General features: G+C 39.8%; 2 protein-coding genes across 4 annotated transcripts; both read left to right on the top strand.

Annotated features, from left to right (window-relative positions):
* Positions 1-17,674: 17,674 nt before the first annotated feature.
* Positions 17,675-37,839, top strand: LOC5577581. Of its 2 annotated transcripts, XM_001656522.2 has the most exons (3): positions 17,679-19,042; positions 19,106-19,426; positions 35,323-37,839. In XM_001656522.2, exons 1-3 carry the CDS (start codon positions 18,382-18,384, stop codon positions 35,769-35,771), a joined length of 1,431 nt encoding a protein of 476 aa, XP_001656572.2. In that variant the 5' UTR covers positions 17,679-18,381; the 3' UTR covers positions 35,772-37,839. The 2 variants fall into 2 exon arrangements, with proteins under 2 accessions (XP_021694029.1, XP_001656572.2); XM_021838337.1 differs by having other exon boundaries at positions 17,675-19,426.
* Positions 37,840-51,449: 13,610 nt separating this feature from the next.
* Positions 51,450-55,961, top strand: LOC5577582 (cysteine proteinase inhibitor 1). 2 transcript variants are annotated; one of them, XM_021838335.1, is made up of 3 exons: positions 51,450-51,601; positions 55,368-55,478; positions 55,543-55,961. In XM_021838335.1, exon 3 carries the CDS (start codon positions 55,565-55,567, stop codon positions 55,853-55,855), a length of 291 nt encoding a protein of 96 aa, XP_021694027.1. In that variant the 5' UTR covers positions 51,450-51,601; positions 55,368-55,478; positions 55,543-55,564; the 3' UTR covers positions 55,856-55,961. The 2 variants fall into 2 exon arrangements, with proteins under 2 accessions (XP_021694027.1, XP_021694028.1); XM_021838336.1 differs by lacking the exon at positions 51,450-51,601 and adding an exon at positions 51,650-51,930.
* The last annotated feature ends 15,246 nt before the right edge of the window (positions 55,962-71,207 follow it).

Below are 71,207 nucleotides of genomic sequence, written 5' to 3'. Positions count from 1 at the left end.
ACAACACACGGTGTATAAACTGGCCCGTATTTGGCGTTAAACTTATCCACCGCCGACGATTGCTTAAAATTCCGTTTAAAAACTCGCTGTCCTATGTGGTAAGTCGGTGCAAACTTCTTATGACGTAGATTATAGTTTTTCAAGTTTTTATCATGACTTTTCTTTAGATTACCTTCGACTATTTTGAACACTTTTTCATTCATTTGTGCTTGAAATTGATCCCTTTCTTCTACTGCAACTTCCTTATATTCCCCTTTCTCAACTTTTTCATGGCCATACAGAATTCGGTAAGGCGAAAATCCTGTAGATGCATGAACAGTTGTATTTATCATCTCCTCCACTTCAAAGATCTTCGACTCCCAGTTACGCTGATCTTCACGCATGTATGTCCTCAAGCACGCATTTATCGTTCTGTTCACCCTTTCGACCGGATTAGCCTGGCTGTGATGCCTTGCGTTCGGCCAGTGCTGGACTCCCCGACGGTTTAGCAATGCTTGAAATTCCTTCCCAACAAAAGTCGTCGCATTATCCGTGATAATTACTTCCGGTGTTCCAAACCTCCTCATCCAACTATCTTCCACAATCCTACACACTTCTCTCGCTTCAATTTTCCTAAGCGGAGCAAGCAAGATCCATTTTGAAAACAGGTCCATCATGACCAATAAATGGCATTTTCCCTGCTTGCTTCTCGGCAAACTTTGAATAAAGTCTAGTGCTAAGATTTGGAAAGGCTTATTGGTCAGCTTTTGCTTACCCATTGCTGGTGCAGTTGCAACTGTTGAAGGCTTGCATTCCTTACAGGTAATACAGCTCCTAATATGCTTCTTGCAATCTATTGCCATTCCAGGCCAGTAGTATTTACATTTCAATCTTTGAATGTTCTTTTCATATCCGGGATGCATAGCAGCGTCGTGTTCTTCTTCCAGAATCGATTTTCTTAGATTCTCAGGGACACAAATTTTCCACTCGAATCTGTAATCGAGTGCATCGGTTGGAGAGGACACAAATTTGTACAGTTTGGAGTCCTTTACCTTAAAATCTGCATAATCCTTTCCTCTGTGGGTGGTACTGACATGTATCCAAAAATCTCCTTCATCATCGCATTGTAGTACTCCGTGAACTTTTCTGATCTCCTCTGTCGTCTTTGGGTAGCCTGCTGTTCATAGTGGAAATCCAGGTCTGGCGATTGGTATTCCAGCTTCAGCTCAGTGACCAATTCCTTCCAGTTTCTGAAGTCCTTATTTTTCTTCCCCTCCATGTACCACGTCCGTACTTCTCCTGCAAACAAGTGGATTGCTTCGTTGAACAACGCCTTCTTGCTAATGTTCTCAGCTTCGGCCATAAACTCAACCTCGGCAATGAACTTATTCAGCAGTTTTCCATCGTCCTTTCCGTCATACTTCAGCTTCCAATCCGCTACCGGTCGTGGTCTGCGTGACGCTCCTTTTCTGCGACTACAGCGTGCTGCCTCCGAACTGTTGGAATCCTCCTCATCACTCGAACCTGCCGAACTCTCCGAATCATCTTCGCTGCATTCCTCGTTAAATTTCGCTTTGTTCTTCTCCTCTCTTATCTTTACTGCAAGACTATCAGCTGGCGTTTTACGAGCCTGTCCATTCTTCCCATTCTTTCCGACATCTCTTTTCCCTGACTTTTCGATACTAGCCTGCGGTTGAACCCCCTCACTTGTCGATTCGGCGAACTCGACCCTATCTAATGCTCTTCTCTCCTGATTCCCGCTCAATTCCGTATTCAAACTCAGGTTCAAACTACTTAGCTTCTGCTCGAGATATCTATCAATCCGACTCATAACCGTTTTCATGCTCGCATCTGGGCTTTTCATTTTTGTCCTCCTAGTTCTTCTCGGTGTGCTCGTTGATCTATTTCTCCTATTCTTATTTCGCGTTACGACCCTGTCATCTGTCGAAGACGACTCGGTTTTTTCATCTTCACCCTCGTCACCCTCTTTCTCATTTTGAACACTAAGCCTACTCAAATCTTCCTGAAATCTCTCCTGCGTTTCTAGCACTGCATCTGGGTCAGTCGAAAAAAACGAGAAGTAATTGTTCAGCAATTGAACAGCCACTTTTTCGAGCCCTTGTGTATCAAAATTCATTCCATCTTTCAACCGATTCAACCGAAACAGTAAATGAACTAACCGCGTTTTCAATGGTGGCATGTCGACTTTCTTGACTAATTTGTTTTCTAACGCCTCGCGAATCTTTGCTAACTTCTCATCTATTTCGTGAAATTCTACCTCTAGTTGCTCTTCTTTCAAAGGACTGAAAGTAAATTCGTTTTTATCTCTTTGCAGCTTCATTATTCTTCGCAATTTACGCCTTTTGACGTCCCTCGAATCACCACTAGAAAACTTCTCTCGCCGAATGACAAGTTCATGTTCGACTTCATCGTCTAGTAAGTGCATAATTATCACATGTGCTTTTGTTAAACATGTTATCATATGAACTTATAACTTTGTGGAGAAAACTCTTTTTACCAACAGAAAAGCTATCGAAAGCAATAAAGAATATTGCCTCACGATAAACATATAAACTTATCCTATCAGGTGTATCTACCTCGTCATGTTCTTTTATGAACTTTCAAATTTCGGCAACGAAATGAAAAACAATCTCTCACGCATCGAGAGATTCGATTCGTGACAATCATACGCCCGCCCGCGGCATCCTTTTCGAGAGAAACTGCTCCGATTCTAACTCTCCGGAGAAGACACGGCACATCGCAGCATGCGCCGCCATTGCCACCCACTCCCGCGCCGTTGTGGATCAGCCTCCATCAACGACGTGGTGCGTGTCACGGAATCCAAGATAGCGACGTACGCTTCGGTGAAACCAACATAGCAACCCATGCCCCGTCATCATCGCGTTGTCCGCGGTCTAATGCTACTACGATTAGGAGGATAGATGGAAGTGTTTTATTTATGGTAGGTAGGTTCTCAAACACAGCAAACCTAATCCAAATTCGTACGAACGATTTCAAGGTCAATTTGGAAAGCAGCATAAATTGCATGGCAAACCTCGAGGAATTTTTGAAAACGACTTAACGTATGTTGGTGGCGTGAGGTCGAATCTCTTCATTCACGCTCAATGGTGGATCATATAAGCATCACTAAGTCGCGGGTTGTTCTGAGTAAACATTTTTTTTTCTTTTACGTCGTTCTCATAAGCTTGCCGCGAAATGGAAAACGTAGGAACAGATTAATGCAAACAAAAAATACACCGCACGGAGGATGAGGTCGCCGCTAATGCCTCGAAATAAAAGTTAATCGGTCTTTATTCCGCCTTGTTGTCGTTCCGTTCTTTTCTCGGAGGCGTGTCGGCGGTGTATTGAGGTATTGTTTTGCCAACAACATTAAAATTGTTTCGTTATGCTCGATGGTATTGATATTCTTATTTTTCTTGTTGGCGTTACGTCCCAACTGGGACCGAGCCTGCTTCTCAGCTTAGTGTTCTTATGAGCACTTTCACAGTTATTATCTGAGAGCCTTCATTGCCAATTGACCATTTAAGAATTTGAATATCATGTGGCAGGTACGAATATACTCTATACCCTGGGAAATCGAGAAAAATTCCATTTCAAAAAGACCTTCGACCGGTGGGATTTGAACTCACGACTGAATAGCTGTACGTTCACTGCTACGACTATCTGGACTCCTATGGTATTGATACCCGAGGAGGAAAGAATAACTCGCCAATAACTTATGCATACCATATTTTGGTATCATACCATAATTAGGTATTGCTCAGTTATCAATACCTCATTTTGGTATTATGATGGTATTTGAAAAAAATGTTTAACACAATTAAAAATACTTCATTTTGGTATTCGATAGCTATTGAGGAATGCTGGAGGTATTGAACTACTATTGGAAAATTTCACTTTTATATGAAAAACCGTCAAGTATTATTGAGGTATTACAATACCTGATCTAGTTATCAGTTTGGTGTTCGTAGAATATGCTTGAGATATTATTTGAGATGTTTTACCTCTTATGCAGGGCTCATTAATACCTTATGGATCATTGAAGGTAGTTTTTGCAAGCGCTCACCGCATCAAAACAAAGGCGCCACTGTATATGGGATTTAACATTGTGACAGCATTGCTGTTCTGTCAAACACACAAGGCTACGGTGGCGCTATCTATGCTTTCCATAGCGGCCGTTTTGGTTATTTTAATGAACCATTGAGGTTATAAGTATTGGAAATTAGCTGGTATGGAATACCTCAATTTGGTATTCAGTAGTTATTTTCTTCTGCTCGGGTATGGAATCCAAAAATAAACCAGTTAACAAACAAACGTCAATTTTTATTGTTTTGGTAAGTGAACGTCATTTCTGATTATTGTGGTTTGTTCTAACATGATTTTGTCGTAAAAGACAATGTTTATCATATATTTTTATGACCTAAATAATATACAGTAATTTCTCGATTATATCATGGATCCATTTTTTGCGTGATAGAATAAAAATGTTTACATCTTTCATCCAAATTTGAGCTTCATGTTGCAGAGATGAGTCAAATAGGTACAAACTTATGCGATCAGCCAGATCACTTCGGTGCAAAGAAAAAATACAATATACAAATTCACTTTTTTTGCTATTGTCTAGAAATAGATGAGGAAATTAGAACAACCTACCCATTTGGTTGTAAAACAAGCAGTATGGTCTATTTTTGTCAATTTGATTAATAAATCATTATTATTTTTTGATACCTACTAACAAAAGTTGATCAAATGAATAATCCTAAAGACAGTACTAATAATAAGTTAGAGACGTGGTGTCTATTTTAATGCAAATCTTTGGAATGTTTATTTTCAATGGAAGGTTTCTAAAGTGTCTATTTTAAAGTCTCTTTTTTCCTTATTCTGCTTGCATTGAATCCTGATGCTAAATTGCGGCTCCAAAGAAACCTTAAGAGGCCATAACAGGTTCAACAGGACTTTCAAGAATTGCGTCTCAGATTCCTCCAGGAAAAGCTTCAGGAATTATCATAGTAGTTTTATTTAGAATACCTTCAGGGTCTCCTACAGGGATTTCTCCAGAAATTCTACAGATTTCTCTAACAATTCCTCCAGAAATGTGTCCAGAGATTTTCAAAGGATGTCTAGATGAATTTCTCCAGCTACTGAATTCTGTGATTTCCTCAGGTATTACTGTTTTTTTTTAACTATCCTAGAATTTGTTCTAGATATTTTTTCACTGATCCTTCAATTGAATTCTTCAGTTGCTGCTCGAGGATATCTTCCAAATATTTCTACAAAACTTCTTTTGAAGAAAGAAATTCCAGACTTTTCCCGAAATTCGATATTTTATTTTATTTTTTTTCAATTATCTTGACAAATTATCTAGGAAATCTTTTTAATCTTTCTTTACAGTTCAGGAGGTTTTCCACAGATCCTTGTTCACTAAGGCTGACTTTAAAACCTACATAAGTTTTATCGAAGGTTAATTTAAGATTTGCTTTAGAACTATCTTGGCATTTCCCAGGAGACATTCCTGAAAAAATCTTGAAAAAACTTTCAAGACATACTTGAGAAAATCTCAAAGAATTACTGGAGGAACTTCTGTAGAAATATTAAATCCTGAAAGACAATTTTATAGGATATCTCTAGAAACCGATGGATTAATCAATGGATGGAATCTTGGAGAAGTAAGGACTATCTTGAAAAATTCTCAAAGGTTTTTTGGATGTATGCAGATGATTGGAGAAATTCCGTTTCTTTGGTTCTGCTTTGGAAAATTCAAGTTGAATTCTTTAGGTATCCTAAACAAAATTCTTGGAGTAAATGCCTAGTAAAACTCAGGAATAAATTTCTTGGGAAATAATCACTAAACGAACCCCTTCAGAAATTTCTGGAGGAGTATCTGATCATTTCGACAAATACTTGAATAAATTTCTGAAGAAATTCCTAGAGAAAAACGTGTAAAAATACATTCAGTAATACTTGACGAGAAAAAAAGCTTAGATTTTACGGAAATGTGTCCTCTGTTTCTACAAAACAAAAAAATCTTATTTCCTGGCTCCAGTTAAGTTTCATTTTCTTGGTTCCTGTTTGGTGCCCTTCGGCCTCTTTTTGGTACCTATTTTAGTCTCTTTTTCAGGTAAGAGATCTCTAATTTCCTATTATTAAATCACTAAATCGCTACTAGTCCTGGAAAGACGAAAAGCTTTCTTAATCTTGTGGTAACGACTGGCATGGAAATGAGGAGGTTGGAGGCATCAGTGACACTTTCTACGCAAATTGTATGGAAGTCAAGAGACAGACTGAATGTCTTTTAAGAATTATGTTATTTTCAATGTGCACATAATAATTTCCAACGTTTGTCCTACCCATGGTTTCGAACGTGGACGCGCCTCTGCCTTCTATCATTTGACATGGCCGAAAGTTCGAGACAAGGTCAGTGAAGAATCTCACCCTATCGTTGACATTTTAGCAGCTTTTATCTCCAAGCTATTGAACTCGATGATTGCATGATATAATTTGAAGTTATGCTTCCAAATTCTTTCTTGTAGAACTCTAAATAGATTAAGAAAATAAATTGGTGAGTAAAATGTATGTTTCTTTTTCATTTTCTATATAAAAACCACCATAGAACCAAAGACAAATATGAACATGATATGATGATTTTCTTTTTGTTATGGGTCACACTGTAATTTTCTATGATAGATTCTGTTTAGCCTACTCGTCATGCATCGTACTTGAAATATGACATCATCTTGAAATTAAATGGACCAATGCAAGAGTTCACTAATTTGACGTTTGAGCGGTGCCGAATTCACTAGTGGCCATGGTCACGTAAATAACACGGCACCGCTCAAACGTCAAATAGTGAACTCGTGCATCGGTCCATAGGTTGCTATGATTACCTGGACAACTTCAATAACGTTTACTAAATTCAATAGCCATTTTGAGTCACCTAATGTCGCCAATAAGAGAAGTCACTTATAACTTATCATGGACCACGAGTTTATCTCCGCCAAACCATTCCAGTGTTATCTAGGGTAACTTCCTCTGCATGCTACCCGTTGCACTGACCTTCACCGTACTGCAACGGTTTCCTCCCGCTACCAAGCCGTGAAGCAAACGTCTACAAACGACAACGACGACGAAACAAGCAAAGTTTGAATTTATGGCATCACTCACGCGTTTGATACCATTCCACGCGAGTGATATAGCGGGTCAAATAAATAGGAATGTTTTTTGGGCTATTTTCGTGCCGAGCGCTTTTGCGGCCTATCGCTCTCTACCACCAGCAAGCAGCAGGTTTCATCCGCTCACGAGTCGCGACAAGTCCACACGAACGACCGATTCCATCCACAAATGTATATGCTTCTATTTCCAGCGCTAAGTTGGTTGTTTATTGTTAAACTTATTTTTTGTTTGGTTCGCGTTCTCTTCGTCCATTTGCCTTCGACTCAGTTCTCTGTGTCTGCCTACTTGGGCAATCATCCTCTCGCATTTCAACAGATAGGGAGCCGGATCCTATTCTTGACACTTTTGATTCAATTCGGCAGCGGGGTTTTTTGAAAGCTACGAAGCTCATATTTGGCCACAACGTGCGTCGTATTGTTGCGCTTCTTATTGCAAAGTTTCAGACAATTCGGTCGAGAGGTCCATGCCAAAGTGAATCATGGAAGTGCCCAAGTAGCTCTGCACCCTACACAGTACGCTATGCAACGGTCGTGCGTCCATCCGTCCGTTCGACCGTCGTCGTTTTGTTTATCTTCCGAAACGTTTGCTGCACTCGCCAGCAGCGCGCCAGCTCGATTGCTGTGATGTCTTTTAGTCCCTGATTTTATTTTTGTAAAAACCTTCCTGTGGATTTTGTACAAAGTAGATCTTATGAATACATATTACGATTTTTACTAACTATCACACGTGTACAGTAATTATACAATGTTTTATAAGTTTACAATAGTTGTACAACATAATAATCAGATATTTCAAATCGCTTAAGCAGATTTCATTTAATCATCAAAATTTGAGATCAGTAATTAAATTCAGTATTTATATTTTTTCATTAAATTGAATCAGATGATTTGATTTTAAGATCTTCAGCCTATGTCAAACGATTTGCAGTTATGTCAAATTGCTACGGTTAGCTTCTTCCCAAATAGTGGTGCACTTACGTTCTACTATTGATTCAATCTTTACTCTGTGCTTTTTACATTCTGTATGGCTCTATCGCTTTGGTAGCTTTCCCCCTTCTGCAGTTTCACTTTAGCATTCGTTACGATCCACGCTTCCATGGCAAGAGAAAACACAATCACTGCCTTCAAGTGCCTTGCCATAAACAGTCATCTATCTCTCAGTGGCTCTGCTAACCTGCTAACTCACTAAACACGAACAACTCGCGCTCCCGGGCCGATTGAGTCGCAAGTTTGTTTACTGAATGTTGATTGTACTCATTCATGATTGTATTCATGTTTCATATGTGGAATCAAATCATTATAAAAGTCGTTCCAGTGCCCCTTTGAAATTCATGTGACAGAAACTGAACCATTTACCCTATTGTGGCTATTTCAAAACGATGCTGTAGATTAGGAGCCGCGTCGCGGCCTACTGCTTTACTGGCGCGATCACACCAGTGAGCGATGGCGATGAACATCTGTCAAAATAAAAGTAATCAAATCAAAGCAGCCCATTTTCCTGCTCATTTACTTCACCGGGTTCCTTGGATCGAGGTGTTTATCTATAACCACACCGAAAAACGCCGAAAGAGTAGGGTGAAGAACTACTTGGGCACCTCCATGATTGCCGAGGTGCCGAGATGAATCAAAAGTACCAAGAATAGGATACAGCTCCCTATGGTGAGATTGTTGATTGAATGCACGGTGCGCTGTGTGCAGATTCGTTGTACAGAGAGCGTACACTTTAAAAATTCTCAGCACTACGGACAGCACCGTGGCCTACGATTGTTGAGTACAGCAAGGCTGCCAGTTGATTGATGGACAATTTGGCTCTGATTTTGATGAATAGAATCCACCACTTCTGATGAAATAAACTTGGGATAAATAGAATATGCTATGCCTGCTGGTCTGTATATCTGTGGTTTAAGAAGAATTATCGCTCATATCGCTTATGTTGCCTTATTTTAGCAATGCAGTCAATTCTCTATAATTCGATATTAAGGGGACCATCGAATTAGGGAGACATTTTAATATGGTTCCATTACTCAATATCGAGAAAAGAAATGTCGAGTAAGGGAGTGTTGACTGTAATACGATCACAGTAGGAGATGTGATTAAGAGGGTCCATCCATAAACCTTCATTCCATCGTGGTCGTTTTTGGAAGCAGTGGGTGGTTCTGAAACACACACTAGTTTTTAAATAGTGTTTTTACGAATTTTATGAAAGCAGCCTGAGAATATAAATTTGTTTAATTGTTGATTACGTTAATACATATTGACGTAATTCACGGAAGATCTTTTAGGATTTGTCAACAATTAAATTTATTTATAGTACCCTACAGTACAGCAAACATGGTAAGCCCAGACAATCAGATCTAACACTTAGAACAAGTTTCGATCGGGATCATCGTCGTTAGTCATGATCAGGTCATGATGTCTGACCGTTTTCATTAATTTTAAACAACCACTAACTTGATGGGCAATGTATAACCACGTATAACGACAAAAATCTAAGGTCTGTTTGTCTCTGATGATAGCAAACGAAGCGATTGCATGTTTGTGGCAATTCATACTTCTGTTAAAGATTGTGTCATCTTTCAAGATTTCACCTTTTTTTTTTTTTCATTTACTGTGACTTATTTAATATCTTAAGATAATCGTTTTTGAACTATGTGCTGACAAATGGCAACGCGGATTCGAAAATCCGATGAAGATCACGAAAGATTCCATTTCGGCGGTACAGCGCAAACATACAGGGATACATCACAAAACAACACCGGTTCTGTCCGTCCAGGAATGATTCCCCTAAACATTTCTGTTCGAAAAATCCAAGTTAAGTTAAAATTTTGCGCCACGTTTTCCAGGCGTGACACGCTTCACCTCACGTGAACGTTTTGAAGCGTAGTCCTTAGTCGCTCCCTTGCCAACGGCTGTCCGGTCCGGTTAGGTCGGTTGCTTTGCCTGCATCGCGTCGAGGCGGCAAATAGCGAATCTCTCTCTGCTCTCACACCCTCGCTCTCGCTCGTGCCGGCGATTGACGAGCATCGCACAGTGGCTCAGTCGATGTGGTTAAAAACTGTGACGCATCTGATGAAAATCGTACAGAAATTTCCAGTTACTTCAGATTTCTACATTTTACTCTGACTCTTATACTTTCAAATTTGATTAGCCTCAACTTATGGTTGTTCTAAGCACTTTGTTAAAGAAAAGAAGCTTGTTAAACTTGAATGCAATGATATTTTGTAGATTATAGCTAGTTTTAAATCTATGAATTATTTAAACCGATGTTCTTTGTAAACTGTACCAATATGTCCAAGGAACTTTTTCATACACGATTGATCGAGTAAGACCAACTATGAAATGCAAATACTGCTTAGCGAGGCTCATTTAGACATCCAGTAAACGCTTCAGTTCCTGAGAATGCGTTCATACACAGCTACAACTGAATTTATCGCACATATTTGCAGCTCGGCTTAAAGATAAATGGTCAAAACACAAAACGTCGAAAGGACAGGAGGTCTAAAATTATTGCTTTTATATGGTTTTTGATTAGTTATACTTCCCTGAGGCGTTAAGTGTCCGTAATTTGAATCAAAACGGTATAAATGAATACTGAAAATAAACAAAATGCACCAAGGACCATAAGGCAGCGTTCATTTATTACCCAATTTTAAATATATATACTTTTTTGACTCCTTCTTCCCTTCGTAAAGCTTTTTGTATGAAACATTTCAATTTTTTATTGAGACGTAAAACTATAGCTTAATCCCTTTTTTCCTTTCGTGGATACGGTTACGAAAAAAAAATGTAGACGGCGCCCAATGTTTACGTAAAAAATAACGCCGAATATAACACACAAAAAGTGGATCCTCAGCAACCTTTCAAGCAACCATCTTTTAGATTCCGACTTGATGTCAACTAGAATCCATGCGAATTGTACTGAATCCAAGGTTATTCGCAAGGATTCACATGGATTCCAGTCGAAAGTTGGAATCCCAAAGACTGGAATCCGACTGGAAGCCGTGCGAATCCTACTGAAATACTTGCAAGTACCACTGGAATACCACTGCAAATACCACTGGAACTTGCAAATACCATCGTACTGATATTTAGGGGCATCATATATAAAATATTTAGGGCAGATTATGACGATTTTTCAAAAGATTTTTTTTTTTTGCAGAATTGTTCAAGAAATTCTAGCGAAATATTTGATGGAGTTTCTACGCAATGGAACATTTTTCAAGCGTCTTCAGTTTTTCGTCGTTCAGTCTCCTGAAAACTTTTACGATTAGCCGTATAACTTCATAGCAATGAAAAAAAAATCACACAAGTTCACAGATTTTTTGCTGTTCATTTATTTGTCGTTCAAATTTGTTTGATAAAATAAATTGATTCAAAAACAATATAAATACATTTTTTTTCATATTAATGCTAACAAAAGTGGATCAAATGAATGGTCCTAAAGACAGGACTGATAGTAGATTTATTTCTAGACACTTGATCCACTTGATCTCTATTTTTATGCAAGTCTCTAAAAAATCTCTACGTTTAATGGAAGGTCTCTATGGTATCTATTTTAAACAAAATAGTCTCTAAAATCTATCTTTTTCCTTATTCTGCTTGCATTGAATCCTGATGCAAAATTGTACAGGTTCCAAAATAAACTTCAACGGGTTCGACAGGTTCTTCAAATATTTCCTCTTAGATTTCCCGAGGTAATGCTAGTACCACCAGTAATTGCCTCTGGTATTACTTTGTTTTTTTCACAACTATCCAAGAATTTTCTGCAGATATTTTTTACTAATTCTTCAACCGAATGATCCTCGGAATTATCCACTTATTACTCTTCAAGAAATCCTGCCAGAATTTCTCCACCTGTTTATGAGGATTCCTTTAAGAATTCATCCACGTTTCCTTCCTGAAATCCAAAATTCCTTGAAGGGTTCTTCGAACAATTTTTTTTACAATGAATTTTGCCAGCATTTCATCCAAGTATTACTCCAACAGTTTTACAAAACATTTCTTAACAAGTTTCTCAAAAAAAAATCCCATGCAATCTGAGAAGGTTTATTTAAGTTTTCACACCAGTTTATATAACGGCATTTTTTACAATAATTGCTCAGACTATTCCACAAATTTCTAAAAAGTTACTGTTCTTTTTTTTCAGATATTTCTTTAGAAATGCCTGCAAAATACTATACCTATATTCGATTGATTTTCTTTTGCTTGTATTTTAAAAAATTGTGTGGGAAATCTTCTAAATTTTGTTAATACCTTAGGAGTTATTTCAGAGATTCTTGTTCATTAAGGGTAACTCCAAAACTTACCCAAGTTTTATTTGAGGTTACTATAGAACTTTTTTAAATACCTCACAGATTTATTTTTCAGAAATATTTCCTTGGCATTTCTTGGCATAAAATCTTGGAGGAGTTATGACTTGATTGAAAAATTTCTCGAAGAATTTTTGGAGGAATTCAGATGATTTCTGAAATGTTTTTTAGACAAATTCCTTTTCTATTCCATAATCCAGGTTGAATTCTTGATGTATCCTAAACAAAATGCTTGAAGAATAATCACTAAATGAACTCTTTTAAAAAAGCATGAGAAAACACATACAGTAATACTTGTCGTAAAGTCACACGCAATTCTAAGAGAAATGTCTGCTATGATGCTATGAATAGTCAAACTCTGCCAGGATGGGCTCCTATTAGATTTCATTTTGTTTTCTTGGTTCCTGTTTGGTATCTTTTCAGCCTCTTTTGATTCTTTTTAGATTTTTTTTTTTTTGGCAAGTGATCTTCAATTTCCTATTTTTAAGGCACACAGTCGCTACCAGCCCAACAAAAAGCTGTCTTAGTCTTGTGGTAAAGGCTGACATAAAAATAATGGGTTAGTAGCAAAGGGGTGTCAAAGACAAAAAAAAAGTAGGTTAGATTTTTTTTCAGAATTTTTTCATTTTATGCAAATTGTATTGGAGTCAAAAAAACAAACCAGTCTTCCAAAAATTATGTTATTTTTTAGTTGAGCGAAAAAGTTCGCTGAAAATATCATTGGAACGCTTGCAAATAGTCGAATTTTCTCAACCAGCTCAATTCAAAACGACCAAAATGTCACTTACATCGCTTTGTGTTTGAGCCCCTCAAATATAGTAACTTTTAATTTCCAGCCCAGGGTTAAATTTTTTCTTAGCTTCACTGTGCTAACGTTTGTCCTACCCATGGTTTCGAACGTGGACGCGCCTCTGACTTTTAATCAGCAAAAAAGTTTTACTGAAACTAGATTCAACCAAAAATGTACTTTGGGGTTCACTACTTAAGTACAATCCTAAGTGAAATTCTTAAACCTACCGATTTTTTATGCTTCCGTGATGACTGCACATGTATACAAATTATACTGTAAACGGAGTGAGTTTGGAATCCCTCCAATTTCTTGTTTCATAATAAAAAAAGACAATTTACACCGTCTTCAGCCAAAGGCTGCACAGACTGAACAATCACGAACATTAGGCAACGGACAACACGAAACACCCAGTAGCCCAGTGATGAATTTTCCGTTTGACGAAAAGTTTTCACCGACTGGAGCGGGAATCGAACCCACGCTTCGTGGCACACAATACGCCTAAACGACTGACGCCGCTAAACGCACGGCCACGATGCCCACAATGATAATGATCAGATTAAAAAATACAGTAGACTGGAAAGCGACTAAAGTGGACTGTGTTCGATGAAGGATTAACTTTGTCGGTGGACTCCAAAGTCATGTACCACTAGTGCATTGGCATTAGCTTTTCAAAGTTTTCAATTACACGTATGTTCCGTTTTTATCACGTTCCGATTGTGTCACGCTCCGATTTCATCAACAAATTATTCCGTTTTTATCACATTTTTTTTTAATTTTCAAAATGATTAGAACATAGGGGGAGATCCCCCAGTGCTGGACAGCACCCAATACCGGACAAAGTCGAAACATTAAGAAATCATGGTCCAATCAAGATGGTGTATTAGTAGAAAAAAAAGCTATTATGTAGACTAATGTTTGCATAGAATAACACATCCTTGAAATATGCATGCCTTTTATAAAAGTAGAAAAGTTTGAAAATCTTTCAAAAATTGACGTATCCTCTTAGTTTTGAGCCTATTTAGTAATTATTTTGAATATGAAAAAATACTTTGGATCCCGCAAGCATGATCGAACATAATCCTAATTTGATAATATGAATGTATTTTATATCATAATAGGGTCCTAAAATGTTGAATGAAATCTTGTTTTTATTTAATAACACGAAAGAGCATGTTACTGCAGCTACTTTAGCAATTTTTCCCGCTCAAATAACGGCTATATCATGTTTAAACTTTAATTTAAAAATTGGGTCCATAAATGAACCTTGACACTTAAGATCATTTTTGACGTTCGCTCAGTCGACAAAAACATCACAGGGGTTATAGTTTTTTCACTGGGGTTGTTCCTATCAGACATTTCGGAAGGGACACGGAAAACAAAATACACCCAAAATTTGAGTTTAAGCCAAGGGGTGTGACAAAATCTAATAAAAAACATAAAAAATGTTTTGTGGACTTAAACCAACGGAAAACATTAAAAAATTGAGTAAACAAGTGTTTATGGCCTAAACTTATGCGTTTGGCACTAAAATTGGGACAGAGCTTTAGGACCCAATTGAACTAAATATGGACATATTACAATTTTTGTTAAGAACCTCCTGTCCCTCAGTTTCGTACAGCTTGATTTGTTATATGATATCTTTGTAATTATTGCATCAGTGTCTCAAAATACTTCCATTTTTCATGGGTTCCGTCGATCGTGGTATCAAACATGTAATAAAATTAAGAAGAATCGTAACAACATCGTAAAATGTGCTTTTTTTCATCATATATGAAAGAGTTTTTTGATAGGCATCTTGCAAACTAAAAAAAAACTCAAATTATTCTTGTTCTTGTTGCAAATGCATTGAATTAGTAATTATAAACTATTCCTACAGTGTACAAATTCAATGATGTTCAAATTTACAGAATCCGAGGCATTTCCAGATCGTGTCCGGTATTGGGTGCCACCATTCAAGATCGATCAATTTGGTACTAAAATACATCATCAAAATGTAATGTCAAAATTCATATTTATATTTTCAAATTTATTTTTGTACACTATAAAATTGATAATATTTATCATAAATGGGCAACATGAGCCCATAAAATCAATATTTTTTCGAATTATGAATTTAGTGGCTTAAGTGTCCGGTACTGGGGGATCTCCCCCTAAACTTAAAACTTAGTTTGGAGCAATTCAAATGCTTTAGAGTTGAATTTTCGACATTTTTTCAATGTTGAGCACGTACGATACATGGTAGGTGTCAAGTCATATACGATTTAAAAAGGTTTGACTCCTTATCATCCACTAACCAATTGGGTTTTCAAACTTAGCATGTTCTGTTGATTGACCCATCTTTCAACAATCGAGAATTGATCTGGCCACGTCCTAGCAACAACTGGAATTTGTGATTAGTTGAATACGCACTTAAGAGAATCGCAGAGACCTCTACTTTCTCCTGTATAACATGGCATCAAAGAATTTGCTATTTTAATTTGATAGACTAGAGGCCACTAATTACGTAAGAGAATTTTGGCGATTCGACGTAATATAATTTCAACGGTTCGACCCCTTCCCTCCATGGTATGATATTTTGTATGAAAATAAAAAAAATAATATGTATGGCACGTAAGATATCTCAACCCCATTGATTAGATCCAATTCCAAGGGGTAGGGGAAGAGGTCCAGCAAAACTAAGCAATTTATAGAAAATTTCAGGAGATTCAAGGAGAGATTGCATGCCATTGTTCAGCACCCTACTTGATGACAAAACGTCATCGAATTTGTTAGAGATAACTTTAGAAGAAAGATCACCACAATAGTTTTACTGGAAAGATTTTGGCAATACGAAGCATGGGAAACCATTAATGTTCATTTTAGTTTACAAAACTTTCGCAACACAACTCCACACTTAATCGCCAATCGGGTGTGGCCAAAAATTAAATGTGTTTTGGCAAATAAGCTCTTAGTTGATAACTGCGGAAGTGTTTATAAGAACATTATGTTGAGAAGAAGGTAGTTGGGATGTAATGCCATAAAGAAGAAGAAGAAGCAGAAGCATGAGGATGAACTGTAGAAAAAGAAGTTGTTTCTTGTTTAATTTTTCTTTAAAAAAAACAATGCCCCACTTACTTGTAGTTATTTTTACAAATATGATGCACCTTATGATGCAAAGGACATTTATGTGATTATCGTTCTTATATTCTATGTTACATTCATTGAAATTCTATCCAAGGAAACTAAAACTGTAAATGATTTATTACAAAATCATATTGATTCAAAGGAGCCTGCAATCAACTTTCATTACGAACCTGGAAGAATGAACAAACTAAATGCTCCTCACAGCTCCTATACATCAATGCTATGCATTAATATGATGAAAATGTGTATTATCCTGATAAAACTGCAATTTTCTTCTCAAATTTGTAAAATGTTTTGTATAAGAAAATGATTCCGTTTTTGTCACGGTTCCGTTTTTGTCAACTGAAAATTGCCCATCGTGTTGATAAAAACGAAACATACCTGTACCAATCACAGCGAACGGAAAATCTAAGCGACAATTTCACAAACCGATCTGATAAATGCAATATGTACTCCTGGAGAGACACTTCATTCGAGTTGAGAATTGTCACCTCGCTATACGAGACTGACAATTCTTACCCCACGCCACTCGTAAAATAAACCCAAATATCTCTTAACTTATTGTATGAGTCGAGATCATGCACCCTGCATGAGATTAAATGTGAAGTTATTTGAATATTTGCGCTTTCCTGTGCTAAGTGTTGAAGATTAATCAAGTAGGCTAGACTGGAGGAGCACTATCGAGTAGGCGAAAAACCATCAGAGAGCTGTCATTAATTTAGAATAAATATAGGCATAGCAAATAAATGTATTCATTCGTTATTTGACCACCAAGCTGGTAACAAGTCTTATTACTTGTTTGCGATCTACGACAACTCTCCCTTTCAAGACTAAGTTGGCATTTAAACTTTTTATCAGTTAAATGATTGTGGTTATTTTTCTTCCAAAGTTATCACAAGTCACTTCGACTAGGATGCGCTAATCACCGTTCTAGGACAGCGCCATCTTCGCATTTTAGCTTTGCGTTAAATCACCAATTATTCGATAGGAGCGATATGAGATTTCGTTGCGGATTGAAAACATAAAATACCGTGTTCGATGATAGAAGAGAAGATCGGAGAACGTCTAAAATACCTTATAATGATCTTTGCAGATCATACACCTCTGGAACATCTTACCAGTTATTTTGTCAAAGTACACAATGTGCACCGAACGAGAGCACGCTCGGCCGAGGAGCGAGCCGAGCCGAGAGAGTGCGAGCCGACAAACCACACAAGCACAAGCCACCCACCCCCTGCTTAGCCAAGTCCCGAGGACCCGATTACGGAGCCGCTCGCGCTCGGCAAAGCAAAACCATCAGCAGCCAGAGCAGAGGGTACGCCGAATCGTCGCTTGCTTCATCAACACATTTCGTTTCGACGGATCCAAGCGAGAGCATGCCAGTGGCAACAATCTTTGAAGTGGAATCATTTTGACCAAGCTAGCAGAGAGCAACATTCGTGTGTGTGCGATTGAAACCCAAAAGACGACATCGCAGCAAGCGGGAGCGCTAGAGCTGAAGCAGAAACGTTGTGTGCGAACAAGAAGAAGACCCAGAGGAATAACAGCAACAAGAAGAGCGTGATTTATTCAGTGCCTGCTTCGTTGGATCGGCTTTTGGATAAGAGTGCGAAACCAGTGTTGTAGTTTCCGAGGGGAGGCGATCTACGGATGTGTGTTTGGTTGATTGATTTGGATTACCAGTGAATGGTGGGGGATTGTTGTGAAAGAATCTGATTACGATATTCGTTGTAGAAAGTTGGAAAATCATAAACATCTTGTGAATTCAACCCTGGTGGGAGGTTTTTCACTTGGTCGCTGGTGGTAAGAAGCGCCACTACCGGCCACAGTTGGTACTATCCTTGGCTGTACAGAGTGTGAAATGGCGACAAATGCAAAATTTATGTCTGAATTGGAACGAGTGAGCAATTTTCGGCCCATACTATAGACCCAAATTGGTGTAGATTTTGAGTGTGCGATTGAGGGTGGATTTGGAATATTAAGAATCAAAATGTCGGCAAAGGACGTTGAAAACGGGGAGGATAGGAAAATTTTGCACGCGAAGCAAAATGACGTCGCTTCAGTGCAGTGCATGAGCGGAGCAAAGCCTGCTACTGCTGTCGAGAGCGAAATGATCGGAACAGCAGCAGCAGCGCTCGATGTGGCGCCCGAACGAACTAACAACACTTCGGGTGAAACCCGAACGAACACGGCAGCGACTGCTACGATGAGTGTGGATGAGAACGATTCGGCTAGTGGGAATTTCGCGGCTTCTTCCACTGCCGGAATCGACGATGGGTTGGCGGCAATGTCCCCCGGCAGTGGCAGAGGTGGCGGCAGGAGAACAACGATGACGGAACAAGGTAGCGATGGAAGCGACAAAAACAACAGCAAACGCAAAACCCGCCGTGGCAAGACCAAGCGTGGTAAACGGTCATCTAGTGCGCGACCTTATTCCAAATCCCAATGGAAGTACCATGTACCGATGCTCCGGTCGACGGCGGCCAATAAACGTCGCGTTAAGGTATCCTTGGGGGGACTGACCACTAGAAGTGCTGGTATCATCACTACGAAGGATCCGTTCATCTTGTCCGATCAACCACCGCTAGTGCCATACAACACCAATCGCTTCCTGATGGAAGACCACATGCCCCACGTCCTAACTCCCTCAGGTAGAACCCGTGATTCAAGTTTTTCTATAGATTCAGAAGAAAATTATTTCTACTCACTACCAGAGGACGAAGAGGAATTCCTGACCAAGGAGTTCTCCAGCGTGTACGAAGACGCGCGCTCGGAACGGCTGGAAGGGCTCAGCAAGAGCCAGCTGATACAGGAGTACTTGCAGCTGGAGGCCAACTATGAGCAAGTCATGCGGCGCTACAACGCCGTCAAATCGCTCTCAATCAGGGAGGAAAACGAAAGTGCTGTGAATAATGCAACGATGACGACCAAAGATGCAATCGAGGGAGGCGTGGCGTTAGCGGCGCCCGTTGCTGCAGCGACCGATCGAAGAAGGCTGGAGGATAGGATTCGGGAGCTCACCGCAGAGAACCTCGGTAAGTGTGAACGATATGGACGAACGTTATAAATAGATGAATTAGTGGGGACGGCCGGGTGAAATGGCCTAAATGGCGAGTGTGGTAGATAGTAGAGTGACCTTTAGCTCTTCATGAAAACAGTTTTCTATGTTACTATGGTTGGAATCCCTGATAATAAATATTTTTTTTAAATTCAATAGATTTCATTGAAACAATACCATATTTTCCAAAACTTCACACATAAAACATTGTTATGTACCTTCGATCTTTCCGGACAAACATAGAAAAAAGGGCCATAGTTTTTGATGTATTTATTATTTATTATATTTATTATTATTTATTGAAAAAATCAGAGGGGGTTGTGTACAAGACACGACCGCATGACGCTAACTACGCCAAGTGATTTTCTGCATTTGAATTTTAGTCGATTGTCAGTTGCAGTCTTCCTTTAGTTCAAACTCTAACATAATATCATAACGGTCGCAACATTATAGATTTTCAATTGGGGCCCATTCATAAATTTCATAACGCTGGAGGGGGTGGGTGGGTGTCCTCATGATGTTACGGATCATACAAAATTTGGAAAATATGCATACAAAAAGCGTTACGAGGGGGTGGGTGGGTGTCGAAAATGGCCATTTTTGGCGTTATGAAATTTGTGAATAAACCCTTGACAATACTGGGTGTCGCCGTAAGACATAGTTAACGTCAAAAGAAGAATGAGCGAAGAAGCAGAAATTGGTCTGCTTCTATAGTGTGCTTCCCAACCCACGTGTTTGGTTGCGTAAGAAAGGGGTCGACATTTTCACAATTTTCGACAGTCTATCGTCAAAAATCAAAAGTTTTCTTAATTTGAGTAAAATGTTGTATAAATTTCCGACCGGTTGGTGGGAAAATATTGAAAATCTACCGGTAAATGGTTGAATTATTGGTATTCAAAATCTTACATAATTTCGTGACGGTTGCAACATTTTAGATTTTCAATTGACACCCAGTATATTGCCGTAAGACGTAGTTAACGTCAAAAGAAAAAGATACGTATTTTAATTCTTATTGGGTATTAAGGGGACACGGGAGACCGTGTTATTTTCCCTATCTTTTGTCTCACTCTAACAATTATCATCAAAACTTTGCGAAAGCAAATCTCGAGTTTTAGTGAAATGATGAAGCTGAAAATGTGTTAGGTTGTGCACTACATGTATAGAATCATAGTGATACATTTTTCGCATCGATATATGGAGTGGTTCTTTAGATTTGCTTCTTTAAATGAATAGGGTGATTATGATGACGTCCCGTGCGGCCTTAAAGGGTCAAGTTCTTTGCAAACCGGTTAATTTTCGCTACTGATCATCAGACCCCAGCCTCTCTGTGCCGAAGCACGTGAGCATGCGGTTGCCTCTTGCCACTGCACATGTGAGAGGTGAGTGCGCAAGAACAGGGTGTCGACTACCTGGAAAAACCTGGAAAGTCAGGGAATGTCAGGGAATTTATTTTTGACCTGGAAAGTCAGGGAAAATCAGGGAATATCACTTGAGGTCAGGGAAAAAATAGCAATACTTCAACATCAAACGAGTTTATTGTCTGCAAAGTAATTGATCATGCTAAATCAATACACCTTCAGCATAGCTTTGCTTTGTAGCCGTGCAATCTAACCACTCGACTAAGGAATCAAGACCCAGAAAATTCTCCAGAAATTCTGAGGATGATTCTCAAAGTTCCTCGATTATTTTTAGTAATCCAGAAAATCATTGAAAGAAATTTCAGGAATTTCAGGAATTTGAAATAATCTTGATAATCTATTGACCAGTGCTGGGAATGATAATAGTAGTAGGCTTAAATTTCGCGAAAATCACGTGGCTCTTCTCAGTACAGTAGTTCAAACACGTGAATCTCATCAAGTAGTCTATGTTGGATGCATGAATTTTCTAAAACGTTAGTGTCATTGAAGGCTCTAAATGCGGGAAATGCAGCGGAAAATAGAACATTTTTCTACAGTTATTTTGGGTCGCCCTTAGCAACGGTTTTTTTTTTTGCAATTTTCAAGGCTTTTTGCCTACAGCAGCGATAGACGTGAGTTTGACTGGCTTCGCTGACTGTGATTGGCTTTGTTTGGCCACTGTAGAGTGAATTTCAGAATTTTTCCCAACCCTGCTATTGACAATTTGTGATATTACTTAGAGATACTCATAGATGAATTCTTAGAAGAGTTCCTCGGAGCATTGCTGAAGGTACGAAAAATACAAGAGAATCATTAGAAACCTTCTAATTAGCGCATTGTTCAAGCCCTGAATGCATTCCGTGAAGAATATTTAGATAGTTTTTCAGGGGAGAAAAGCTAGGGGTAATTCATATGGAAATCCTAAAATATTAACTAAAAAAAATTCCTGTAACGAATCAACGTGAAGAATTATCAAAGATATTCTAAGAAAAAAAAAGTGAAAACAATTTGGAAAAGATTTATGTTATCCTGAAAAATATGTTTATAAGCATTCCTGAAATAGTTCTAGGAAATCTAAATGCTATTTTTAGAAATATTTAAGACTGAAAGAAATTCTTTAACAATTTTTAGAGAATCTTGAAGATGAGGAGCTTTTGCAGGAAATCTTTCAAGAGTTCATTGAGAAGTATTGAAGGAATATCTGGAAAAATATCTTAGGAATTTCAAGAAGAATTTCTGAGCAATCTATGTGGAATTCCTTGAAGCAATTCTCCATGAAAGTGGATGGCAATGGCTGGAATTTTGCCTGGAAAAAGAAATAGCCAAATTTTTGGATAGCTTTCTTCCACTAAAAAAAAGTATGGTGGATGATCGTAATAGTGTTGCCTCTTGTATAAAAAAGTTATAATCAGGAAGGAGTACAAAATTTTCGTTCATGCCTAAAATTTTAAATTAGGTCTGAGGTAGTTCACTAGCCGAGAACATCTTTGTTCATACGGATCTTCAAGTTTGAAAAGTAAATAGATTCTCAATTGTTCAGTTTTATCATATCAACTTGAATAAACGTTCATGAATGTCACCTGGTCACATATATCTCAATAAAGTAAAAGCCTTTGATCAGTTTATTCATACGACCTATAACATAACGAATATGTATCTTCTTGTAAAAATCGTACTTATTTCGGTTCAAATTACCAAACTCAGTGGTCTGGAACTTTTCTGGAAAATGACTGGAAGGTCAGGGAAAGTCAGGGAATTTTATTTTCAAAATTGAGTCGACACCCTGAAGAAGAGCATGCTTGTTGTTTTCCAAAGCAAAGTGAGTGGGCTGCCGCGGTGGGTGGTGAGTTTTTCCTCGTCGCTTTTCATCGTTCCGCTTCTCTCCGGTAAACGTTTGCCGCTAGCAAAGCAACCCACCGGCGACTTTGGTTCTTCAATTCAAGGCAAAGTATATTTTTTCACCATGAAAGCGATACGTTTATGCTATGCCGTGTCAACTTTTTCTATGTTCAAAGTTTAGCCTAGTTTCGTTAATTCTGGAATATTGTTTTCCCCTGCACACAACATTAGCTTAAGGGGAAATGTGGGACGAGTGGGAAATGCATTGGCACAGATAAAAAGACATAACACTGTGAATAATAGTAGCACATATCGATTTCCATACAAAATGCTTAACGTTTGCATGCTCTAGTGTTGTTCCAATTCAAACAAACGAGCTGATATTTTTCCATAAAAGTATAAATATGTTCAATTCTGTAATTGGAAAGTGCACTAGAACACAGTAATTTTGCTTTAGTTTATCTAATATAAGTTTCTGGCCGAAATAGTTCATGATGAATTTTAGAACTTACACTAAAGGCTGATCGTTCGATCAAAGTGTTTCACACGAGGATTTTCATCAGTTGTGAAATCAAAGACGAAATAAACACACTTAAACGGTTTCGCCGAGAACCCAACAGCTGATATCTCGGTAATAATTTGACGATTCTCGGTAAAACTTACCGAGATCTCGGTAAACGTTTGCCGAATCTCGGTAACGTTCGCCGAGATCTCGGCAAAAAATTCGGATTGCCGAAATCTCGGTAAAATAAGTACCGAAATTCGGCGTTGAAAATTACCGAATTCTCAGCTGTTGGGTTCTCGGCGAAAAATTTTACTGAGGTCGGTGAAATAATTTAAGTGTGAAGACCTCATGTTCCTTGCTGTTGTCCAAAATTTGATGACACATGCAGTAATAGATCAAAATCTAAAATGCTGTGAAAAGTGTACTGCGATCTGTTAAACCCAGAGAAGTCAAGGAAATTGCCATTACGAAAAGATCCTGGACCGACCGGGAATCCAACCCAGACACCTTCAGCATGACTTTGCTTTGTAGCCGCGGACTCTAAGCACTCGGCTAAAGAAGGCCCCTACTAATGAGCCTATGTATGCTATAATACGTTTGACTTTTATTTTGTCCCCTGTTTTCAAGCTACAAGGTATTTCAACTTCTAATCTTTCGATTTATTTTTTGTAAACTTTTTTTCAGAGCTGGTAGTGGTCAGATAGCAAAATAATAGTGACTTTAGAGACCAAAATGATCAAAATAGTGACATTAAAGTGACTTCAACACTACAACTTACTTACTTATTTGGCTTCACATCAATTATCTTGATAAAGCCTCGCCAACAATATTTCACCAATTCACTCGGTTCATGGCCGCTTCTCTCCATCCTCGACTGTGACCCACGCTCTCCAGGTCCTGGTGCACCTGGTCAATCCACCTAGCTCGCTGCGCCCCACGCCTTCTAGTTCCGACCGGATTCGTAGCGAACACCATCTTTACAGGGTTGTTGTCCGGCATTCTTGCAACATGCCCTGCCCAGCGTATCCTTCCAGCTTTAGCTACCTTCACGATACTGGGTTCGCCGTAGAGTTGAGCGAGCTCGTGGTTCATCCTTCGCCGCCACACGCCGTTCTCCTGCACGCCACCGAAGATCGTCCTTAGCACTCGGCGTTCGAAAACCCCAAGGGCTTGCAAGTCCTCCTCGAGCATAGTCCACGTCTTATGCCCATAGAGGACTACCGGTCTTATGAGCATTTTGTACATCGTGCATTTGGTACGGGGATGAATCTTTCTTGACCGCAGTTTCTTCTGGAGCCCATAGTAGGCACGACTTCCGCTGATGATGCGCCTTCGTATTTCCCGACTAACATTGTTTTCAGCCGTCAACAAGGATCCGAGGTAGACGAACTCGTCCACCACCTCGAAGGTATCCCCGCCTATCGTAACACTGCTTCCTAGGCGAGCCCTGTCGCGCTCAGTTCCGCCAACCAAATTTTCTCCCAATAATATCCATGTCGTCCACGAAGCAAACAAATTGTCCGGATCTCGTGTAAATCGTGCCTCGACTGTTAAGTCCGGCTCTCCGCATGACACCTTCAAGCGCAATATTGAACAACAGGTACGAAAGTTCGTCGCCCTGTCGTAGTCCCCGCCGAGACTCGAACGAACTGGAGTGTTCGCCCGAGATTTTCACGCAGTTTTGCACACCGTCCATCGTTGCTCTGATCAATCTTGTGAGTTTCCCGGGAAAGCTGTTCTCGTCCATGATTTTCCATAGCTCTACGCGGTCGATACCAAGGTATCTAGAAGAGAGGTAGCCCAATGTGTCAGATTTCCCATTCCGCCATTTTGAAATGCCAAGTGACAGCTGGCGAGTTTGTTTTGGTTGTATGGATATCAGATGCATGGCGTGACAAAGTAGGTATAGAATGTTTTTTTTACAGCCACATCTTGTGGTATACGCGGCAAAGTATCTGAATTTACTTCACTGTGTAATGCACTGATAGTAGAATGACCAGGCTTTGCAGAATTCGCTCTCATTTGAGTATGAAGCACGATCAAAGCAAGCAAAGAAAAACATCCCATCTGTTGCGGTCCACGATCGTCATTTTATCGCAAGGTGTAACAAGTCTGATAAATGGAAGCAGCAAGCGAGAGCCCCAAAGAGAGAGCAATGATAAAACCCATTTTACTCGCTTGTTTACCGTTGGGGATAGGTATTTTTCTTTACTGGCACGATAAACAATCCACGAACTTCCAATAGCAATAGTGTCCCCCAGGCTTGGAGCATTTTTAGAGGGGTTTTATCATACACAACTATCCCCCCAATCTGATCAAAGTTGTAGCAGCATACGATAAACAGTCTCTCATAATGTGCAGCATGTTATGATAGTTACAGAGAGCGATACGTGAGCGATTCTCTCAATTTTCTCAGGATTCAATCCCTGCGAATGACTTAACTTACGAGATAAAGTTACAAGAACCGACATCGTCAGACGGCGACACCGTGGCGCATCCTCTCTTTCATCGGTAGACCATCGGTGGTGAGTGGCTCTCACCCGCTGCACTATTCGAAATTTCCACATTTACATGCATTACATGCAATTGTAAACCAATTTTTCAAATAATCTGTTTTTCTTCGACACAAAACACCGGAATACTACATTAAAGACGAAAATTTTATTCGCGACAAAATGCTGGAGAAAATTTTCATTTCACTGTGTTTATGTTTGTTGCAATAAACATTCCCTAACAACCTCATAGAAACGGTTGAGTACACAAATCCGCCAGTTAGCCAACTCGCCAGCTGTCACTTCCGCCTTCCCCGCAGCTAATCACACCGCGCACCCACTGACTGCTAAGATCGGTAAACCTGTCATTATAATAATCTTGGTCGATACTATCGTATGCCGCCTTGAAATCGATGAACAAATGGTGTGTAGGGACCTGGTACTCACGGCATTTCTGGAGGATTTACCGCATGATAGACGACGGAAAAGAATCTGGGATAGCACTTTGTAGGCGGCGTTTAGGATGGTGATTGCACGATAATTTTCACACTTCAGTTTGTCGCCCTTTTTGTAGATAGGACATATAACGCCTTGCTTCCACTCCTCCGGTAGCTGTTCCGTTTCCCAGATTCTGACTATCAGCCGATGCAGACAAGCGGCCAACCTGTCCGGGCCCATCTTGATGAGTTCGGCTCCGATACCATCCTTGCCAGCGGCTTTGTTGTTCTTGAGCTGTTGAATGGCATCCTTAACTTCCCCCATCGTGGGAGCTGGTTAGTTTCCACTGTCCGCTGTTAAGTTCTGTGCCTGTGTTCTCTGTGCCATTCAGGTGTTCATCGTAGTGCTGCTTCCACCTCTCGATCACCTCGCAACCGTCCGTCAAGATGCTCCCATCCTTATCCCGGCACATCTCGGCTCGCGGCACGAAGCCTTTGCGGGATGTGTTGAGCTTCTGATAGAACTTCCGCGTTTCTTGAGAACGGTACAGCAACTCCATCTCTTGGCATTCCACCTCTTCCAGGCGGCGCTTTTTGTCCCAGAATAGGCGGGTTTGCTGTTTCCGCTTCAGTCTGTATCGTTCCACATTTTGCCGCGTACCATGCTGCAACATTGCAGCCCGTGCTGCATTCTTCTCCTCTAAAACCTCCTGGCACTCCTCGTCGAATCAATCGTTTCTTGAGCTCCGTTCCACATATCCGACAATGCTTTCGGCAGCGTCGTTAATTACTGCTTTGACTGTCCTCCAGCAGTCGTCAAGAGGGGCCCTATCGAGCTCGCCCTCATTCGGCAACGCTGCCTTAAGATGCTGCGCGTACGCATTGGCGATATCCGGTTGTTTCAGTCGCTCGAGATTGTACCGGGGCGGGCGTCGGTATCGTACATCATTGATGACGGATAGTTTTGGGCGCAGTTTCACCATCACCAGGTAGTGGTCGGAGTCAATGTTAGCGCCACGATAGGTTCTGACGTCGGTTATGTCGGAGAAGTGCCGTCCATCGATCAAAACGTGGTCGATTTGCGATTCTGTCTGCTGAGGTAATCTCCAGGTGTACCGATACGGGAGGCTGTGCTGGAAATAGATGCTACAAATGGCCATGTTCTTGGAGGCGGCAAAATCTATCAGTCGTAGGCCGTTCTCGTTCGTCAGCCGGTGGGCGCTGAACTTTCCAATCGTCGGTCTGAACTCCTCCTCCTGGCCAACCTGAGCGTTCAAATCTCCTATGATGATCTTGACGTCGTGGCTTGGGCAGCGGTCGTACTCGCGTTCGAGCTGCGCGTAAAATGCGTCCTTGGCATCATCAGTGCTTCTGGAGTGTGGGCTATGCACGTTGATTATGCTGAAGTTAAAGAATCGGCCTTTGATTCTTAATTTGCACATTCGTTCATTGATCGGCCACCACCCGATCACGCGCCTTTGCATATCACCCATCACTATGAAAGCTGTTCCCAGCTCACGTGTGTTGCCGCAGCTCTGGTAGATGGTATGATTATCTCTAAACGTTCGCATCAATGCTCCTGTCCAGCACACCTCCTGCAGCGCTACGATGTCGAAACCGCGGGTCTTCAGTACATCGGAGAGTATGCGAGTACTTCCAATGAAGTTGAGAGATTTGCAGTTCCACGTACCGAGTTTCCAATCGCTAGTCCATTTTCGTCGCTGTGGTCTTTGCCGATTGTTCCGGTCCGTATCCTCTCGTTGACGTTCCTGTGCTGATGTGTTTTACGGTTGGCTTGCAGGGCCTGACACCAACCCCCTAGATTTCCGGAGGACCATTCCCCCTAAACGTTCGGAGGGCCATAGTGCGCAGTTTAGCTTAGAGTCCTTTTCTGGCACTCGGACGATGATCAGCCGCCCCTGACATGGGGAACAGACGCTGTTGTGAGCCGCTCCTAACATGGAGTACAGACGCTCCAGGTTTGCAGAAGCAAAAGCAACTTAACCTAAGCCGGCTGGTAGCAAGGAGCTGATCATGGAAATAAAAACTTTAGTCTCCTTGCATAAACAAAAAAACAAAATGAGACCATACCTGAACTATGATTACAAGATTGAATCTAACAAGAACTACGACATAAGAGTTCGAGTCCTAAGTTGTACAGACGTTTTGGAATTTGTTTTGAGAATTTTTCCAGTCATTCATCCAGGGAAATGTCAATGACATTTTTCAGATTGTTTTGGACAAAATTATTGAAAATCCGCAAGCAATTTCGGAAGAAATTTGAGTGACTTGTATGTGTTCTAAAAATCTCTGAATAATTTCCTACAAGACGTTTTGAATAAATTCCAGAAAACATATTTTTGAATGATCGGAGCAATAACTGTAATTGTAATAAGTAGTCCACAACTTAATGTGGAACCACACCTTGAATAAAAAAGTTTAGAAAAATCCCTGGAGATTTGGAAATTTTGTTCGAAAAATTATTAGAGAAATGTTTGAATCGTTGCAATAATAATTTGATAAAATGTTGGAGAAGTGCCGTGAGAAATTTCTGGAGGAGCATAATGAGAAATCAAAGGTCAGGGCCTTCCTTAGCCGAGTGGTTAGAGTCCGCGGCTACAAAGCAAAGCCATGCTGAAGGTGTCTGGGCATAAAGTATCATCGTACCTGCCACACGATATACGAGTACGAAAATGGCAACTTTGGCAAAGGAAGCCTTCAGTTAATAACTGTGGAAGTGCTCTTAACAACCCTACGCTGAGTAGCCGGGTCTGTCCCAGTGGGAACCACGTTAATGCCAAGAAGAGTAAGAAGAAAATGGTCAAATAATTCGAGGAGTTCTTGAAATAAAATAGATTTTATCGAACAATCCCCGAAGGGTTTTTGGGGTAATTCCTAAGAGTAATCTTGAAAGAATTTTGAAAAAGAATCTTTATTAAAATGCCTGGAATAAATTAAAAAAAAAATGGAGTAGGAATTACTTGGGTTTACTTGGATGAATGTCGAAACGGTTTTTTTTTAAACTCTGAAATAAACCTTTGTGGAACTCCTGGAGGATCTGTGGGAAATCTTCTAGAAGTAACAACTGGAAATTGGTGAAGATATCATGGAAAAACATCTGAAGAAAATCTTGGAATAATCGATAGGATTTGTGTTCAGGGTTATATCTGTAAAAATTACTGCATGTTTGTTTTTCAAAAACTCTAGAATAAATTGGTTTGGCGCGTTGGAGTGCTCTAGACTTGTATGGACAACATTCTAAAGAAAATCTTCTAAGCATTCATTGAAAACTCGCTGATAGCATTCGTGGAAGTACTCCAGAAGAAATCACTGGAGGAGGATAATTCAAGACTAACAATTCAAAAGGCCTCATCTCCAAAAAGTAAACAATGAGAAAAATACAATCTTGTTTTGTCAAACAATAAATCAAATTTAAATTATGAATTTAAGCATTGTATGTTATTTTATTGTACAGAAAGTCGATGGATAAACTGATTTATAGCTATGAATATTCATTACTATTATTTTAGCAAAAAATCCTGCTAAAAAAACGAATCAAAGGAAATGAGGCTTTTATTTTACCAAAAGCTGTGCAGCCCTTTTCATATGTGCCCATAGACGCCGGCCGACGCTGATGAGGCCTGTGAGTTGACGCCTTTGTTTACTCTAAAATGTGTTGAGGCCTTCTAGTTGTGGCTTGTTTTTTCATCATCTTCTGATGTGGCCTTTTGAAAATCATTCAAAATTGATGATGAAATAAGAAATTTGAAGTGTAGAAGAGTGTTAAGTGGTGAAGTAAAGTACATGGAGATCCCTACAGCAAGAGAAGATTCGTGCGGTCGTATAAATGTGTGATTGATTGAACCCTTCGTCATCCATGAACATTATATATGTGGTACGCGAGTTTGTCGTCGAGAAAATGTATGGAAATATTGGTTCAATTGAAATAATATTGCAATTGAACATTATTTTTCATGCAATTGAAACCAAATCGTGTTTTTGTTGATAAGTTGTGAAGTACAGACAGGCTGACACAGGTATTATTTGGTAGTATGATACAAAATACATCAGTCTACCGGAACCCGACGGAAAACTTGATAATGTTCGTTAGAGTTTTCAATCCCGGGAACATTTCCCGGGAAATGAGATTTCCCGGGATTCCCGTTTCCCGGAAAATGATTTCCTGTTTCCCGGGATTCCCGTTTTCCCGGGATTTCTATATTTCCCGGGTATTTCTATTAAAAAAGGATAGATCATCAATTTTAAAACCAAAACTATCGTATAATTTATTTTTCATATCATTCTAACCAATGACCTTACTAGATCACTAGTTATACGTCGATATTGACTTGTTGTTTATTTGTAATCAAATAGTTGTTGATAAAATGGATAGCTCTTTGACGATATGTTATTTTATTTTTCCAAAATAGATTATATGCTATACAAATTACTGGATTTTTCGTGGGATCATCCATGAATTGAGAACGATTATAATGTTTTCATGGATTTAACCGTAACATTTTCAATCGTTAGACTCTAGTTGGTTTTTATTCTAGTGCTTGAAAGGTTCGAATTAATGTTGGTGCAAGTCGGACTCGATTATCCGTTGTATCGATTTATTTTTCACTCCGGGTAATCAAATCTTCCTAATAATCGAATCACTAAAAAAAAAAAATTAAAATCTGCTTTAAAAGAACTTAAATATTATCTATTTTGGTTGTGTTATTTATACAGTGCAGTAGCGTAGCCAGAAGTTATTTCTAGGAACATTAGGGGTCTTGGGAAGAAATTGTTTTGACCGGTATACAAAAAACCTCTTCTTCAAACCCCTTTTTTACCTACATCCGAAGCTGCAAAATATTGTATATTGCAATCCCAAATTATCTCAAATTTATGCATAAAATCTCAAAAACAAGAATATCAAAGAACAAACTCCGGATAATCGAATCCCGGATAATCAAGTCCGTGCTGTACATATTATTTGAACTTCATACGATTTGTCAAGAATGATCTCCACATGGACTCAATATCATAATTTGTGTTGTTCTGAAGCCAAGCGTACACAACGAAATCAATAGATTTTTTGAGAAACATAAATAAATTACTTACAAAAAGAGAATGTAGGTACCATACAAGTTTACTGGTATAAAAAAAAACAAACATATAACAAAAATACGAATAATTAAAATAAATCATCAAATTTGCTTTATTTTCACGTTTTTGAAAATTTCCCGGGATCCCGGGATTTCCCGGGAAATGGCAAATTTATTTCCCATTTCCCGGGAAATCAAATCCCGGGAAATTTGAAAACTCTAATGTTCGTTGTTTAGACAACCACTGTGTAAAATAATACAAGGAGCAGTCGTTCCGTAGTATAACCTGCATATACTTAGTGAATTTGGAACGTTTTTCGCAATCTACATTGCAATTTTGATGTTTGTTTAACAGGCCTCAACTCGGTTTTCGTCAGATATAGAAATGAGGCCTTTTTGAGAAAAGGCCGCATTTGCGATGAATATCCTGGTTAGCGGAAAATGAGATGGGGCCTTTTAGAAAAATGTTATTTTTTCAACTTTTATGTATATTTTTGAATGACTATTGTATGTTTTAGTAAGAATAGGCTCTTATACACTGAAATCAGCAGAAAACCGATTTGTTTACATTTTGGACTTGAGGCCTTTTCAATTGTTGGTCTTGAATTACGACGAGTGCTGTAAAAATCGAGTTCTGCAACGAGTTACGTACAACATTTTTGCAATTTCGTAGAAGACCACTATCAGAATATCAGTAGTATAGTATAGTAGTAATATCAGTAGTATATCGGAGTATCAGAAATTATATCGGAATGCATTCACCATTAATTTACAATTTCTAAAAAAAAGTTGTGTTATGGTTCATTACGCAACTCAAAACAGTTGCGTAATGAGAAAGCGTTGCGTAATGAATCATTGTAGCACTGGTTTCAGTTGCGTAATTATTATTCCCGCACTGCATACTGCAGTGCAGGAAAGTAGGCTGTTTCATGACAGATTGACGTGATGAAAAACAGCCTATTACGATGAGAAATTGCAAAAAGACATAAGGTACCGCGGGGCAAGTGGGAACGAAAAAAACGATAGTTCAAACAAATTGTTCAATAAAATTTTCAAATGTCAATATTTTTCAAATCCAACAACACAATCACGTTTTGGCAACATATTTGCTGGTGTGTGCATGAAACTAATCGAATAATTTCGAAATTGTGAAAACCTTGGAAGAAAGTTTTAGAATAAGCCAATGGTCCCACTTGCCTCGCTAAGCGGGGCAAGTGGGACACATCCAGTTTCATGCGTCAATCCACATCAGTAAGTCAACCATTACAATAATAGGATTGATAATTCATAGATTTTTAATTTTAAGTACATATTTGATGTACATAAGGGATCAACCATAAAATACGTTACGTTTTAGGAAGAAACCCTTTATTTAATAGTATGTCACCTCACATTTAAAATTAACTGAAAATTCCTCAATAAAAGCGTAAAAAGGTATTAAACATGTTCAAAATATATCATTTATAAGTTGTTAATTAAAATGTAGAACATAAACAATCAATTATTGACGAAATTATAAATATATTTTGTTATTATTTATATGCATGGCAGAAAACCACCTTATGGGGTGGAATTGTTTTCTCTCTCTACTTAATTTGGTAGAAATAACAAATAAAGTTCAAATAAAATAGAAAAGTAATCGTTCTCATGATGCATTTCAAATTTCAGCTGTGTGTTTGTTCAATTTTGAAGTCGTATTTCAAAAATAAAAAATAAATTTAAAAATAAGGAATAATAACACTTTTCTTCTCCCTCCTATGCAATTACGTTATTTGAGGTTGATCTTTTTTGATAAAAATCATTTGTTTGAATGTTTTAGTGCTACTCTCTAGGAGAATGTATGAAACGTGTACGAAAAGTTTTGATTCTGGTTTTTGTTTTGATAGGTCCCACTTACCCCAGGTACAAATATATTCTGGGGTAAGATAGACCATCGAAAATTTCATATGAAATGAAAACAAAATACTGGTTTATCGTTAGCAGCTTGTAATAATACTCAAAATTATAGCATACTGATGGAAATTCGATTTAAAACACATTTATTTTTTGCGAGTCAATGCAAGACGTGGAACGTGTCACAATTTGTCATGCAAGTTGAAAATGGCGCTGAACTGACAACTGTTACATGAACCACATGGTAATAAAAATAACAATATGTTTAGTACTAAATACATTCCTTGTCATTGTATCTTCAACTTTCTAGAAGAATACCCCCATGAAAAACTTTTCCTAGTTGAGCTATGACGAAACGCCCCACTTACCCCGTATTCTCACTTGCCCCGCGGTACCTTATTACGCAACTATTTTGGATTGCGTAATGAACCATTCGATTTTTCACGAATCTCAAAATAACGGTGAACACATCTAGATTCTCGATATGATTTCTTATACCCTGAAAAAATCTTGTACACAACTCGTTCCAGAACTTGCTTTTTCTGTAAAAAAATGATTCTGCAACTTGTTGCGTACCCTACTATTTTGCTAACACAAAAGAACACAAATTTGGTATACAGTAATTAAGGCTCAAAAATCCATCCTCCAATCATCAGCAATCATCAAAAATGAAAACCAGTTTTTTCGTTCAAATTTAAAGAAATTCTCATTAAAATCTATCATTGCATTTAAGATAGCAAGTGTAATGCGGGATTATCACAAAAGGCCGAATACATTCTAGCCTACCACAAAAGGCCGAATGCACAGAAGGCCGAATCACAAAAGGCCGAATCACAGAAGACCGAATCACGGAAGGCCGAATCACAAAAAGCCGAATCACAGAAGGCCGAATTAGAGTTACAAACCTAAAGAATAAAGCTTGGATATGAAAAGAACAAATCCATGCTTCGTTAAATGCAGTCATGTCAGTAAGCAGAACTGAGGCGGCAGAAGGCCGCCGAAGTCTCCGATATCCGAAAGTTGTGTATAGCATCTATTCGGTGTCATGCAAATAGTAAATCCAGGCGATTGCCCGGTATAATGCAAACAGAGGATGTTTTTCCGTTTGCCCGGTATAATGCCAACATAGTCTTTTACGCAACAAGCAGGAGAATGATTGCTGCGATAGGGTATAACAAGTGCTTAAGGTGATTATAGAACGAAGCCACACCTTAAATTTTCAAGAGCACAAGACTTGTGAATCAAATAGCGCTCCGCAAAATTTATCCCATTTGTCACTACCTGCAAGCAAGCAATTTGATTGATTTTCAACGCGAACTCTTGTCAGATTCTCCAGTCTTGTGCACTTGAAAATTCAAAGTTTGGCTTCGTTTTATAATCACCTTAAGTGATCATAAGAATACTAAGTTTACTAAGAATACTTTTCGTCGTACAGTGCCTGTTCGATTTTGACTCGGTTTGAATTTGGCAACACGGAAATCCATGTACACAAAAATGGATCATGGTCAGTCACAAATCCTGTCAATCTCAATGATTCTGTGGGCCTTCTTAAGGCTTACCATATATAAAATAGGTAAATTCAATACATCGATACAAGTTTTAATAAAAATAACCATTAAATTTTGGAATGGTTCAATTTAGGTAACATGAAAATTTTTGCATGTTGCCAAAATCGAACAGGTTTCGCCAGGTTTTTACACTTATGTTGTACAAAATACAACAGCACGACTATTTAAGCTCCAATTATAGAACTTATTTTTGGGTGTGTCAGCTAAGAATAGACCAGCTGACACACCCAAAAACCACTAACCATATACTCTGATTCAGCTAGTAATGTTACTTATGCATCTTGTCCCGCTTACCCTACTGTAAAAATGTCCATAATATTGTAGAAAAATGAGACTTTCCCTAAAATTTATTTTAATGTTTCGGCCTTTTATGATTCGGCCTTTCGTGATTCGGCCTTTCGTGATTCGGCCTTCTGTGATTCGGCCTTTTGTATGATTCGGCCTTTTGTGCTTTCGGCCTTATGTGATTCGGCCTTTTGTGGTAGACCCGTGTAATGCAATGATAGATTTTCATGAACATTGCTTCGAATTTGAGCAAAAAAAACTAGTTTTGAAAATTTGTAAAGCGATGATGGTTATTTTCTCGTAAATGATTTTGTAATAAAAATAAACTGGATCCTTTCTCACATGCTGTCTCTGTTGATTACAGAACTCCGCCGCCAGTTGGAGCACGCATCGCGCCTCGGCATGGTCCTGTCGGCCAAATCATCGCCACGCAGCTACGGCGGTGTATCTGGGCCCCAGATGGTCGAACGGATGGACAGTTCCTCCTGCCATGGCACGAGCAGCGAGGACAGCGAATCGGACAGTTCCTCCTCGACCAGTTCCAGCAGTAGTGACAACGATGACGACGATGGCAGTTCCAGCAGCATGAGCGACGATGACAATGACGACCGCGATCGGGAACCACTGGTGGTTGCCATGGAAGGATCGGACGAAGCGGTCGTTCCGATGGAATCGAACGGCTGCCACCAGAACGGGGATCTGTTGGCCGATGATGAAGAAGAACTGAGCGACGAGGACCACAATGGACCGCTTTCTCCGCTGAGCGGACAGAGCATCAATTCCCCTCCTCCACCGCCGCTGGTGATGAACTGAACTGCTCAATCTCCCCGATGGGGAGGGAGGATTGTTACGGATTGAACGAGGATCTTCTTTTTTCGCTTCTAGTTGTATTTGGAACGACCACAATGATAGTCATTTTTTTGTAGGTAAGCTTAAGTGTAATTTCTCAATATTTGAGAACCAGTTTTTTCCTACTTTCATCAGTTGCTTGATTTTAAATGATTCTCAGAAGAAATAGTTTTATGCTTTAATATATACATTTTGCGTCAAAAATAAAATATTAAACCGAACTTGAACAATGAAAAAATACAATAAAAATCGTAAAAGTTTTCAACAAAAAAGTTAACCCCATAAAAGTTTTGAGTTTTTATTTTTCTTGCGACGAATAAAAACGAGACAAAACAAAAATGAAATTAATATGTGATTTCTTAACTATAGGAGAACTAATACGACACATACAACTGTAACTGTTAAGGCGTATGGTCGAAGAAGGGAAGCGCATTTTACGTGATCTATATGTAAGAGTGGGATATTTTTTTTTTTTTTTTGATTTAGTGTTAGGAGGAGCATCCGCGAGGGGCACATTGCGCAACTTCGCAAAAAGGGGACAATTTCGTACTGAAAATTTATACCAAATATATCGGATTCGATAACTGTCCGCAGTGTGGCCCTCGTTCTCGCTGAAGCCGAATCAGCGGCGTGATTGAAAAGTGGATGTGGCATTACGGAGAACACTTGAATGCTCGTTCATTGACAGCTGATACTCCGTTTGATCCGTTAAGTGTCGGGTAGAGTCATATGCTTTTGAAAATTTCTTGTATCTCACATTTAGTTTTTTCTTAATTTTCTACCAATATCTTTTTACCGCGAGACAAAAATTCAAAACTAGTTAGTTTTAAGTAACATTCGTACTTTTCCTCTTTATCCATGGATCTCATCACCGGCCAAAGGTGACGCCCAGATCTTTTCTAATAAAATCCTTTCCCGTGGTGATTGTAGAGATGCAGAGGTATTGTCGGTCTCTAAAAACAATTATCACTTCACACTAACATTCCTTCTCCATCTCAAGTGACTGTAAGAATTTGGCCGGCGCCGTTATTGATCATTAATATTAGAGATGCTAAATTGTGCACAGCAGAGTCGCGTAACAATTTGAAAGGACCAATCCTTAGATTGTTGATTCTGAGAAAATTTGATGCGGCCCTCTTGATATAGAGAGATCTTATCATTGGCCCTTTCGTGCAGGGGGCCTATGAATGATTTGAAAAAAAGAAGTTATTGCCCGTTTTGAAAATAGGGCTTATAACGTTATTATACAACCAGTTCATCCCCACGGCTTCAGCGAGAGCCGCTCCGAAGCAACAAAAAACAAAACTGGGAATCATAATGTGATTAACAGAGACAAAAAGTAAACTTGCGAAACACACAAACCTAGGGTTAGTAAGAGTTAAGAATAAGAGAGCCAACACCGCAGTAAGTCGTTAGAAAACGACGCTGAATAATTGATATTTATCAATATTTTTAGGGCGAAAATTTTACAACTTTCGGAAAAAAAACTTAGACGAAAAAGAATACAAACGAAATATTTAAAAAGTAGTGAAAAGCTTGTTTTAGATTGTTTTCTTACTCCGAAAATTTAGGTATTTGGAAAACGAAATCGAAACCTAAAATGTGAAATATTCGACTTAAGAGTTCTATTATTTCGTAAAAAAAATAACCATTACTGCGGGTAGAAGTGTTGCGACAAAATCAACCAGATGTGTATTTGACTATCTACATCAATTGCTATTTTCGAGAAGAGTAAAACCGAGCGCTTACTTCTGTTATACACTTTACTATACTATCGAACAAGCATGATTATTACCATTATACAGCTACATTAACATTACCGGGGAGTTAATATTAGAGCAGAGTAGAAGCAAGGATGGATGGAAAAGTAGTACCGAGACGAGATAGAATGATCTATGCGCTAAACCTTGCATGATGACTAAGAGAATGAAGGCATATAAACGGATAATGTGGTGGAATGCAAAACTATGTTAAGCCTAAGTGTTGTTTGGAGAAAAAATAAACATAGAAAATATATTAATGATTAGTAAAACAGGTCGTGTTTCAATGCGTAGTTGGTGAGATATTACAAAGCTTGTTGGATAGCTGAGTGACTGCAATAAGACAAACGGAATGGCATTCATTAACATCAATGGCACATTATTCTATAGTTAACTCTCCCTTACTCGATATTCCGTATCTCGATACCGGTTCCTTGGATCGAAGTGGAACTGTTGTTTTTTTGTTCTGTAACTCGATGGTCCCTTCAATATCGAATTATGGAGTATTGTACATCAATTAACTTGATAAAATCTCGCCAACAATGTTTTGCCAATTCGCTCGGATTATGGCCGCTTCTCCCAATCCTCGACTGCGACCCCAAGTCCTGGTGCACCAGGTCAATCCATTTAGCTCGCTGCGCCTCACGCCTTCTTGTTCCGACCGGATTCGAACCGAATATCATTTTTACAGGGCAGTTGTTTGGCATTCTTGCAACATGCCCTGTCAAGCGAATCCTTCAAGCTTTGGCCACCTTCTGGATAATGGGTTCGTCGTAGAGTTAGGCGAGCTCGGTGATTGATTCTTCGCCGCCACACACCGTTTTTCTGCACACCACCATAGATCGTCCTTTGAAGACTCCAAGTGCTTGCAGGTCCTCCTGGAGCATCGTCCACGTTTCATACCAGGGGAGGGGGCTACCGATCTTAGATGCGTTTTACATAACACATTTGGCGCGGGGGTGAATCTTTTTTGACCGCAGCTTCTTGTGGAGGCCATGGCACTGTGTTTTAATTCCTCGTTTTCATGCGCTTTTTGAATAGCGCCCTAACCGTTGATTTTAGCGATATAGTTTGTTCGGAGAAGTTTCTTGGTATATTAAGGCGCAACTTTTGACGAAAAAAATTTTGTGATCAATCCACCTAGCAGTGAGATAGAAAAACTATTTTTTCAAAACATTTAGATAGACATATGGTGTCTTCGGCAAAGTTGTAGAATTGGCAATTTGAAACAACTTTGTCGAAGACACAATTTTTCTATCTCTTATACTTTTTGAGATATATGCCGTTGTATGTGAATGACCCCTAAAAATCATATTTTTTATCATAACTTTTTTCCAAGATTTTTAACATTTTTTGTGTTTTCTACAAAGTTGTTTGTCATAGAAAAACCCGTGTTTTTGCTGAACATATCATCACCCTATCTTTTGAAGTAACAAAGTTATTCATGAATTACTCTTTTTTCAAGGGGTAGTTTAGGCCTCTATAACTGGCTTCGGCGCAAAATGGCGCAGACAACTCTTACAAATCATGAAAGTACCATATCTTCCCTTTCGGCAGTTGATAAAAACTTTTGTCTATAAGCGTCTTTGCATGGGTTTTTACTATCAAACAAATAAGCCTTATTAAAACGAATTCGACTGATAATTCTTTTACTTTAAGAGATAGAGAGGTGCAATGTTGAGCAAAAACACGCGTTTCAAGATGTTTAACAACTTTGTAGAAGACATGAAAAATGTTAAAAATTTAAGTAAAAAGTTATAATCGAAAATGATTTTAAATTATTTTTTTCATACAAATTTGTGTACTTTAAGTTAAAAAAATCGTAACTCTTCTACAAGATTTTTAACATTTTTCATGTCTTCTACAAAGTTGTTGAACATCTTAAAACGCGTGTTTTTGCTGAACATTGCACCTCTCTATCTCTTAAAGTAAAAGAATTATCAGTCGAATTCGTTTTAATAAGGCTTATTTGTTTGATAGTAAAAACCCATGCAAAGACGCTTATAGACAAAAGTTTTTATCAACTGCCAAAAGGGGAGATAAGGTACTTTCATGATTTGTAAGAGTTGTCTGCGCCATTTTGCGCTGAAGCCAGTTATAGAGGCCTAAACTACCCCTTGAAAAAAGAGTAATTCATGAATAACTTTGTTACTTCAAGAGATAGGGTGATAATATGTTCAGCAAAAACACGGGTTTTTCTATGACAAACAACTTTGTAGAAAACACAAAAAATGTTAAAAATCTTGGAAAAAAGTTATGATAAGAAATATGATTTTTAGGGGTCATTCACATACAACGGCATATATCTCAAAAAGTATAAGAGATAGAAAAATTGTGTCTTCGACAAAGTTGTTTCAAATTGCCAATTCTACAACTTTGCCGAAGACACCATATGTCTATCTAAATGTTTTGAAAAAATAGTTTTTCTATCTCACTGCTAGGTGGATTGATCACAAAATTTTTTTCGTCAAAAGTTGCGCCTTAATATACCAAGAAACTTCTCCGAACAAACTATATCGCTAAAATCAACGGTTAGGGCGCTATTCAAAAAGCGCATGAAAACGAGGCATTAAAACACAGTGCATGGTAGGCCTGACTTCCACTGATAATGCGCCTCCGTATTTCACGACTATCGTTATTGTCAGCCGTCAGCAACGATCCAAGGTAGACGAACTCGTCAACCACCTCGAATGTATCCCCGTCTATCGTAACACTGCTACTAGGCGAACCCTGTCGCGCTCGGCCCCACCAGCTAGCATGTACTTTGTCTTGGAACTTGGACGCATTCACCACCAGTCCAACTTTTGTTGCCTCGCGTTTCAGGCGGATGTACAAGTATGCCACCTTTTTCAAATGTTCGGACGACAGTGTCTATATCATCCGCAAAGCGAACAAATTGACTGGATCTCGTGAAAATCGTACCCCGGTTGTTAAGCCCGCGGGCTCCGCGCATAACACTTTCTAGCGTAATCTTGAAAAACAGGCATGAAAGTCCCCGGAGGAATCAAACGAACTGGATTGTTCGCTTTATAAAATTTTGAATACCTTCCATTGTTGCTCTTGTGAGCTTCCCGAGAAAGCTGTTTTTGAAAAGTTACTGAATCCGTATGAACCAATGCACGAGTTCATTATATGTCGTTTGAGCGGTGCCATGTTATCTATGTGACCATGGCAACCATGATATGAGTGAATTTATAGCAGAGAAAAAGTAGATTTTGTATGAAATTTGACAGGAAAATGAATGACAAGCTCATCCACTTCTCCTAGCCTATTATGAGGGGCCCAGATACCCGTAAAGGTAGTATGTCTATGTAGTTCTAGCACAGACAAACAGACGTAACACTCTTATTTTGTTATTCGCACAGCAGAATAGCGTCCAATGGATTACTTGCTTTGCTCTTGCCCACAGTTGATCAGCAGAAGTTTTCTCGTTTCATTTTTTATGGGGAAAGGCATCTCACTTTAAATTTCTCGTAAATGAAAGCATTGATCGAAAAAATATTTGGTAGGCGTGATAGTCATTATCATTACGGACAACCGGTACCAAATATTTTTTCGAAAAAAGTTCCCAATTTGGGAAACAATTCGTTAGATGCCTTTCGCCATACAAATATTTTTCGCGTTACCTTTTAGCGATTTGTAGTGCATAGACACTAGCTCATGTGCGTTACTATGTGGCGAGTAGCGAATCAGGGCATGCATGTAACCCATTATTTCCAACGGGATGATAACAGGTATCCAAAATAGTTAATAGATAACCATTGTTAAACGATTTGAGACGTATTTGAGGTTTTGTCCGACCTTTGTATGAAGGCCCGCCACTGTGCGTTGTAATTATGAAAAGCGAAAAAAAAATAGCCGTTAGAACTCGACTTCAATTCGAAGCACATGGTACTTGTAAGGTGACCTAATGAAATCTGTGTTGTTTTTTCCAGAGCGTTAAGGCGAAGTAGGCCATCATTGAAATTTGTACGCGTCGTTGATGATTGTTGCTAATTCATCTCACGATTTTGAATCGAAGAAAATCAGTTGGTTTTCCATTGACACAACTGAAAAAGTATCAGCATACTTTATGCATGTTAGCGCGTACAGTGATAATTTTTCAAGTCAAGTCGAGACTGAATGACGGGGTTGGTGGTCTGATGGCTACCGCTTCTGCTTCATAAGCAGAAGGTCATGGGTTCAATCCCAGGCCCGTCCCTTTCCTCGTACTTTGTAGTTGTATATCTCTCACTTGCTTCTGTCTTCCATTCTAAATCTATCGCACTCAAACGTTCACCACGCTAGAACCAGAGACGGACAAGAAACCGTTTCCCTAACGCTTTCATTCTTCCACGCGCATGCCTTTCCTTACGCCTGATACATAGGCAGTCTGCTAACCACAAAAGCAAACCTCTCTGCCATACCTTTCCCCCCATCCATACACTCCGCATGAACTGGCGTAGATGCAGTCGGACTCCACGGTCTACAGTGGGCTAGTATAAGTGCAACATCATATTCTCCCCCTTCTCCACATTGGTCTGCATTCCGACGTGGCAGGCGCCATTATAGCCTAAAACAGAAGATCACCAGCACTTATACACTGAGGGACGGTCCATTAATTACGTAAGACTATTTTTGGGATTTTTCAACACCCCCCTCCCACCCATGATAAGATTTATTGTATGAAAATCTAAATTAAATTGTATGGCGCGTAAGAAATCTCTTACCCCCCCTCCCCCCATAACCACTTACATAATTAATGGACAGCCCCTGAGGGTGTCTGTTAGTCCCAAGCAGTCATTCGGTTGGTTCCTTGTGTAAGCGCAGCTGATCTGGCGATACTGGAGTAGCATCCACGGGCGGCCAATCAAGCTCAAGCTCAATATAAACTATCGGGACTGTGTTTTATCACTTTGGAATTCAAGCAGAAAAGTCATCATTGTTGCCAAAACGAATGACGGGCTATTCAGCCTTAATGATTAATCATAAAATTGATCATGATTAATTATTATGATTAATCAAAAATGGTAATCATTAATCACACAAAAATAAGAGTTAATCATTAATCACTAATCATAATTATTGCAATATTATATTTCAATCAATAATCATTAATCATAATCATAAAGATCGCTTATTTTATTCAGTAATCATAATATTAATCATAGGTCAAACATATACACGCAGCGAACTACTCTATCGAATTTCAAACATTTTGCCTTATGAAAGGTGGAATGATTATTGCAATACGAACGCTTTATGTATCGTTTTAGCATCACTCCATATCAATCCATCCTATCGTCGATAGGCGCGTGGTGTACGCTCGGGCCTATCGATCGCAAGGTTCTTGGTTAGATTCCAGGTTGCCGCGTAAACGTTTTTTGTTTTCATATTCATTTTATAAGGGGTTCCTATGTTTATCGATAGTCCATTTGCCTGAGTGCAGTGATGAGAAAAGTACTGGAGCAAACATTTACCGCCTCTACATTTAGGGATGGTACACAAATTATGTCACGCTAAATTTCGACTTTTTGGACCCCCCCCCCCTTTGTCACGTTTTTTGTATGAGTCCTTAAAAAAAATTTGTAAGGCTTGTCACGCTTGGCTTGACCACCTCCCCCCCCCCCCTTGGAGCGCGACGTAATTTGTGCATGACCCCTTACATCTTTCTACCCGACCATCAAAATCCAAAGCAAACCATAACCGTTCAAAACAAAAAAATGTCACGGCTCTTCAAAACTGTAATCTTCTTCTTCGCAACGTTTTTCAACCCCGAATGCGAAATGACTCGAGCACAGTGGTGACACGATTTTTGCGGTTTTCGGGGTTTTGCATTTTTGCTCGATAAAGGTAGCATTAAATTGAACTTGTTTATATGTATCGCAACGGAATGATTGTGCTCTTTCTGTTAGAGCTAATAGATTTCAATTAGTTGAAAACACTAGCGAAATATTAGCGATTGAATGATTTAACACTTTTTTCAATCATTCACCTTGGAATGCCTGCCCGAAAACGGTCATAGTGGAGAGACAAAAACAGTCAAGCAGTGTGTGAACCGTTGGCAGCGCAACGCCTGATGGTATTGATGCTGCTGCTGCTTTGTGTTTTGGTTGAATGGCAGAATCCTCACGGAGAAAATGAAGTACTCAAAAGTGAGTTCATTCCACTCAATTCGGGGGGTTCGTGCGTTAACCTAATTTTGAGTTGATGGGGTAGAAGTTGTTTTCATTTGCAGCCATGCGAAAAAATACCTACTTGCTAAGTTCTTTTCACTCAACCGGCAGATCAAACAACTCAACTTCCAGTACTGTGCCACTTACTCAAATTTGAGGTAACGCACAAAGGTTCGGTTTTTGGGTTGTTTTGCTCTTCGCTCTCTGACAACAATAGAAGGAGCGAATGAAATAGGGAGAGAAAAATAACTCAAAAATAAGTTAAAAAATACTCAAATATGGGTTTTCCGTTTTCTCCGTGCTGGGAGGGAGAAACCAATACACGCTCGTTCAAATCTACTCAAAAGAGAGTAACTTTGACTCACTCTGGAAGTTTCAAGTAAGCTGTCAAAAGTGAGTAACTTTATTTTACCAAAGTGAGTAACTTTTTACTCAACCATGAAAGAAAACGACCTTACTCACCTTTGAGTAAACACAAACACATTTGACTCACTTTGTAAACGTCAAAGACTTGGAAAATTTCGAGCGCTCGAACTGACAAATCCTCCGTTGTGGTGAAATTTCTTCCGTCGACGTGATGTCGGCCTGTTTTCAAAAACAGTCGAGATAAAAGCCGAGCCGGCAAAGCGATGACAGTTAGTTCGTTTGAACCTGCTTCGGAAGTCGAACCGGTGAACTCCAGATTAGTGCTGCGAAGTCAATAATCCTGATATCAAGTGAAGCGAGGTCGGAGTGAAAATGACCAAGTCCTGATTTTGATCGAACAATCGCAAGAAAAAAAAATAAACAGTAAGTTTTACCGTCGTACTTTTTGTTGGACTAATAGGGTCCTAAAGCCCTGTCCCAATTTTAGTGCCAAACGCTCAAGTTTAGGCCAAAAACGTATGTTTACTCAATTTTCTAATGTTTTCCGTTGGTTTAAGCCCAAAAAACATTTTTTTAGATTTTGTCACATCCTTTGGCTTAAACTCAAATTTTGGGTGTATTTTGTTTTCCGTGTCCCTTACGAAATGTCAGATAGGAACAACCCCAGTGGTCGAACTAAAACCCCTGTGGTGTATTTGTCGACTAAGCGAACGTCAAACATGATCACAAGTGTCAAGGTTCATTTATGGACCAAATTTTTAAATTAAAGTTTAAACATGATATAGCCATTATTTGAGCGGGAAAAAATGCTAAAGTAGTTACAGTAACATGCTTTTTCGTGTTATTAAATAAAAATAAGATTTCATTAAAAATTTTAGGACCCAATTATCAATTCTTTACAGTCTAACCGGGAAGGCTACCGGTCAAAGTACATCCTCCATGCCTTTAATCAATCCCCCAGAGATTTATAACATCCGGGGATCCATTCCAGAGCAGCAAACATTTCAACACAAATATCACATTTTTTTACTTGTTATCATGTATTATTTGTATAGTTATGTATGAGATAATAAATAAATATTATGCTTTTTGTACATTTCCTCTGATTTTATAAATACAGGGTGGCCACCGAACCGGGAAAAACGGGAAAAGCGGGAAAAAGACGGGAATTCGGATCCACCGGGAAAAAGACGGGAAAAACCGGGAATTTGAGGCGATCACCGGGAAAATCGTTTTGAACGAACATCTTCAAGCAGTAATCTACAAACCAACCTCCAAAATAAGATATAGAAAGTAGTTATGTTTAATGATGTTTCCATGAGGCATCCGCAATTTTGAACCAGTTGCTTTCAAACATTCATGATTCAATTTCTTCTATGCTACACCATATTTCTTAAAAATGTTTCACTCTTTTCTCTCTTAGCAATGCTTCGAAACATTTTTTTTATTTTCGTCCGCGCTCGGTCAGGGCGGTTTTTTGAATTTTTCTCTATATATTTTTGTACTCACGTTTTGAATCGAAGTTGAATTACTTATTGCAGATTGGTTTAGCATTCTTCTGTAATTGCTTAATATCTTATCTCAATATTCAATATCTTAGCGCAATACAACTTATCTGGAAAACAATCCTATTTATAAATGATTTTAATATGTCACTAGTGATCTAATCGACAAAGTTTTGAATAAGGGCTCATTTACGATTTTAATAACGATCAAGCTGTTACAGCTCGTATAAAATGTGTAGAATATTCATACAAAAAGCATTACGAGAGAGTGTGTGGATGTCAAAAATGACCATTTTCGGTGTTATTAAAATTGTGAGCGAGCCCTAGGTAAGTGCTTCTACATGTGTGGCCTTGTTTCATCCATACCTTAAACTTATTTGCTTTAGAGAACTCTTTATTTTTATGAAGAAAGTTCAGAGGATTAGGAATTGAAATAATTTCAATTACGGTAAAGAACCACTTGGGCATCTTGATGATTTACTTAGACACCTGGGGCTTTTGTCGGCCAAATATCTGAAATTCAGCATTAAGATGCACTTAAGATGATGATAAGCCAAAGTCAAACCTAGAAATTTCAAGAGCAAGAGTCTTGAGAACCAAACAGAGCTCTGAGCTGAAATTGTGATCGTTTTATCATTACCAGAATGCAAACAATCCATCAAATCTTCACCGCGAACGGTTGTTAGATTCTGTAGATCTTAAAACTTAAACTTGTCAATTCAAAGTTTGGCTTAAAGGACATATTGTTGGTAAATATGGTTCAAATAGCTTTCAAATTAAATCCCTGTCGTTTCTAGAGTAGGATCTGTTTTATTAGCACAATTAACCATCTCTTTCCTATGATAGATAGCTCCAGAGCTCCATTGATTCTCGATGTACGCGAGACAAATCGATTAAGATGAATACTATAGACATAGTTTTCGGAATAAGATTCCATATAGATTAGGACAATCTAATAGTCAACTTATTGTTCCAATAGTGAAACTATTGATAAACAATTAAATTACTATGAAAAAAAAACAACTGAAAATGTTTAAACCAATTAAAAAAAATAATTATGCAGTGCTTTTCATAGAAACGATTTTTGATACAGAAAAACTCAATTAAAGTTGTTCGAAAGAATAGATGAAAAACCGGGAAAATTATGTAAAATATACCGGGAAAACCGGGAAAAAAGCGGGAATTTCAAAATCGAAATTCGGTGGCCACCCTGTAAATAACATAATACATTTATTTCCAATAATATTATTTCCTGAAGTGAGTGACATCTACTCACTTGCGCACATTTCAGATTAAACAAAGTGAGTAAGTGTTACTCTCATATTGACATTTGACAATGTTACTCTAAAGTGAGTAACGATGGTGTTACTCACTTTTGAGCAGTTCCACTTTGTTCCGAAGTGAGTCGAAATCTACTCACTTTTGAGTAGATCTGAACGAGCGTGTACAAAATTTCTGTACGTCATAGTGAGCCGAGATTCCGCTGTCACGAACTGTCACTGTGAGCCCAGATCTCAAACATTGGACTAACATGGAAAAAGCGCGTAACTGATTAAAACACATTTTCGCATTTCATCAAAAGTGACAAAAATTGAATGGAAATCAATTCATACACAAAATGTAAGTGATGTCACGTGAGCACCTTCCAACTGATTGAATATAAAGCATTGAAAAATGCATCGTTTTACTTTTTCCAATGAAAATTATTATTTATTGCATAGAAAACTGTGGCCCTTTTTCCATGTTTGTCAGGAAAGATCGAAAGTACACAACAAAAGAAAACTAGCTATTTTCCCCAAGCCTGCCTTGATTGTTGTTGGCAAGCTGGAGTTATCTTGCAGTTCAAACAAACGTTGTTCTATATTTCGTGTGTAGTATCGGTGCCTCCCTCCCAGGCAGAATCGATGAACTGTGGTGAATTGTGGTCACAGTTCCCAAGACTGCCTGAGTGTAATCAATCATTGAACAAAATTCAACTAATTTTACAACATTGTTTCCTAATGTATAAATAAATTTTGCATTTCTTATATCGTGTAACAAGCACAATGATAGTTTATGTTCAAGAAAGTCCCAAATCCAACCAAGTACAGCATGACTTTGCTTCATATCTGCGGACGTAACCATAAGACTAAGAAAGCCCTTAAGTACATGTAGGACGGTGCCTTTTCTCAGTTGTATTTGATCCGTATCCTAAGACCCGTTTGGAGGCTACCTGGGAGGGAGGCACCGATACTACACACGAAATATAGAACAATTTCTGTTTGAACTGCAAGATAACTCCAGCTTGCCAACAACAATCAAGGCAGGCTTGGGGAAAATCGCTAGTTTTGTTTTGTTGTGTACTTTCGATTTTTCCTGACAAACATGGAAAAAGGGCCACAGTTTTCTATACACTAAATATTCATTTTTATTGGAAAAAGTAAAACGATGCGTTTTTCAATGCTTTATATTCAATCCGATTGAAAGGTGCTCACGTGACATTACTTGCATTGTGTGCAAGAATTGATTTTCATTCGATTTTTGTCACTTTTGATGAAATGCGAAAATGTGTTTTAATCAGTTACGCGCTTTTTCCATGTTAGTCCAATGTTTGAGATCTGGGCTGACAGTTCGTGACAGCGGAATCCCGGCTCACTATGACGTACATAAGTTTTGTATTGGTTTCTCCCTCCCAGGAGGCTACCATTCTATATGAAGGATTGCTTGTTATAGGGACAGATCACCAAATTGCGACCTAGCACTATTTTTTAAGCCATTCATTAGATTTTTGCTTACTTTGTATGAACATCTGAAATTTGGCACAACATTTTTGTAGATCGAAAATTAGTCCTTCTCTCCTAGTAGGTGCTGATTCTGCCAACAGCTCGTTGTTTTTATCATGAAGAATGTCCTGAATGAATGAAGAATTTCCTTTGAGGGAGGTTAAGGATGCCATTCACCAGCTTAAGAACAATAAAGCTGCTGGTAAGGATGGTATCAGAGCTGAACTCATAAAGATGGGCCCGGAGAGGCTGGTCATTTGTTTGCACCGGCTGATAGGCACAATATGGGAAACAGAACAGCTACCGGAGGAGTGAAAGGAAGGGGTGATATGACCCATCTACAAGAATGGCGATAAGTTAGATTGTGAGAACTTTTGAGCGATCACTATTCTTAATGCGGCCTACAAAGTATTATCCCAGATTATCTCCCGTCGTCTGTCACCTGTAGTAAACGAGTTCGTGGGAAGTTATCAAGCTGGCTTCGTTGACGGCCGATCGACAACGGACCAGATCTTTACTGTACGGCAAATCCTCCAAAAATGTCTTGAATACCAGGTCCCAACGCATCACCTTTTTATCGATTTCAAGGCGGCATACGATAGTATCGACCGCGTAGAGCTATGGAAAATCATGGACGAGAACAGCTTTCCCAGGAAGCTCACGAGACTGATAAGAGCGACGATGGAAGGCGTGCATTTGGATCCCGCCGGGGACTACGACAAGGTGATGGACTTTCGTGCCTGTTGTTCAATATTGCGCTAGAAGGTGTTATGCGGAGAGCCGGGCTCAACAGCCGGTGTATCATCAAAAGAATTGAAGATGATGTTTGTCGCTTTTATAGTGAGGAAACAGAAGCCTCTGAACACCTTCTGTGTAACTGCGTTGCACTTTTTGCTGTGAGATTAAAGTATCTTGATCAAGGGTTTCTACAGCCCTCTGATATATGGTTCTTAGCTCCATTCAAAGTAGTTCGGTTAATACGACATATTATTCCCCATTTTGAAAATACCGAAATCATTAGTTGAGGATAACTAATCATAGTAATATATCACCTTGAATACGGTTATACATTAAAATGGGTGGTGTATCACAATAGATCAAACAAATGGTCGCAGTGACAGGAAAAAAAACAGCCGGTGTTCGATTTTTACGAGATCCAGTCAATTTGTTTGCTTTGCGGATGATATGGATATTGTCGGCCGAATATTTGAAAAGGTGGCAGACTTGTTCACCCGCCTGAAACGCGAGGCAGCGAAAGTTGGACTGGTGGTGAATGCGTCCAAAACAAAGTACATGCTAGCTGGTGGGGCCGAGCGCGACAGGGTTCGCCTAGTAGCAGTGTTACGATAGACGGGGAAACGTTCGAGGTGGTCGACGAGTTCGTCTACCTTGGATCCTTGCTGACGGCTGACAATAACGTTAGCCGTGAAATACGGAGGCGCATCATCAGTGCAAGTCGGGCCTACTATGGCCTCCACGCTGCGGTCAAAAAAGTTCACACCCGCACCAAATGTATCATGTACAAAACGCTCATAAGGCCGGTAGTCCTCTACGGGCAGGAAACGTTTACGATGCTCGATGCACTTGGAGTCTTCGAACGTCGGGTGCTTAGGACGATCTTTGGCGGTATGCAGGAAAACGGTGAAACTATCTGCACTCCGGTTGGTACAAATATAGTAGTGAAAATATAGCTGGCAATCATTTCGTAATCATCGAGTGCAGCTGTGCGCAGTTCTCAAGTCTTAACATTAATTAAATTTATTTCTATAGGTTTAACGCCTTTTTTGTCCAATTTATAACCCAATGGAAAAGTACAAAGAAACGGTAAGTTGGCAATACCATTATTCACATGAACTGATAATAATCCCGATATATTTGGAATGTCCAGGTTGTCTTGTTCCTGCCACAAACATCTTTAGTGCCAACGACAGTCAAAATAGAGAAGCGATTTGTAGTAGGAAAAATATAAAAATGAACATATTGTATATTTATAGTGAATATAAGTCAATAAAACAATAAATGCCTGACTATGTACATTTTTCATTCGTAACTTTCATTCCAAAGTTATGATTTGTTTTGAGGTTATAATTATCGATAAAAATCATTCGAAAAATGTGTAAATTTTTACCCTTTTATTTGCCGCGAGCGAGATTTACAAAACGGGTAAAAAATACCCATTCATTGACAGAAACCGCTTTTACCCTTTAAGGTGAAACATCTCGGAGTTCGAAGATGGCAGTCACAATGGCCGACTTGTGACCCTATTCGCGTATTCAAAGGCACAAAACTGGAGAAATAGTTGGCAAACGTTTCTGATCTTCTTATTTTCTACTTGTGCACAAAGCCCAAATAAAAAGATCACTGTTGTTAGATGCTTTCTTCGCGAGATTTGTGCCTTTGATGTTTCAGTGCAATCTTAGAAGTTGATTCCAAACTGTGTCACCTTAAGCTTTTTGCTAGTGCACAAAGCCAAAATAAAAAGTACACTGTCGTTGGATGCTTCCTTCGCGAGATTAGTGCCTTTGAAGTTTAAGTGCAATCTCAGAAGTTTGATTCTAAACTGTTTCACCTTAAAGAGTAAACAGTGTTTACTCATTAAATGTGGAGAGGCATTTCTAGCGGAAATGGGTGAATTTTTACCCATTAAAGGGTATTCGCAAACTACCGTGATGTGTCGGCCATCTAATCCATATATACTCTACAGCCGTTTCAAGCGTGATGTTTTTGTTCAGTGTTGCTGCTAACCTTCTTGCATCGAAGCTCTTGCACACAAATTACTTACGTGCAAGTGCTCTAGCGAACTCAGAGAAAATTCTATGAACGTGTCCCCTTTGTGCTGCTTAAGGCGAAGTAGGCCGTCATTGAAATTTGTACGCGTCGTTGATGATTGTTGCTAATTCTCTCACGATTTCGAATCAAAGAAAACCTGTTGGTTTTGCACTGACACAGCTGAAAAAGTATCAGCATACTTTATGCATGTTATCGCGTACAGTGATACTTTTTCAAACCAATATAAACTATCAAAACTGAATTTTTATCACTTTGAAATTGCTAGCAACATCGTCATCATTGTTATTAAACGAATGACGGGCTACTTAGCCTTAAGTGGAGTTGAGAACGGAGCGAGCAACACAAAACAAACAACAGCCAAAACAAAGCGCCAACAGATCGCAATCCAATCTGCCCAGGAAAATTAGTCATCGCTTTTTGTGTATCGTATCAATCGTATAATCAAACTGTTTGTAGGTAAGTAAAAGTATTCTAATTAATCTAAGTAGTGGTGCTCTATAACACTACAGCAAAACAATATCACTGATGCGTGATTATTCGAGCGTTTATCATAAACTCGCGAAAACAGAAACCCCGCCAAATTATTTGCCTAGACAAATTAGGTATCTCCGGTATCGATCCTTTCTTTCGTCGTCTCAGTTTATGAATTTGCACTTTTGGCTTCCAAATATAAAGGCAAAAGCTGCAGCAGCAAGTCCAAAGTATTTTATTTTTTGTCTGAAAAGTGACGATAGCAGGGAGGCAATCCGGTGTAAATTTTCCACGATTCTATTAGAAAAGCTGAGGTAAGCTCTAGAGCTTATTAACTGCCTATATTATTACACTCACTCACTTCACAAAAACTAGCATAGTCAACTATAATGACACCACAGATGACTCGTTGTTGTTAAGCCATAGAAAGGCAATTAGAATGCTACAGATTTTCTTGATACCGCTAGAACAGTGCTTCCCAACCGATGAATCGCGGACCCCTCGGAGGCGTTGACAATTTCTGAGGGTCCGCACATTTATTTGGGATGGTACACAAATTATGTCACGCTAAATTTCAACTTTTTTTGATTGAGTGATTTTGTATGAAAATCTCAAGCGTGAGATTTGTGAGGCAGTACTCAAATGATTTTTCTCTTTCAGAAAGCAAACTGTTGACGGCATTAACGTCAAAGACGAATAAAAACTATGCGTGCGCCTCTAGTTGTTAAATGTCAAAATTTTGTAAAAAAAATCATATGATTATACATAGCGACCATGCAAAATATAGCATCAGCAAGTACCGTCAAGCTACCATTCACCGTGCATTTAAGAAAAATTTGCATTTCAAAAAATTATATAACTTTTCCAAATAATTTGAAGCGTACTAGAATACCGCTACGTAGCGTGCAATTATATCATAATTCAGGGAAAAATCTAAAACTAGTGATGCATAACATAAAATACTCAAAAATTATTTTTGAAAATGTCATGTTTTGGTCGCCTTGTACCGTTCTATGTCACCATTTACCGTGCACACTAGTGCACCATTCACCGTGCGTATAGTTTTCATCATGATTTTATTTCGTATCTTGAAGAAACGTTGTTGATGGAGCAACTGTGTTGCTAGTAGTGTGCGCACTCGTTTTTAAGAGTATTCAAATATTCATCAACAATAAAAACCAGAAAAGTTTAAAAATTGGCTAAATAATTATTTTTTCAATAAAATCGTTATAGGAGGTTTGACTGTATTGTCCAAACCATTCCATATTCACTCAAAAACTAAATATGAAGTAGTTTAATCACAACACAACAATAAATCTAATATTACCGAATAATTTCATGCCTTTTACACTAATGCACGGTAATAGGAACCATGTATATTAAAAGGGATCCATTCACCGTGCATTTGGGTTTCGACTGAGACACAATAAAAAATTCTAATTTGCATAAAATCTCATTGTTAATACGATGAAATACATCTTGCTTATAGTATCCACAGTAAAAACTAGTTGAAATTTTGAAACATTTCATACTCTAACGTTAAAATGAAAAATGTTAATTTTTGGCGTTTCTACTAAGAGTGTTGAAAAACCTCATTATCAAACAAAATTCACATGATTTAGACTACATAAACTTGGTTTTTCAAAATGCTTTGTGACAAAAACTACTTTATTTCATTAGTTTTAACTTATTTTACAGACAAAAGAATAATTTGTGAAAATTGTATGAATATTCTATAGGAATTTGTATATGTGCACGGTGAATGGAGCCCGCACGGTGACTGGTGACTTAACGGTATTAGCATACTTGCTGCGATAATAATTCGAAAAACATTACCGATTAGCAATATTCAACTGTCAAAGTCACGTGATATTCATGACATTGAACAGATTGTGAGGTTTGAAAGTGAATTTAAATCGTCAAATGAGTGGTAGATGAAAATTTCTTCAGTGTAACGTCTGTGTTAAATCCGCATTTTGAGTATATTGTATGGACCAATAAAATGCGAACATTTTTGGACCCTTTTCAGCATACACAAGCGTCATTTTCATTGTTTTCGAGAGTGAATGTTATTTTTTATTATTGTAGTAAGTTCTAACATAACTTCGCTATATAGGTCAGTTTTTGTCTTTTTTTTTACTAAGCCTAATAATATACGAATATACGAAGGTTTTTTTCTTCAAAAGTAGAAAAAGCGTTTAATCGTCACATACTCTGGTGATTAACTTTTCACCTTCGAAAATCACACTATTATTTGTTGAAGTTATTAGTTATTTGTAAAAGCTACGGAGAAATTCACGTAGCTTTCACGTTTAACGCCGGTGAAACAGACGGAATTCAAAAGTTCATGCGTTATTCTGTGCTACCCATGATTCACGTAAGTGCTACGTGAAAAGTGCGATGGAAAAAAATCACGTATGTTTTCACGTAACAATGACGTTTGGATTATTTTGAGTGTACCCATAAAACATATGTATTTGCCTATCAAAAAACAATGGACGCCATGTTTAGTCAATATTGGGTTGCTTATTATTGCCTCATGCCACTACCCTATTCTCGAAGAAATTTTCATTGTACTCATCCGAATACCTATGACCAATTGCAGGCTTCTCAACTCGGGTTAGTAGCTAATTGTTGAAGGTTTGTATTTTTCTTATGAATGGTTCAACAATTTGCGAAAAATTAAACCGTTCAACATTTATCTACTTAGCCTACACTCAAAATAATCCAAATGTCATTGTTACGTGAAAACATACGTGGTTTTCTTCCATCGCACTTTCCACGTAGCTCCTACGTGAATCATAGGTAGCTCTTCGTGTGCTATAATTGATAGAGGTTATAAATCAGGTATGAACTATGAAGTAATGCAGGGATTCTTTTGTATTCAAAGCATATATACCTTGAAATCAATCTTACACAGAGTTAATAATACGTGAATTTCACGTAAATGCGAAAGGGAACCTCAGTAACAATTACCGATTCACTACATGATGGTTATGAATGGCTTAGTGATCTTTATCTTAGTCAGGTGTAGTGGAGGTAAAATGAATTTGGAATGATCTACGTGATTTTTCACGTAGCAATGACGTTTTAATTTTTTTGAGTGTACCTGATTTTTGCAAATACGTTATCGACTTTTGGAAAAAAATAATTGGTGGACTACTAACAAGAGTCTTAGTAGATCCAGAGATATTGGCAGTATTCTTGCAGGTGATGGATTAAGGACTATTGGGTGGTCTTCCAATAAATATCTTGATTTATAATGAAGGCTTCCATAAACTTTCATTTTGATTACATTCATTTCTAGACGTCTTCGGAATGTTTGAAGAAATTCAACAGGGGGTCGCAGCTTCAGGAAGGTTGGGAACCACTGCGCTAGAATATATTTCTCCAAAAGTCTTCGACCTAAGTCTTGCACCCGATCCCGTTATAGGTGGTGGTCATGGTCAAGAAAACGGTACCCTAATCTGGCTGGAGGATTCTCTATCAGTCGAAGCATTAGGGTATACAACCACCCCCAGTACTTTGTCCCTTTGCCTCAAAACGAACAAAGCTCTTTCTAGGCAACGCACATTGCGTTAACATGTAGATAGCCTGCAACGCGATAATGTCCAGTTCTCATGCTGCACACCCTACCTGGTATCTCTCGCGTCTGTGCTGCGTACTTTTCCATCTTTTGTCTGCTTTACGAGAAGCACAACAGTGCACATTGATAACAGAATGCTGCCTCTGTGCTCTCTTTTTCTTTCAGTTGTATGACGAGTTTCTCCAATCCAGCTGCAGTAGTATAAAACCGGCATACATCCCGCTGAAGGGACTTCATTCATCTAACGACACTCGCTCAACGTCTTTTCATCATCTCGTAAGTTCTCTTGTTAGGTGGAGGTGATTCATAATCATTATAGTAATCGATTTCATTTTTGTAGGAATACCAACACCCCAAACAGCATGGACGGACAACCAATTACCGGTGGAGTGCATCCGACGGAGAATCTGAACGCCGAGCACCACGACTTCATCAAGGCTGCCCTGAACGAAACGGGAACGCATGCCGGGCGGAAGTACAAGGTTTTGCGGTCCAGCCAGCAGGTGGTGGCCGGAATGAAGTACACGTTCTACATCGTGTTTGAGGATGACGAATCCGGCCAGGAGTACAAGATTACCGCCTGGAGCCGGCCGTGGCTGCAGGACAAGGGCGAAGCGCTGAAGCTGACCTTCGATAAGCACGAGCCCAAGTGAAGTGAAGTGAAGTGCGATAATCTCTCTGTTTCGTTTAATGTGAATGTCAATCGGATAAAGTGAATTATATTTGTAATGTTTCGATAATAAAATGACTGAAATGATATTCATCTTTTTACATATTTCTCGGAACGAACGTTTAGCAGAAAGGATCTTTTCAGGGATAATAGCAGGCCTCTTTTTAAGAGAATTGCTCCTTTATTTTAATGCAAGTATCTAAAAAAGTATCTATTTTTAACGGAAGGTCGCTTAAGTCTTTTTCAATCAAAATGGTCTCTAAAGTCACTACTTTCCTTGTTGTCCTTGCTTCTGGAATTGTGATTTTTCCGGAGATTCTAATGGATTAGTTTCAAGGACTCCTCCAGAATTTTTTTTATCGGGTTTTTCTCCAAATGTTTCCAATAATTCTTCCACAAATTCTTCGTTTAATGGATTTCAAGGGATGTATAGAATAATTTGCTCCAGAGAATCTGACGCAACTACCTCCAGTAATTTCCACAGGGTTTTTTTTTCTGAAAATTTCCACAGATATAAGATTGTTCCTTGAGTGAAGTACATGCTTTACATAAGTTTCAATTTCCTAGAGGGGGCTATACAATTTCTAGGGGGGTAATAGACATCCCTTGTTTTCTATTTAACGCCAACGGAAGAACATTTGTTACTCTGTAGGACTGACTACTATCTTCTCTAACTTTAGCATTTTCACTCAAAAGAAACATCAAATCTGATAATAACGTCTTTGTTCTAAAATATTTGTGCACCATTTTTTGACAAATTTCTGCCGCTTGTAGACAAAGAAAATAGAAATTTTCTGACCACATCATGTATTAGACCGAAGATTTAACCGAAAAGAGACCAAGAAGGAATCAAAAGAGACCAAGCAGGAACCAAAAGTACCGTAAAACGGGGTAACTTTCTCTAAGGGTATTTCTAAGAATTAACATTGAAATTCGTCTAATATTTCTCTAGAAATTTCATCAAACGTTAGTTAAGAGCCAGTTCGGCAGAACCGCAACCCCCTTTTCGAGGGAAGTTGTATTGATGTTCTCCGATCAGGCTGAAATTTTCAGGGATCGTTCTTCTATATAAAATAAGATGTTTTGCAAAATATTAGATTTTTATATTAGGAGAAAGTGGGTCAAAATGACCCTCAATGATTTCATGTCACTAAACATGCAAAATCACAAAAACTGACATAACTTTAGTAAAAGTGCACGGATTATGTTGAAATTTGGCATGATTACTCTACGCTATATAAAATTTAAGATAAGCATGGTATATTAATTTTGAAAGTACTTCAAATTGAGAAAAACAAGTGTTTCATAAAAATTTTAGTGATTTTCAAATCGATTTTTTTCTTGCCAACCGAACTAGGTCAAAAAACTAAATATGACGTTTTGTAGGGCAACTCATGGGCTTTTAATTGAGGTGTAATCCAGATATCCAGCCTGTGCTAGAATAAGGGCGTAAGTCGCATGATCAATTTCTCTTCATCGATCCTCTCTTCTGTGAATAAAGGTGACAAGATGCAAGTTTGTCAGCATTTGTTCACTTCAGGACGCAAGATTGCATCGCTGCCAAGCGGTCTGAAGTGAAAAAATGCCAACAAACCCGCATCTTGGCACCTTAATCCACAGAAGAGAGAATCGATGAAGAGAAATCGATCATGCGACTTACGCCCTTATTCTAGCACACGCTTGATATACCGTTTCACAAATTTTCGAAAAAATATATTTTCGTGGTGGTGTTTGATCTTGAGCCATTTTGCGAGTACCGCAACCCCCTTACCTAGAGAGGTTGTATTGATGTGCTCCGATCGAGCTGAAATTTACAGGAGTTGTATTCCTATACAAAAGAAAATATTTCGCAAAATTTTAGATTTTTATATTAGGGGGAAGTAGTATAAAATAACTACTAATGACAGTTTGCTTTCATCTGCTGTCACGAACGGTTGCAGCAAAACTAGCCTCTCTTTGCCGCTGTTCAAAGTGTGCTTCGATATGGTCGAAATCAAGAACACTGTGAGGTTTGCATTTCCTCCGGCATCTGCGCCGCGGCCATCATATGAAGAGATCGCCAAATTTGTGAAATCTTTGGATGTCAGTATCGTCGAAATGGATACGCTGTATAGACGAGCAGAAAATCACAGCGTTTACCTGAAATTTAGGAGTCAAACAGCATTCAAGCAAGCGTTGAAAAACAATGGGCATGCACTTCGCTTTGAATATGCGAATGGGACAACAGTGATGGTGCAAACATCAGACGCGGAGGGCAATTTCCAGTACGTTCGGGTGTGTGAACTGCCACCGGAGCTACCCGATAAGGAAATATCGCTGGTGCTAGGAAAATACGGAGAAGTGAAACGAATTGTACGAGAGAAGTTCCCTGTTGGTCTAGGGTTGGATATATTCAACGGCGTTCGTGGAGTGTATATGAACGTGAAGCATGAGATACCGCCGGCGCTTTATTTCCTCAATTGGAGAGTGTTTGCATGCAAATAATATGTGGTCGGCCGATATTGCACTCATCGAGCGATGCAACATCCCGAGTAGAACTCAGATGTATCACCACCCCACGTGTCTACCTGTCGCCATCCAACACCTCTTTCGTAAGACCGGCAATGTGTGCGAGATCGACGATGTAACGACGGAGCAACGTTGGCGCTACTACAAGGAGCAGATCAACTAAGAGCGGGAGAGCTGGAGCTGAACGATCCCTTCACGAACGAGAACTCACCTTATGGGTGGAAATCAAGGTCTACGAGCTGTCGGGAAACCCATCAGACGGCAGTGCGCCTTCTACACTTCGCCGGGATCGGACGTCTAACTTTTCTGTGCAGTGCAATTTAACTAGTTGAAGTGAATTAAGTCTAATAACGTAGTTTTAAGTATTTCGTAATAATAAAACGATTTTTTGATCAAGTGTTCGCCAATAAACTATACATATAGTGTTGTAAAACGCGTTGATGTGTTTTAAAACTGCGAATGATAAAACCACTCCGAAAGCTAACAGTGATAGCAACGCTCGCGCTAAGTGTCGTCGATGGAACGAGAGATTTCGTTTTGGATGTAAGTCTACTCCTCACCCTGACCGCTACATCTGGTCCTTCGAACCGGATGGTCGTCGACGCGATTCCGACCACCCGGTGAAGCTACGGCAAATGGTTCCGACGCCATTCCTGCGAACCTAAGGCTATTCAACAGGGATATCGCCATCAAAGTTTTCCGCCCGTCGCCATCTTTCGACGCTTAGCTGATTGAGAATAATTGTTCAAGGCATTGAAAATTATTCTAGAAGGTGAGTGATATTCCAATCGCTCTATAAGTTTATCGCTCGTCTACCGGGTCTTCCTCTGCTTGCATGTAACCATTGCCCGACGGGACATTTCTCACCGTTTCCTGCACTGCGGTCTTCGACTGAGACATTCCGGTCGACTTTCCCGGAGTTTTGCGAATTTTCATCCGATCCTGCGCACAATTGAGGCAAGCCAGCGCCATTGCTGAATGGACACCAACACGTACTTCTTCGAAGCAGCCCAATAAGCAGCCATTGCTGATTGTGGCTCACCATCAATCCCATCCATCGCAAGGAATCAACTATTTCGAGCCGCCACAGCCACATCCACAGCCAAAAGACGTATCACAGTTCGAGAAAGGGAAATTTTATTAATACAAGGCACTATATTGCCTTTGAGAAGATCCTGATTCGCCGCCATGTCCGGGCTCGAACGTAAGCTGCGCTACTTGAAGACGCGACGCCGCAGCATCCTGACGTCATTGGCCTCCATCGAGAAATTCGTTGCATCATACCAAGAGGAGGCAGACGAACCCGAAGTGCCGATACGACTAGAAGCAATCGTTACGCTGTGGACGGAGTTTAACAAGGTACAAGCCGATTTAGAAACCCAAGATGAAGCCCCTGCTGCCCTTGAAATATACCTCAAAGAGAGGGTTGAGTTCGAAAATTCCTACTACAAGGTTAAGGGTTTTCTTTCTCAACGTTGCCCTGCCCCTACAAGCACGCCCACTTCTAACCCCCCTGCTCAAAGCCATTCGAATCACGTAAAGCTGCCCGATGTTAAGCTACCAGTATTCACTGGCAACTATGAAACGTGGCTTAACTTTCACGACCTGTTCGTGTCGCTCGTACACTCATCATCAGAGTTGTCGAGCATTCAAAAATTTTATTATCTTCGGTCGTCAATGGCTGGAGAAGCACTGAAGCTAATCCAAACGATACCGATTAGCGCAACTAATTACTCTGTCGCATGGAATCTCCTAGTCGAGCATTTCCAGAACCCCAAGGTTCTAAAGCGCAATTATGTTCAGGCATTGTTCGATTTTCCTGTGATTCGCAAGGAGTCGCCAGATGAGCTTCACTCGTTAGTTGAGAAGTTCGAAGCGAATGTGAAAGTGCTTAAACAATTAGGAGAAAGCACTGAATATTGGGACATACTTTTGATCCACTTTCTCTCAAGCCGTCTCGACCCCATCACTCGGCGTGACTGGGAGGAATTTTCCGCCACTCGTGACAACGTTGTCTTCAAGGACCTTACGGATTTCATTCAGCGTCGAGTCAGTGTCCTGCAGCAAATGTCTTCCAAACATCCCGAATCCCAACAAGCTTATCAGCCTCGTAAACCATCAAACCCTCGCATCGGTAGCCATGGAGCCTTCCAGGAGAATCGACGAAAGTGCCTCTTCTGCCCGGAAGAACATCCAATCTACATGTGCAGCATCTTCAGTCGCATGCCAGTTGAAGAGAAGGAAAAACTCATCAAGCGACATCAACTGTGTCGCAACTGTTTTCGTAAGGGTCACATGGCTCGTGACTGCCCATCGGAAAATTGTTGCAGGAGGTGCAATGCTCGCCACCACACGCAACTGTGCACCACTAACACATCCACCCAAGGGAGATCAACAAATGCTGCTGTAACGAGGAGCGACGTCCGAAACCCCACCCCTTCCACCACTGGCGCCACCCCATCTGATCCATCATCATCTTCTTCGGCATCGAGAGCGTCAACATCCACGATGAACGCTGCCCACTCGGGAGTTACTAGTTGTAATTCACAACAACCAGGACGATCAAAGGTGCTTCTCGCCACTGCGGTGGTAGTCGTCGTCGACGACGCTGGAAGGGAGCATTTTGCACGAGCTCTACTGGACTCTGGGAGCGAATGTTGTTTTGCTACTGCTCAACTATCGCAAATGATGAATGTTAGACGAACAAGAGTAGATGTGCCGGTCGCTGGGATCGGAAAGTCTGCATTGAAGGTGAAGCATCAGTTCCGAACAACCCGGGAGCATCATGACAGCTGCAGTACAACGTCAATGTACCGAAAAAATTTGGTCCGTGGTACTGTCAAACTCAATGAAATCATGGAGTGTGCTCAAAATAGGGCGTAAACTAGAATTATGCTTGATGGGCATAAAAATAGTTTTACATTTTTTGTTTGGCATTTGTAACATCATTATAAACGAGTGATCACCAAATAGCGATTCTCTAAAAGGATTTGTATGGTCATCGGGAAGATTTTGTATGGCCCACGAGCGAGTTTTGAATAGTGGTGTGATGTGGTCCGCATGCTGAAGGTGCTTATAGTAACCGTTCCTTTGTTTACGAAATTTTTTTTTGACCACTTGTCAATTCAAAGCAAGACAAATTTGTTAGGGATCGTTCAAATATTACGTAACACAACAAGGGGAGGTAAGGGATATTTTGTAGTGTTTCGGTCCATACAATATATTGAAATTTTCCATATAACACCTGTTACTTCAGGGAGGAAGGGGGTTTAAATTGGCGAATTTCTTCGTTACGTAATATTTGAATCATCCCTTAGATATTGACGAGAATCATTAATTTATGGGAAATTGACTGTAGTTATAAGCTTGAAATCAATCTGAGATCATATCAACTCGCTGTACATTTTCTTTTGCGGATTTGAACACTTTTTTCTCATACTCACCACCAGATGTCTAAGTTTCAATCAGATAAGCTTATTGGATGAAGTATGCCGCTTTTACGATCGCTAATATCACGAAAAATTAGCCCACTTTTACAAAAAGGGATCTAGTGATCTGACGTTTGACTCGGGTCGCTTGATATGGTCTTATCCACCGGTGCACTAAATTTACTCAGTCCAAGAATTTTGACACTTGACCGAAACACGTGGAAAGCATCTACGTGACCCGTTTAAGTGTCAAAATTCTTTAACCCGTATAGGCCTGAGTGAAATCAAAAATACTAAAACCCTTAATACTCAGTGAATACTTAACGGATTTAAATATTTTTTTGTCAGTATACTGGCCCACATATCTAAATTCTAGAAAATGCCGGAGAAACTCGAGAATACTCCTCTAGCCGGAGTTATTGCGGTGGGTCACTGGGTCAAGTAGGGTAGAAAAAGGCGATTTTTTGGGACATTCTAAATAATCATTATTTATTTCCAATTACATTTATTTTATTTTGCATACATTATTAAGATCTGATATTCAACATAATAAATTAATGGTGCAATTTAGAGTGAACCAGATGCGGCCACTCGGGCTTAATGTCCTGAAGAACCGGCTCTAGATTTGTTAGGTATTAAACCGTTTCAAATCTTTAAAAGAATAGATCGAACATAACAGTTCACTAAAATGCATTCCCATAAGCTTGACACAGATGTTAAGATACAAGTTGTGCAGTTTATCATAAATTTTAGGCATCCCGAGGACCCGAAAATTGTCATTTGTAGGATCAATCAAATGCAGTTGACATAATTATTAAATTAAATCGATTATCAGAAGGTTTACGCTGATGCGTTTTTCTTAAAACTTCTTGATATAGTGGCCACATTATAGCCGATTCTAGAAAATATCTGTGAATTGAAATTTGCCTTCCTCCAGGGGCACAGAAGCACAAAACCCTTGTCACCCGACCTGGCCCAGAGATTCACCGCAATAACTCCAGCCACAGGAACATTCCCGAGATTCTTTGACCACTTTTATAAACTAGATATGTGTACGAGTATACTGCCAAAACATAATTGAAATCCGTTTAGTATTCGCTGAGCGGTGAGAGTTTTAGTAATTTTTCTTTCACTCAGGCCTATACGGGTTAACCGAGTGAATTTATCACACCGGTGGACAAGTCAACTGACCGGACCAAAGCCAAACGTCAATATGTTGGATCCCTACCAGAAAGTAAGCTAACTTTTGGCGGCCATTACCGCTTTTAAAGAGCTGGATAGTTCATCCATTAGACTTATCCACGGTCTTCTTTTCATGTTGATTTTTTTCGATCTAAATATGTTTACATAAAAAGACATCCACGCCAACACGAATGTTCACCCGATGAACAATGCGTGGATGAATGTGCAACGAAATCGTTTATTTTTCTGTATACATCGCCCGCAGTAAAGGTTTTCTTCACGCTGAAAGTTGCAGCGTGACGTCATTGTATATTAGTTCATAGGCTTATTTGATTGAAACTTAGACCTCTGGTGGTGAGTATGAGAAAAAGTGTTCTAATCCGCATAGAAAAAAACTGCAAATAAAAAAAATATCACTTTTCGACTTGATTCGATCTCAAATAAAAAGATAAGGACACCGTTTTCAGCCATTTAGCTGTACGGAATGGAACTTAACACTAGACAATGGATAAGGATGCTCCAGTGGCACAGTTGAGAAACATTCTTGACGAAAAGTTTCAATGGCTGAAGTGGAAATCGAACCCACACCCAATGACACGATGCGCTTAAATGCCTAACGACACTAACCGCACGGCCACGAGGCCCACAATATTTTATTTTATTTTATGTTACGCTTTCTTTTGAGGGCATAAAAGCGATCCACAAATCAATTAGGCTGTATTGTAAGTAATTTCTTATAGATTACTTTTCCGTAAGTAAAGCACTAACACGTCATTTAATCTTTTCACCAAACGAATTGGTACGCTCTTAGGTTCATTTGGTGCTTAAATTTGATGATTTTATTAAATTTATTTCCATTGGCAGACGAAAATATCAGACTCGCCCTTATTTCATTTCATTCCATTCGTTGTTTTGCACCCGTCAACAACGAAACAAAATTCCGATCTGCCATAGTGAAAAATTGTGCCGGCAGCGGTGGATGGCCCCATTGTTTACGTTGAAAGTAGGTACGTGAAAATTGCGTTATCTGTCACTTCGCGGGGGGGTTGCTCTCGTACGACAGTTTGATTTGAGCGAAGCACGACACACGGGGGATCCTTTGCTATCGATCGAAAAGCAAATGACGACGAGGACGGTCCCCAAGATGGTTGACTTGAGGAACGAGCTGCAGCGCTTGAGCAATCGTCGATTACGGACGCTTGGAGACGAACTGCGTGGCATACTGGATCATAGTGACCCTGCCTGCACATTGATGAGTATCAATGTACGGAGCCCAAATGCTCATACAATGGATATTGCTACAGACCAAATTCTGACCAGTGTAAAATTCCTTGCACTGAGTGAGATTTGGCTCGACATTGCTGGCTCCAGCTGCATAACCAGTTCAAACATACTGTGCAAGATACGAAAATGTTCATGACCCGTAATTTATTCAATTATGTAAAACAAAATACTCCTATTTAAGTCACCGGTTACTTTAATATTGACGTTTCCAAACAAGAAAATATTAAATTTGTCTATTTCATAAATTTGAAGTTGGCAAATCGTCCAAATGAAGCGACCACATTAGGTGGTTCTTGTACGATTTAATGTTTATTAAAAATATAAGTGTAGAGTGCAGTCGATATTGTCCATACTTTTCGTACCATAGACCGATTATCACTATCAAACATCTAATCTACGGGAGTTTGGCGAACTATAGCTGGAGCCAGAACTGAAACCGATCACCCAACCAAACAACACAAGGAAGCGACGACCAAACAAACAATCTCAATCATCTGGCACAACACTGGATTATACCTGGGACACCAAACACTGGTTCTCGGAACCACAGAACTTTTCAGGACCACCAAAATGAGTCCAAAAAGAGTTAATTTCTGAAAACTTCTTCCGATCAATAACAACACAAAACTAGTATACTTACAAATTCATACACATGACAAATTATTAATAATCTTTCATATCACTCATACTCAAACTACAGTGTTATTCAAAAATCATAATCAAATCAAATCCTTTCTAAAGTATTTACTTTGAAATTTGAAATCCGAAACTCTGAAAAAGTTTCCAAACCAAATGACAGATCTCCCTTATTGAATACTTACAATCACAGCACCTATCATCTATTATCAAACATCCTATCACCTGCAAAAAGCTACCACACTGTTGTAAGAGTCTGACCCAGAATTGATTGAAGTTTTATCCATAGTAGTTCTACGTCAACCCCGCGGTAATTTAACAGACATTACCCACCCCAATTTTTCTGCGGTTCCGTTTCGTCTTCCACTCTAATCTTCGCAATCCCTGCATACTGCGTATATGTTTTCCCATTGGACCTCCAAAATCTTATCGGTACCGGTTCAGGCTTGGGATCCACTACTTCCTCAGCTTCCTGCATTTCCAAACATACTTCTTCCGATTGAATGCTTTCCGTTTCTAGTACCTCGATCTCCAAAAGTTCCGTTTCATTTTTCTTATCCACCGTTGTATTCACCTTCACCACTCCAGCATAAGTCCTCTCCTCGTCCACATTAGGGCGTTGAATCTTTTTCCTGGGACAGTCGCTCATTTTGTGTCCTTCTTGGGCACAAATAAAACATTTTTCCTTATTCCCAATGTAAAAGACATTACCTCTCTGTAGCGGTCAGGGTGAGGAGTAGACTTACATCCAAAACGAAATCTCTCGTTCCATCGACGACACTTAGCGCGAGCGTTGCTATCACTGTTAGCTTTCGGAGTGGTTTTATCATTCGCAGTTTTAAAACACATCAACGCGTTTTGCAACACTATATGAATAGTTTATTGGCGAACACTTGATCAAAAAATCGTTTTATTATTACGAAATACTTAAAACTACGTTATTAGACTTAATTCACTTCAACTAGTTAAATTGCACTGCACAGAAAAGTTAGACGTCCGATCCCGGCGAAGTGTAGAAGGCGCACTGCCGTCTGATGGGTTTCCCGACAGCTCGTAGACCTTGATTTCCACCCATAAGGTGAGTTCTCGTTCGTGAAGGGATCGTTCAGCTCCAGCTCTCCCGCTCTTAGTTGATCTGCTCCTTGTAGTAGCGCCAACGTTGCTCCGTCGTTACATCGTCGATCTCGCACACATTGCCGGTCTTACGAAAGAGGTGTTGGATGGCGACAGGTAGACACGTGGGGTGGTGATACATCTGAGTTCTACTCGGGATGTTGCATCGCTCGATGAGTGCAATATCGGCCGACCACATATTATTTGCATGCAAACATTCTGCCTCCCTCAGAAATAACCATTTCTGAACAAATCATGCTGTCGGATATCGTCGTCATCGCTTCGCAGATCACAATCACGATCGGACGATCGGCCCTCGGACGTCAGGTGGTACATGGAAAATTTAAGACCCGGTAGATCCGGAGGGGAAACGTAAATTATTGGACAGGTCCTTACCTTGGACCCAAGGAATTTGGGCCTTGTATAATATTATTGCTGTGTCTGCTCCGCATTGGTTGATGCTTCGCCGTCATTGGATGGTGAATCGACACCAGGTGGCATCGAAACCGGTAGAAGGCAAAGTTTTGCCACCGGTCGGGTGACGAATCCACGGGCAGTTTGTAGAGTGACTACCCGGACTACGCCGTCCTTTCCGGGATGAAGTTCGTGTATTCTGCCTGTTGGCCACTGCAATGGCGGCAGATTCTCGTCTTTGATGATGACCAATCGATTACGTTGGATTTCTACTGGGGGGTTGCACCATTTGGCTCTCAGTTGCAAAGTTGCCAAATATTCCAGGTGCCATCTGCTCCAAATGTCCTGGAAGGCCTTTTGAGTTTGCTGCCATTGGGCCAACCGGTTATACGGAACCGAAAGGACATTGGCATCCGGTACCGCCTTTAAAGCTGAGCCCACAAGAAAATGACCCGGAGTCAACGGATTTAGGGCTGCTGGGAGCTCGGACATAAATTGTTCGATGAGCTTCGGTCGAGCACGTACACAAGTGACGCATTTGTGCACTACCTGCCTAACCGCACTCCGCCCCCCCAAGAGCCAATATTTTAATCTAACTGTGTTGACCATCAGCTGAGGGGCTGCGTGTAGTAGTTTTTGATGATACGACGAGAGAAGCAACGTGGATAGTTGATGAGTGCCAGGTAGCAAGATAGGGTGCTTGAAGTCGTCGTGCTGTTTGGATTGGCCCAGCCGACCGCCGATTCGAATGATGTTTTCCTTAGAGGAGAGCGTAGGATGGAACCATTTCAGTCGTGAGCCTTTGGCAACGTGTTGTCTACTTTGTAGTCGCTTCCACTCATCTGGAAAGCACTGTTGCTGCAGCAGTCGAATGAGCGCATGTTCGGCAGTTTTGAGTTCGTCGATTGTCAGGAAGGTAAAAGTTCGATCTTCTTTCGGTGATCGCAATATCGCAAAGAAGCGGCGCCAGTAAGCTGTAGTACGGACCATTTTCGTGTAGCTGGAGAATTTGGCAATGTATTCATCGATGAACGAAGGTGTGGTAGTTGTAGAAGCAAACACTGCTGCTGTTTTTCGTCGCTCACTGTCGCTATGATCAGTCGATCTACACTGCTGTCCGGGAACAGGCCAGTAATCCTTCTCTTTCTCCAACCATTCTGGGCCACCCCACCAAAGCTTGTTGCTGATGAGCTCGGATGCCAGACAGCCACGGGATATGACATCAGCCGGGTTCTGGAGTCCAGCGATATGATTCCAAGTGCATTTCTGCGTCGCATGCTGAATCTTGGATACCCTGTTGGCAACAAAGGTGGTCCATGTAGAGGGTGATGCATTTAGCCAATTAATTACAGTCATGGAATCAGTCCAGAAAACCGCAATAAAGGGGAGTTTAAGAGATGTTGAAATTCGCTGGTATAACTCGGCGGAGAGCAGCGCTCCACACAGCTCAAGCCTTGGAGTACTTTGGCGTTTCAGAGGGGCGATTCTTGATTTTGAGGTCAGCAAAGCAACTTTGATTCGACCGAGACTGTCGGTGGATCTCAGGTAGGCGCAGGTGCCGTATCCGATGTCAGATGCATCCGAAAACATATGGAGCTCTATTTCTAGCGGTTTGGAAAGAAGAACAAAGCGGTTTATTCTCAAGTTGTTGAGAGTGGGAAGATCGGAGTGGTAAGTGGTCCATCGATCTCTCAAACTACCTGGTAGTTCCCGATCCCATTCCCATATCTTTCCATTTTCGTCTCTGAGAGTCCAGAGCGTTTGCATATATGCCTTGGCTGTTACAACGACTGGTCCAACCAGTCCCAACGGGTCAAAGAGTTGAGCAATGTAGGACAACGTGAGACGCTTCGTGAGAACGGTGTTGAGTGGCAAATGAAGATCGATTTTATATTTGAGGAGATCTGTGCCCGGCTCCCAGTGCAAGCCGAGTGTTTTGATGGTTTGATCTCTATCGAAGTCGATCGAGTGTTGTAGAGCCCGGTTCTCGGGCAGAATGCCCTCCAGAACGGCTTCACAATTTGATGCCCACTTTCGCATGGAAAATCCTCCTTTGGAAAGCATGCCATCGAGTTGCTCTCTGAGCTCGATTGTTTCTGCTACTGTCGCTGCTCCGGTGAAAAGATCATCAACGTAGAAATCATTTTCTACTACTTTCGCTGCGATCGGATAGTTCGCAGCCTCATCGCTTGCCAGCTGCTTGAGTACGCGAGTGGCTAAATAGGGAGCCGATGCCGTTCCGTACGTGACCGTTTGCAGAACAAATGTCTGTATTGGTTGCTCTGGAGACATTCGCCAAAAAATGCACAAGTATGCATAATCTTCGGAAGAGTGTCGCACTTGGCGGTACATTTTCTCTGCGTCCGCAATGAGAACTATCTCGTGGGTGCGAGAACGCATAACGATCGACCCCAAATCGTCCTGCACGATGGGACCGACGAGAAGAGCGTCGTTTAGAGAGATTCCACTGCTTGTTTTGCTGGACGCATCGAATACGACGCGTAGTTTTGTGGTCGTGCTGCTGTCTCGAATTACTGGGTGATGTGGGAGGTAGTATTTTGGTTCAATCTCTTCTCCAACACTACTGAGCGGCGCCATGTGGCCCAATCGGAGATATTCGGTCATGAAGTCCCGATATTGCTGAGCAATTGAAGCGTCCCGAGAAAGACGATTCTCTAGAAGACGAAAACGATGCAGTGCTGATTTATGGTTGTCTCCTAGTCGCTGAACCATTGCCTCCTTGAACGGAAGACGTACCATGTATCGACCCGACGAATCACGAGAAACCGTACGCTGGAAGAAATCCTCGCAGGCTGTTTCGTCCGGGGAATAGCTAGTGGCAGTTGGATCCTCCTCCACTTTCCAAAATTTTTCCATGAAGTCATGGAGGTCGGCAACAGTAGCGACATTGCAACGAACAGAAGTATGGGACGAATTTTGGGCAGTTCTTCCCGACACTACCCATCCAAAGACCGAGTTGGTCAGAGATGGAAGAGATTCTCCAAGAAAAATGCGTCCTGACAAGGCAAACAGGTCAAAGAAAATCTCTGCTCCCAGTACAATGTCGACAGTGCTAGATTGAAAGAATGCTGGGTCAGCGAGAGTGATGTTAGACGGAATGTCCCAGCGAGATATATCAATATTCGTGGAGGGAAGGTCCATGGTGACCTTCGGCAAAATGAGCATGTCGACGCTAGTCGTATAATCTGAGTTGCGAGATTTGATAACGGTTCGGAACCAACCCCCCCGCGAAGTGACAGATAACGCAATTTTCACGTACCTACTTTCAACGTAAACAATGGGGCCATCCACCGCTGCCGGCACAATTTTTCACTATGGCAGATCGGAATTTTGTTTCGTTGTTGACGGGTGCAAAACAACGAATGGAATGAAATGAAATAAGGGCGAGTCTGATATTTTCGTCTGCCAATGGAAATAAATTTAATAAAATCATCAAATTTAAGCACCAAATGAACCTAAGAGCGTACCAATTCGTTTGGTGAAAAGATTAAATGACGTGTTAGTGCTTTACTTACGGAAAAGTAATCTATAAGAAATTACTTACAATACAGCCTAATTGATTTGTGGATCGCTTTTATGCCCTCAAAAGAAAGCGTAACATAAAATAAAATAAAATATTGTGGGCCTCGTGGCCGTGCGGTTAGTGTCGTTAGGCATTTAAGCGCATCGTGTCATTGGGTGTGGGTTCGATTTCCACTTCAGCCATTGAAACTTTTCGTCAAGAATGTTTCTCAACTGTGCCACTGGAGCATCCTTATCCATTGTCTAGTGTTAAGTTCCATTCCGTACAGCTAAATGGCTGAAAACGGTGTCCTTATCTTTTTATTTGAGATCGAATCAAGTCGAAAAGTGATATTTTTTTTATTTGCAGTTTTTTTCTATGCGGATTAGAACACTTTTTCTCATACTCACCACCAGAGGTCTAAGTTTCAATCAAATAAGCCTATGAACTAATATACAATGACGTCACGCTGCAACTTTCAGCGTGAAGAAAACCTTTACTGCGGGCGATGTATACAGAAAAATAAACGATTTCGTTGCACATTCATCCACGCATTGTTCATCGGGTGAACATTCGTGTTGGCGTGGATGTCTTTTTATGTAAACATATTTAGATCGAAAAAAATCAACATGAAAAGAAGACCGTGGATAAGTCTAATGGATGAACTATCCAGCTCTTTAAAAGCGGTAATGGCCGCCAAAAGTTAGCTTACTTTCTGGTAGGGATCCAACATATTGACGTTTGGCTTTGGTCCGGTCAGTTGACTTGTCCACCGGTGTGATAAATTCACTCGGTTAACCCGTATAGGCCTGAGTGAAAGAAAAATTACTAAAACTCTCACCGCTCAGCGAATACTAAACGGATTTCAATTATGTTTTGGCAGTATACTCGTACACATATCTAGTTTATAAAAGTGGTCAAAGAATCTCGGGAATGTTCCTGTGGCTGGAGTTATTGCGGTGAATCTCTGGGCCAGGTCGGGTGACAAGGGTTTTGTGCTTCTGTGCCCCTGGAGGAAGGCAAATTTCAATTCACAGATATTTTCTAGAATCGGCTATAATGTGGCCACTATATCAAGAAGTTTTAAGAAAAACGCATCAGCGTAAACCTTCTGATAATCGATTTAATTTAATAATTATGTCAACTGCATTTGATTGATCCTACAAATGACAATTTTCGGGTCCTCGGGATGCCTAAAATTTATGATAAACTGCACAACTTGTATCTTAACATCTGTGTCAAGCTTA

The sequence above is a fragment of the Aedes aegypti genome, chromosome 1 (genome assembly GCF_002204515.2).
Source record: "Aedes aegypti strain LVP_AGWG chromosome 1, AaegL5.0 Primary Assembly, whole genome shotgun sequence".
Classification (NCBI taxonomy): domain Eukaryota; kingdom Metazoa; phylum Arthropoda; class Insecta; order Diptera; family Culicidae; genus Aedes; species Aedes aegypti.
Note: the sequence above shows the minus strand (reverse complement) of the source record. Positions and strands in the feature narration are given on the sequence as shown.

Coding starts and splice junctions, on each gene's coding strand:
- LOC5577582 (XM_021838335.1), top strand. CDS start 55,565: ATGGACGGACAACCAATTACCGGTGGAGTGCATCCGACGGAGAATCTG.
- LOC5577581 (XM_021838337.1), top strand. CDS start 18,382: ATGTCGGCAAAGGACGTTGAAAACGGGGAGGATAGGAAAATTTTGCAC. Junction 19,427..35,322: donor GCTCACCGCAGAGAACCTCG/GTAAGTGTGAAC, acceptor TGTTGATTACAG/AACTCCGCCGCCAGTTGGAG.